Source organism: Helianthus annuus, chromosome 16, assembly GCF_002127325.2.
Source record: "Helianthus annuus cultivar XRQ/B chromosome 16, HanXRQr2.0-SUNRISE, whole genome shotgun sequence".
Lineage (NCBI taxonomy): Eukaryota > Viridiplantae > Streptophyta > Magnoliopsida > Asterales > Asteraceae > Helianthus > Helianthus annuus.
In genome coordinates, this window is record NC_035448.2 from 195,248,248 (window position 1) to 195,320,336 (window position 72,089).

At 37.2% G+C, this 72,089-nt stretch overlaps 5 protein-coding genes and 1 long non-coding RNA gene across 12 annotated transcripts; 3 read left to right on the forward strand and 3 right to left on the reverse strand.

Moving 5' to 3' along the window:
* Positions 1 to 17,621: 17,621 nt before the first annotated feature.
* Positions 17,622 to 18,334, forward strand: LOC110915165 (uncharacterized mitochondrial protein ymf1-like). The gene has a single exon (XM_022159823.2). It carries the CDS (start codon positions 17,752 to 17,754, stop codon positions 18,238 to 18,240), a length of 489 nt encoding a protein of 162 aa, XP_022015515.1. The 5' UTR covers positions 17,622 to 17,751; the 3' UTR covers positions 18,241 to 18,334.
* Positions 18,335 to 24,617: 6,283 nt separating this feature from the next.
* Positions 24,618 to 26,638, reverse strand: LOC110915164 (protein ESMERALDA 1-like). Its single transcript, XM_022159822.2, has 5 exons — positions 26,405 to 26,638; positions 26,168 to 26,316; positions 25,859 to 26,026; positions 25,574 to 25,764; positions 24,618 to 25,066 (listed from the first exon to the last, which is right to left on the reverse strand). Exons 1-5 carry the CDS (start codon positions 26,589 to 26,591, stop codon positions 24,904 to 24,906), a joined length of 858 nt encoding a protein of 285 aa, XP_022015514.1. The 5' UTR covers positions 26,592 to 26,638; the 3' UTR covers positions 24,618 to 24,903.
* A 4,185-nt stretch (positions 26,639 to 30,823) lies between these two features.
* LOC110915163 (protein ESMERALDA 1-like) lies at positions 30,824 to 37,568 on the reverse strand. Of its 4 annotated transcripts, none has more exons than XM_022159818.2 (10): positions 36,917 to 37,568; positions 34,864 to 34,930; positions 34,675 to 34,742; positions 34,513 to 34,601; positions 34,237 to 34,434; positions 33,961 to 34,165; positions 32,960 to 33,127; positions 32,224 to 32,391; positions 31,939 to 32,129; positions 30,824 to 31,376 (listed from the first exon to the last, which is right to left on the reverse strand). In XM_022159818.2, exons 1-10 carry the CDS (start codon positions 37,295 to 37,297, stop codon positions 31,214 to 31,216), a joined length of 1,698 nt encoding a protein of 565 aa, XP_022015510.1. In that variant the 5' UTR covers positions 37,298 to 37,568; the 3' UTR covers positions 30,824 to 31,213. The 4 variants fall into 4 exon arrangements, with proteins under 4 accessions (XP_022015510.1, XP_022015512.1, XP_022015511.1 ...); XM_022159820.2 differs by having other exon boundaries at positions 34,675 to 34,789; XM_022159819.2 differs by lacking the exon at positions 36,917 to 37,568 and adding an exon at positions 35,140 to 35,349 and having other exon boundaries at positions 34,675 to 34,789.
* A 3,457-nt stretch (positions 37,569 to 41,025) lies between these two features.
* On the forward strand, positions 41,026 to 43,941 carry LOC110915162. 4 transcript variants are annotated; one of them, XR_004883366.1, is made up of 5 exons: positions 41,026 to 41,300; positions 41,370 to 41,474; positions 41,679 to 41,961; positions 42,282 to 42,506; positions 43,657 to 43,941. XR_004883366.1 is itself a non-coding variant. In XM_035985088.1 (3 exons), the coding sequence occupies exons 1-3, from the start codon at positions 42,500 to 42,502 to the stop codon at positions 43,537 to 43,539; spliced, it is 357 nt and encodes a 118-aa protein (XP_035840981.1). In that variant the 5' UTR covers positions 42,404 to 42,499; the 3' UTR covers positions 43,540 to 43,941. The 4 variants fall into 4 exon arrangements, 1 of the variants encoding a protein (XP_035840981.1); XR_004883367.1 differs by lacking the exon at positions 43,657 to 43,941 and adding an exon at positions 42,785 to 42,941; XR_004883365.1 differs by having other exon boundaries at positions 41,029 to 41,300; positions 43,280 to 43,941.
* Positions 43,942 to 47,239: 3,298 nt separating this feature from the next.
* On the reverse strand, positions 47,240 to 49,114 carry LOC118488040. The gene is made up of 3 exons (XR_004883368.1): positions 49,026 to 49,114; positions 48,813 to 48,905; positions 47,240 to 47,824 (listed from the first exon to the last, which is right to left on the reverse strand). It is a non-coding gene; the product is annotated as an uncharacterized LOC118488040 (long non-coding RNA).
* A 2,418-nt stretch (positions 49,115 to 51,532) lies between these two features.
* Positions 51,533 to 59,785, forward strand: LOC110920309 (ATP-citrate synthase alpha chain protein 1). The gene is made up of 14 exons (XM_035985703.1): positions 51,533 to 51,620; positions 52,056 to 52,135; positions 53,219 to 53,296; positions 53,456 to 53,557; positions 53,685 to 53,802; positions 53,917 to 54,035; positions 56,016 to 56,096; positions 56,257 to 56,308; positions 57,686 to 57,800; positions 58,296 to 58,332; positions 58,957 to 59,034; positions 59,194 to 59,295; positions 59,425 to 59,529; positions 59,645 to 59,785. Exons 1-14 carry the CDS (start codon positions 51,533 to 51,535, stop codon positions 59,783 to 59,785), a joined length of 1,296 nt encoding a protein of 431 aa, XP_035841596.1.
* Positions 59,786 to 72,089: the final 12,304 nt, after the last annotated feature.

Sequence of the window (72,089 nt, forward strand, 5' to 3'; positions counted from 1 at the left end):
GACCTCGTATAAGCCTATAAGTGTGACATCGTATCGTATAGGTGTAGTATAGGTCACGTATTGACCTCATATAAGCCTATAAGTGTGATATCGTATCGTATAGCGTAGTATAGGTCCCGTATTGACCTCGTATAAGCCTATAAGTGTGATATCGTATCGTATAGGTGTGGTTTAGGTCCCGTATAGGCCTATACGGGACCTATACGGGACCTAAACCACACCTATAGGACTATACGGGACCTAAACCACACCTATAGGCTTATACGTGATCTATACTACACCTATACGATACGATATCACACTTATAGGCTTATACGATGTCACACCCCAACCGATGGCGGAATCATCGAGGCGCGGCACTAAGCGAAACAGATTGTCCAGAAGTTCCCATAACAACTATAATTACCAGATATTTAAAGCAACATGTCCCATACCATACCATGTCATATAAGATAATACCATTATTACAGAAAAGATCTAGGCAATTTGTTCTGTTCCGACAACTCAGATTTTTATTACAGACAATTCTTTATTTGTTTCTAGACCTTCCCTAGCCTCGATTTCATCACCAAGCACCTAAGCTTCCTAGCAACTTAAGCACCTGTCACATACGTTAAACTAACAGTCAATACATATAATGTAAAGGTGAGCATATAATTTTGATAATAGCATATAGAGTTCGAATAGTTTACGCATAACCAGCACCTACACAGAGGAAAACGAAGCATGTTAATTATCGACATGGGTCTATCGATACCAATGACTGCGGGTTGACCGTCTGGGACGGTTCGCAATACATGATTACCACCGTAATCCATGCAAGTAATTGTCCTTAACAACCCCCTTGTGAACGGGTGCTGAGTCCAAACTATAGTACTATGTCGTTAAGGCAGGTAGACAGCATTCCACGTGTAAACACAATCAACAAGCATTCATTTAGTCACGTAATACATGCAAGTTGGTTAGCGTTCAAATAATTGAGTAGTGTGTTCGATTTGTGATTTTGATAAGTAACGTATGTAACACCCAAAAGTGCGAAAGCAAAAGGGATCGAGTATACTCACCGCGATTGGTTAATGGATTGAAGGGAGCGCTTGAGAGTAGAGTTAGCCTGAACAGTTTGATAGCATAACGATGAATACACGTAGAATGGAAAACAGTGTTAAGTGGGTCGAACAGTCCGGTCGATCGAACAGCAGGTTCGATCGAGTGGGTTGTTCGTTCGGTTAGTAAATTCGTTCGGACAGTCCGTTCGATCGGCGGGTAGGTTCGATCGGCTGGACTGTTCGAGTGGATTGTTTCTTCCTTTGAGTAAGATGTGTTTGTGTGTGGGGATTTGAACTTTCGAAGTTTTTGTTGTAGTATTTGAGAACATTGAAGTGTCCTTACCTTTCAAGCCTATCGATCGAACGGTCGGTTCGATTGGTCAGCTTAACCGATCGGTTAGACACCTCAATAGTTAGCTCTCGTGAGAATGTCACCGGATCGAGTGGCTAGTTCGATCGAACAGCCTGCTCGTTCTGCTAGTATGTTCGATCGGGTGGCACCCAATACATCGAGCGAGTTGAAAATTGATTAAGTGTTGAAGCATAGTATCTCATGATCCGAACAGTAATGTTTACCAATCGGTCGTTCGATCGGGCATTACTTCGTTCAATACCGTACTTCAAGGGTTTGTCAAGTTCTGGGACCTCATGCTAGCCGATCGGCTGGCCCGGTCGATCGGTTGACCTGTTCGATCGGTTGGGCTGTTCGTTCGAACAGCCTAACCGTTCGGTCAGCATCTTGACCTGGTCGGCCTGTTCGTCTAACACTTGGTTGTTCTGGTTATATGACGTTATATAGAGGTGTTTTGGCAACGAGCTAAACCATGGAACTTCCATTCTCACTTGTTCTCCCTGCTCGGACAGGAACCACCCAAGTGCAGCCGGTGAACTGTTCGGAACGGTAGTTTGTTGTTTATCCCGAAGTCGGTGAACCTCGTAGATAGAATCCGAATCTTAAATCATTCATCCACGAGAATGGTTGGTTAGTTGACTCAAGCTACGTTTCTACCGGTTTGAAGGCATTGAGTGTAAAAGAGTTGAAAGAAAGTTGGAATTTCCTTCTTTCAATCCTTCACCTCATGTAGAAGTTTAGATCTTTGATAGATCTTAGCTTGTTTATGTGGAAATCGGTTAGATCCGAGCTATTCATGGTGGATTGAAGTCAAAACATGATGTTCTTGAAGAACACCATGATGACATCACCCAAAAATGCTTAGGTCTTGGTGATTTCATGGTTAAAAATCAAGATTTGAAAGATAGGAAGGTGTAGGAGCATGTTTTGATTAAGAAAGTACAAGATTTAGGACGAAAACTTACCGGAATCAGAAGAACTCTGAGAAAAGGAGGGGAGCACGAGCTGGTCGGTCAGAGCTTTCCAAAAGTGGTAAGGAATGACAATGACAGCCCTATTTATAGGCTTCCAAAAGAGGAAAGGGCTGGCCGATCGGCTGGCATCCCGATCGGACAGCCTGCTCGATCGGACAGTCCGTCCGATCGGCTGGGCTGTTCGATCGGCTGGCAGCCTGATCGATCCACAGCCGGGTTCGAGCGTTCGGTGCGACGATTTTCGATATTTCGGTTTCGATTGAAGACGATACGAATACGATGGAGTTTCCTATTCAAATTACTTTCAGTCCCAACTACTATTTCTAACATACAATCATCTATGATTCACCCTATCCTTACGTTATCATTCGTCATAGCTCGATTTTGATTGCATTCGAGTTGAGTTCGAGTTTCGATTCGAGTTTCGATTCGAGTTTCGATTAATCTGACTGATCACCACACAAAACATAAAGTAAGCACGCACAGGTAACACATAAGGCATACACACACGTAAACAACAACCAAAGTTCGCGTAATTCGAGATTCGATGATGGTTAGATCGGTTTGATTACTGATTAGTTATCTTTATCGCATTGTTACTTCCTACTATTCACAGTCATAAATCGGTTCGCGTTAAAATATTCGGTTACTTCGATTCTTCCTTGATTACAGCACTTACTCCACATAATACAAATAAAACATAAATTAGACTATTTACAGTCAAAGAAGTCGTCTTGACTTTGACTTTGACTTGAAAATTGAAAACACGGGGTGTTACAGCCTCTCCTTGTTTAGGGAATTTCGTCCCAAAATTAGGCTCGAAGCTGCACAGCGCCGTGAATTACCAATGTGACGCTTCAGATCTTTATTCAAACAACTGCGGGTACTTGGCCTTCATGTCGCTTTCGAGTTCCCAAGTGAACTCGGCGCCTCGCTTGCCTTCCCATCGGACTTTCACGATTGGGATACGCGAGCGTCTGAGTTGCTTGGTTTGGCGATCCATGATCTCGACAGGCTTTTCCACGAAGTGTAATGTTTCGTTGACCTGAAGATCGTCGAGGGGTACAATCAGATCATGATCAGCTAGGCATTTTCGGAGGTTCGACACATGGAAAGTTGGGTGGACGTTACTGAGTTCCTCCGGTAGTTCGAGTTTGTAGGCGACTTTTCTGATCCTTTCCAGAATCTTAAAAGGTCCAACATATCGTGGCGCTAGTTTCCCTTTCTTGCCGAATCTGACTACACCCTTCCAAGGTGATACCTTTAGGAGTACGTAGTCGCCAACGTCAAATTCAAGGGGCTTGCGTCTTCTATCGGCGTAACTTTTCTATCTATCCCTGGCCTTTGCCAAGTTGTCTCGTATCTGGAGGATTTTGTCAGTCGTTTCTTGTAATAACTCGGGACCGGTTAATTGTGAGATCGATCTCGTGCCACACAATAGGCGAACGACATCTTCTTCCATATAAAGCCTCGAATGGTGCCATTTGTATGCTGGCATGATAGCTATTGTTGTACGAGAATTCGACTAGCGGTAGGTATTTGTTCCAACTTCCTCCGAAATCTATAACACACGCGCGGAGCATATCCTCAAGAGTACGGATCATTCTTTCAGTATGTCCGTCATTTTGAGGGTGGAATGCAGTACTCAGGTTAAGCGACGTACCAAGGGCCGCTTGAAACGTTTCCCACAATCGCGAAGTAAACCGAGCGTCGCGGTCTGAAATGATATCACGAGGCGTACCATGATTACAAATGATCTCGTCGGTGTAGATTCGGGCTAGTCGTTCTACCTTGTAGTCTTCCCGTATTGGCAAAAAGTGGGCTGATTTGGTCAGTCGATCAACTATAACCCAAATGTTGTCGTGACCTGATGGCGTGGGCGGAAGTTTGTTTATGAAATCCATGGCTATACTCTCCCACTTCAATATGGGAATCGGAGGTTGTTCGAGTAAGCCAGAGGGTCGTTGATGTTCAGCCTTAACTCTCGCACAAGTCAGGCAACTTCCAACATAGAGGGCGATATCCCGTTTCATCCCTGGCCACCAGTACTTGTAACGAAGGTCCTGGTACATTTTATCGGCACCGGGATGAATAGAATATCGGGATTTGTGGGCTTCGTTTATTATAATCTTTCACAAATCGGTCCGCTTAGGGATCCAAATTCGGTCCAGATAGTAGAAAATCCCATCTGCCTTGCTTACAAGCTGTGTTCCGTCGTGGTAGATTCTCTCCTTCTTTAAAGTGCGTTCATTAAAACAAGCATGCTGGGCTTCGCGGATGAGAGTTTCAAGATTGTGCTGGGTTTGAGTATTGTGAATACTGAGCAAATAACTCCGTCTGCTGAGCGCGTCGGCTACAACATTTGCCTTGCCTGGGTGATAACGAACCTCACAGTCGTAATCTCTAAGAAGTTCTACCCATCGGCGTTGACGCATGTTAAGTTCTTTCTGATTGAAGATGTGTTGTAAACTCCTGTGATCGGTGAAGATCGTACACTTGGTACCATACAGGTAGTGTCGCCAAATCTTCAATGCAAAAACAATTGTGCCTAGCTCGAGATCGTGGGTTGTATAGTTCTTCTCGTGGATCATGAGCTGACGAGATGCGTAAGCTATAACCTTGTCTCATTGCATGAGAACACATCCAAGACCAAGGTTGGAAGCATCACAGTAGACAATGAAATCGTCGTTTCCATCCGGCAACGTGAGAATAGGAGCATTGCAGAGCTTGCGTTTAAGGGTTTGGAAAGCAGATTCTTGTTCGGTTCCCCAAACAAAAGACCGGTCCTTATGGGTAAGAGCGGTGAGTGGCACAACGATCTTGGAGAATCCTTCGATAAATCGTCGATAATAACCCGCTAATCCAAGAAATGATCGGACTTCGGACGGGTTCTTGGGCGTAATGCAGCTTTTGACTGCTTCAATCTTCGCGGGATCGACATGAATACCCTGACTATTCACGATGTGACCCAGAAATTGAACCTTCTCCAACCAGAATTCGCACTTGGAGAACTTGGCGTAGATTTGGTTCCCCTGGAGTAGCTCGAGAACCAAACGTAGATGTTGCGCGTGTTTGGCTTTCGACTTGGAATAGATCAAGACATCGTCGATAAACACGATGACGAAACTGTCACACCCCAACGGATGGCGGAATCATCGGGGCATGGCACTGAGCGAAACAGATTGTCCAGAAGTTTCCATAACAACTATTCATATAATCCAGTTAAAGATACGTCCTATACCGTATCCCGAATAAACAAATATATTATTACAGATAATCATCCAAACAAGTAAATTCTGTTCCGACAACTCAGATTCAAATATAAATACAGCAGTTGTTTATCTGCTTCTAGACCCCTATTCTGTTGACTTCCTGGTTGTATTGCCAGAGGACAAGATCTACAGACAACTATGCCCCAGACGCTTGTTCTTGGCAGACAACCATTTGTTGGGGGCTTCTAGAAACTTATTCTAGTCTCGCTTTCCTAGCAAGCAAACACCTTAATTACCTGTTACATACGTTAAAATAAAGTCAATACATATAATGTAAAGGTGAGCATACAAGTTTGATAATAGCATAATAGAGTTCGAATAGTTTACGCATAACCAGCACGTACACAGAAGAAAACGAGGCATATTAATTATCGACATGGATCTATCGATACCAATGACTACGGGTTGACCGTCCGAGATGGTTCGCAATACATGATTACCACTGTAATCCATGCAAGTAATTGTCCTTAACAACCCCCGTGAGAACGGGTGCTGAGTCCAAACTATAGTACTACATCGTTAAGGCAGGTAGACAGCATTCCACGTGTAAACACAATCAACAAGCATCCATTTAGTCACGTAATACATGCGAATCGGTTAGCGTTCAAATAGTTTGAGTAGTGTGTTCGATAGTGATTTTGATAAGTAACGTATGTAACACCCAAAAGTGCTAAAAGCAAGAAGGGATCGAGTATACTCACAGTGATCGGTTATGGATTGAAGGGAGCGGAGAGTAGGGTTAGCCTGAATAGTTCGATAGCATCACGATAAGTAACACGGAAAGCAAACAAGTGTAAATGGATCGAATGGCCTGGCCGGTCGAACAGCAGGTTCGATCGAACGGGCTGTTCGATCGGTTTGGAGGTTCGTTTGAACAGTCCTGTTCGATCGGGTGGTAAGCTCGATCGGCTGGACCATCCGAGTGGATTGTTTCTTCCTCTGATGTGTTTGTGTATGATGGTTTGAACTTTCGAAGTTTTCGTTGTAGTATTTGAGAACACTGAAGTGTTCTTACCTTTCAGGTCGATCGATCGAACGGTACGTTCGATCGGTACCGTTCGATCGGCCGGCTTAACCGATCGGCTAGAAACTTCAGAAGTAGTCCTCAGAAGGATGTCACTCAATCGAACAGCCTGTTCGATCAGCTGGCATTCCGTACCACGAACGAGTCGCAAAATTAATTAAGTGTTGAAGTATAGTATTTCATGATCCGAAAGTAATGTTTACCAATCGATTAGCATATTCGATCGAACATCACTTAGTCAATACCATACTTCATGGAGTCTTGAAAAGTGCGAGACCATGCGCTAGCCGATCGGCTGGCCCGGTCGATCGGCTGGTATGTCCGATCGGCTGGGCTGTTCGAACAGCCTAGCCGTTCGGCCAGCAAGTCTGACCTGGTCGGCCTTTCGTCTAACACTTGGCTGTTTGGTTATTTGACGTTGTATCGAGGTAGTTTGATAACGAGTTGAACTACGATACCTTCGTTCTTACTTGTTTCTCTGGCTCGGACAGGAGTCACCCAAGTCCGGCCGGTGAACGGTTCGGAACGTCGGTTTAGAGTATATCCCATAGTCGGTGAACCTCGTAGATAGAACCCGAATCTTGAAACATCCAACCATTGGAATGATCGGTGGGTTGGCTCAAGCTCCGTTTCTACCGGTTTGAAGGCATTGAGTGTAAAAGAGTTGAAAGAAAGTTGGAAATCCTTCTTTCAATCCTTCACAACATGTGGATGTTTAGATCTTTGGTAGATCTTAACTTGTTTATGTGGAAATCGGTTAGATCCGAGCCATTCATGGTTGAATGAGGCCAAAGTATGATGTTCTTCAAGAACACCATGATGACATCACCCAAGAACACTCAGATCTTGGTGATTTCACAGTTAGAAATCAGGTTTTGAAAGATAGAAAGGTGTAGAATCGTGCAATGATCAAGAACGTACAAGAATTAGAGTGAAAACTTACCGGAGTTGAGAGAAATCTGAGAAGAGGTGAAGAACAAAGCTGGTTCGGTCAGAGCTTTCCAAAAATAGAAAGTATGACAATGACCGGCCTATTTATAGGCTCCAAAAGAGGAAAGTGTCAGCCGATCGGCCAGGATCTCTGATCGGATGGGCTGCTCGATCGGCCAGGAAGGTGCTAGCCGATCGGCTGGCCTGTTCGATCAGGAGGTCTCCTGTTCGATCAGCAACCCTTTTTGAGTGTTTCGCGACGATTTTCGATGTTTCGATTTCGATGGACGGTGATACGACTGCGATAGAGTTCCTAGTCAAATTACTTTCAGTCCCAACCACTATATCTAACATACAATCATCTACATTTCACGTTTCGATGTCGGTTTCGATTGAGTTTGATTGCCTTTCGAGCTTCGATTCGAGTTTCGATTGATTCGACTGATTACCACACAAAACATAAAGTAAACACGCACAGGTAACACATAAGGCACACACACACACAAGTAATACAATACCAGAATTCGCGTAATTTGAGTTTCGAGTTCGATGATTGTTAGATCGGTTTGATTACTGATTAGGTAACTTTATCGCATTGTTACTTCCTATCATTCACAGTCGTAGATCGGTTCGCGTTAAAACATTCGATTACTTCGATTCTTGCTGATTACAACACTTACTCCACATAATACAACTAAAACATAAATTAGACTATTTTACAGTCAAAGAAGTCATCTTGACTTTGACTTTGACTCTGACTTCGAAAACACGGGGTGTTACAGAAACGATCAAGATATGGTTTACACACGTGATTCATCAGATCCATAAAAACCGCGGGTGCATTTGTTAGACCGAAAGGCATAACAACGAATTCATAATGGCCATAACGAGTTCGGAAGGCGGTTTTCGGTATATCTTCTTCTTGAATGCGCAACTGATGGTAGCCTTAACGTAGATCGATCTTCGAGAAACACCTGGCACCTTGCAGCTGATCAAATAAGTCGTCGATTCGAGGTAAAGGGTAACGGTTCTTGATGGTCAGCTTATTCAATTCCCGATAGTCGATGCACATTCAGAACGATCCATCCTTCTTTTTGACGAAAAGGATAGGAGCGCCCCAAGGAGAGGTGCTCGGGCGAATGAAGCCTTTTTCAAGTAATTCCTGGAGTTGGTTCGAGAGTTCCCTCATTTCGGATGGTGCGAGTCGATAAGGGGCTTTGGCAACAGGGTTAGCTCCAGGAATGAGGTCGATGCGAAAGTCGATATCACGACTTGGTGGTAATCCAGGAAGATCATCAGGGAACACCTGAGGAAATTCACGAACCACTGGAACGTCTTTGACTTCAACCTTCTTTTTCTTTTCCTTCTCCGCTACTACAATGTTGGCCAAGAAAGCGTTGTATTCCTTGCGGAGATACTTGCTAGCTTGGACGCATGACATGAGTTTGAGACCTTTTGAAGCTGTTTCACCGTACACACACAATAGATCACCATTTGCGAGCGAGAATCGAATCATCTTTTCAAAGCACACAACTTCAGCATGGTTTTCGCGAAGAAAGTCCATGCCTACTATGACGTCAAAACTTCCGAGTTGCATTGGAATAAGGTCGATTGGGAAGACGTGATTGTTGAGCTCAAGGGTACAATCATGAAGAACAGAGTTGACGGCGACGGTTCTTCCGGTAGCAACTTCGACTTCGAATGACGAGGGAAGATAAGAGCGCTTACGACTAAGGAGCTTCTCGAATTCAAACGACACAAAGCAGTTATCGGCTCCAGTATCAAACAAACATGAGGCATAAATACCATTCACAAGGAACGTACCATTAACCACGTTGTTGTCAACCTGGGCTTGACGGGCATTGATGTTAAAGGTTCTGGCACGGGCTGCTTGCTGTTGCTGCTGAGGTTGCTGTTGTCGCTGCTGCGGTTGTGGTTCTTGTTTCACAACCCGGTTCGGGCACATGTTTGCAAAGTGGTTAGGGTCACCACAAGCAAAACAGACTCGAGCATTGTACACTGGTGCTTGAGCTACAGGTTGGCCTTGAGGAGCTAGAAGTAGAGCTTGAAGAGCGGCGGCTTGAACTGGGGCTTGGCGGGGACCATAGCGACAATTCGCAGTGAAATGCCCATAAAGATTGCAGTGGGCGCAGAAACGACTGGCGATTCCTGCCGGGTGATGGTATGAGCATGTAGGGCAGAGCGGGTGGGGACCTATGTAGGCGCGCTTAGCTGGCGGCGCATTGACCCTTGGAGCTTGTCGGTGGTGAGACTGCTGCTGAGCCGGTACGGCTTGCAGAGGGGCAGCAGTCGGTGCCACAGCACAGTTCTTGTTGCTGGAGCTGTTGTTGTTGTTGTGCCTCTTCTTCCTTCTCGATGACTTGGAGGGTTGAGCAGTGGTGGTGTCAGCGGTCGATGTGGTGGTGGCTTGATGCAGAGACTTGGTATGCTTATCCCAAACACCAGACTTTACTCGCTTGTCATTGATCTCGGCGGCAAGTAGGTAAGTCTCTTCGATTGTTGATGTCTTGGCAGCATGAACGAAATCGGCAACACAATCTGGTAGAGCTCGGATGTATTTCTTGATAGCCATGTCGGGCGTCTTGACTTGATCGGGACAGATGATGCTGAGCTGTTTAAAGAGAGGAGTGAGAGCAGCATTGTCTCCATCCTTCTGTTTGATGTTCCAAAACTCGTCCTCCAGCTTTTGGCGTTCATGGGGAGGGCAGAATTCGTCCATCATGATAGCCTTTAACTCCTCCCATGTCAGCTCATAAGCTGCATCATTCCCGCGTTTGTTTCGTTCAGCCGTCCACCAGTCAAAGGCTCGGGACTGGAAGACGCCAGTAGCATTGAGGGTGCGGAGATTCTCGGGACAGCCGCTTTGGCGCAGAGTGACTTCGACTGAATCGAACCATTGAAACATGGCGGTAGGGCCATCTTCTCGGGTGAATCCTTTGGGTCCGCATGCTTTGAACTGCTTGAAACTGAACCCCGTCTTGTTGGCGTCCTTAGGAGCTTCAGTTCGCGACTCCTCAGACGACTTGCTGACATTTTCGTATACCTCGCTTACAGCCTTTGCCACGCTCTTGGCAATGATAGCGGCGAGACGTCGGTCTCTCTTTTCCTGACGAGTGTGCGGGGTTCGGTGTCCAGATGACGACATGGTCTGCAATAGACATCGTCGTATGTCTCAGACACAATAATTCGTATCGCACCTCGCACGTCTACTGCTTACTAAAGCTTAGAAATACGTCGAAATACATATCACATATTCACGTAAACACAATTTCACGTAATCATAGAAGCACATAAGCACGTAAAGCATAGAGGCACATAAGCACGTAAAGCATAGAGGCACCTAGGCACAGCGGCACATAGGCACGGAATCACAGAAGCTCATAAGTACAGAACCACAGATGCAGTCAGAATACAGAAACCTATCTTCCAAAGCTCTCGCGTGTCGTTCATATAGCTTATCGGGTAGCATAGTATAGTCGTATAGCGTAAAGTTGTCTATGTTCGTAACGATTTGTTAGCGTGCTGAGATAAAAAATGCAATGCGTATCGTGTGTGTGTCAGTCGAAGAGATAACAAAATCGATCAAGTCCTCAAAACTTAGAACACATAAACAGTTAAACACATATAACACATAAAAACAACGAATCATCAGAGTTAGCGTCTGCGGGCTCAGAATCGAAAACACATAAAATCGAGAGATAGAGTGTCTGCGGCTACTAGACTTTGACTACCCCAAAGCGATTCGACTACCCACAGTAGACTTGTCGTCACTTTTGAACTTTCGGGCTCGCGTTGCTACCTCGATTCTTGGGCATTTAACACGGATTCCCTAGGTCGTACTTGTGAGTTCAAGTCATTGGAGTTTCGCGGAGGCTTTGGTGAGATGAGTAAGTGTTGGAATAAGTTGCTAAGGTTCGGGTTCCACCCCTGGCTTAGCAATTCTTCCTTGTTTTAGCAAAATTTTAGCAAAATTGAGGAGCTTATTCATCAAAATGCGGATTTCACTCCTGATTTGGTATAATTCTCCTCGTTTGTTATTAAAAATAATGACAAAATCGTAGATAAATTGGTAAAGTCGGCATTACCTAAGCAATTCAGTCAGGATTTTGCGGCTTTCACACCTAATCCTAACTAGACTGCTTGGTTCTATTTGAAATCTCAAGTGCAGTGATAGCGAAGGACAACTGGTTATAACACCTAAACTTAGTCTGTTGGTTCCTAACTATAGTCTAGGTCTCTAAGACAGCGACCCGGACTAGGTCGTGTCTAGCCTAATTCCCTATAGTTATGGCTCTGATACCAATCTGTCACACCCCAACCGATGGCGGAATCATCGAGGTGCGGCACTGAGCGAAACAGATTGTCCAGAAGTTCCCATAACAACTATAATTACCAAATATTTAAAGCAACATGTCCCATACCATACCATGTCATATAAGATAATACCATTATTACAGAAAAGATCTAGGCAATTTGTTCTGTTCCGACAACTCAGATTTTTATTACAGACAATTGTTTATTGTTTCTAGACCTTCCCTAGCCTCGATTTCATCACCAAGCACCTAAGCTTCCTAGCAACTTAAGCACCTATCACATACGTTAAATTAACAGTCAATACATATAATGTAAAGGTGAGCATACAAGTTTGATAATAGCATATAGAGTTCGAATAGTTTACGCATAACCAGCACGTACACAGAGGAAAACGAAGCATGTTAATTATCGACATGGGTGTATCGATACCAATGACTGCGGGTTGACCGTCCGGGACGGTTCGCAATACATGATTACCACCGTAATCTATGCAAGTAATTGTCCTTAACAACCCCCGTGTGAACGGGTGCTGAGTCCAAACTATAGTACTATGTCGTTAAGGCAGGTAGACAACATTCCACGTGTAAACACAATCAACAAGCATTCATTTAGTCACGTAATACATGCAAGTTGGTTAGCGTTCAAATAATTGAGTAGTGTGTTCGATTTGTGATTTTGATAAGTAACGTATGTAACACCCAAAAGTGCTAAAGCAAAAGGGATCGAGTATACTCACCGCGATTCGTTAATGGATTGAAGGGAGCGCTTGAGAGTAGAGTTAGCCTGAACAGTTTGATAGCATAACGATGAATACACGTAGAATGGAAAACAGTGTTAAGTGGGTCAAACAGTCCGGTCGATCAAACAGCAGGTTCGATCGAGTGGGTTGTTCGTTCGGTTAGTCAATTCGTTCGGACAGTCCGTTCGATCGGCTGGTAGGTTCGAGCGGCTGGACTGTTCGAGTGGATTGTTTCTTCCTTTGAGTAAGATGTGTTTGTGTGTGAGGATTTGAACTTTCGAAGTTTTTGTTGTAGTATTTGAGAACATTGAAGTGTCCTTACCTTTCAAGTCGATCGATCGAACAGTCGGTTCGATCGGTCGACTTAACCGATCGGTTAGACACCTCAGTAGTTAGTTCTCGTCAGAATGTCACCGGATCGAGTGGCTAGTTCGATCGAACAGCCTGCTCGTTCTGCTAGTATGTTCGATCGGGTGGCACCCAATACATCGAGCGAGTTGAAAATTGATTAAGTGTTGAAGCATAGTATCTCATGATCCGAACAGTAATGTTTACCAATCGGTCGTTCGATCGGGCATTACTTCGTTTAATACCATACTTCAAGGGTTTGTCAAGTTGTGGGACCTCATGCTAGCCGATCAGCTGGCCCGGTCGATCGGTTGACCTGTTCGATCGGTTGGGCTGTTCGTTCGAACAGCCTAACCGTTCGGTCAGCATCCTGACCTGGTCGGCCTGTTCGTCTAACACTTGGCTGTTCTGGTTATATGACGTTATATCGAGGTGTTTTGGCAACGAGCTAAACCATGGAACTTCCATTCTCACTTGTTCTCCCAGCTCGGACAGGAACCACCCAAGTCCAGCCGGTGAACTGTTCGGAACGGTAGTTTGTTGTTTATCCCGAAGTCGGTGAACCTCGTAGATAGAATCCGAATCTTGAATCATTCATCCACTAGAATGGTTGGTGAGTTGACTCAAGCTCCGTTTCTACCGGTTTGAAGGCATTGAGTGTAAAAGAGTTGAAAGAAAGTTGGAATTTCCTTCTTTCAATCCTTCACCTCGTGTAGATGTTTAGATCTTTGATAGATCTTAGCTTGTTTATGTGGAAATCGGTTAGATCCGAGCTATTCATGGTGGATTGAAGTCAAAACATGATGTTCTTGAAGAACACCATGATGACATCACCCAAGAATGCTTAGGTCTTGGTGATTTCATGGTTAAAAATCAAGATTCGAAAGATAGGAAGGTGTAGGAGCATGTTTTGATTAAGAAAGTACAAGATTTAGGACGGAAACTTACCGGAATCGGAAGAAATCTGAGAAAAGGAGGGGAGCACGAGCTGGTCGATCAGAGCTTTCCAAAAGTGGTAAGGAATGACAATGACAGCCCTATTTATAGGCTTCCAAAAGAGGAAAGGGTTGGCCGATCGGCTGGCATCCCGATCGGACAGCCTGCTCGATCGGACAGTCCGTCCGATCGGCTGGGCTGTTCGATCGGCTGGCAGCCTGATCGATCCACAGCTGGGTTCGAGCGTTCGGTGCGACGATTTTCGATATTTCGGTTTCGATTGAAGACGATACGAATATGATGGAGTTTCCTATTCAAATTACTTTCAGTCCCAACTACTATTTCTAACATACAATCATCTATAATTCACCCTATCCTTACGTTATCATTCGTCATAGCTCGATTTTGATTGCATTCAAGTTGAGTTCGAGTTTCGATTCGAGTTTTGATTGATCTGACTGATCACCACACAAAACATAAAGTAAGCACGCACAGGTAACACATAAGGCACACACACACGTAAACAACAACCAAAGTTCGCGTAATTCGAGATTCGATGATGGTTAGATCGGTTTGATAACTGATTAGTTATCTTTATCGCATTGTTACTTCCTTCTATTCACAGTCGTAGATCGGTTCGCGTTAAAATATTCGGTTACTTTGATTCTTCCTTGATTACAGCACTTACTCCACATAATACAAATAAAACATAAATTAGACTATTTACAGTCAAAGAAGTCGTCATGACTTTGACTTTGACTTGAAAATTGAAAACACGGGGTGTTACATACGAGGTCAATACGTGACCTATACTACATCTATACGATACGATATCACACTTATAGGCTTGTACGAGGTCAATATGGCACCTGTACTACACCTATACGATACGATATCACACTTATAGGCTTATACGAGGTCAATACGGGACCTACACTACACCTATACGATACGATATCACACTTATAGGCTTATACGAGTTCAATATTGGACCTAAGCCACACCTATACGATACGATATCACACTTATAGGCTTATACGAGGTCAATATGTGACCTAAACCACACCTATAGGCCTATACAGGTGTTATATCGTATCGTATCATATCGTATCGTATAGTGTATAGTATACGTCTCGTATAGGTTCCATGTAGGTCTTCTCATAATATTTGTATTATTTTTAATTTTTATAATTCATAATATTTGTATTATTTTTAATTTTTATAATTTATATTTGTATTATTTTCCAATAATATTATTTTATAAATAATTTTCTTTTTTTATAAATAAACAATGCAATACACAAAAAAATACAAAAATGGAGCTTTATATACGCTGCGTATAGATCCCTACGCAGCGTATGAGACAAAAATGACACAACTACCCTTGTATTTGGCTTCGTATAGGTCTATACTCAGCGTATATAAACTATAAGGGTTAAAAAATTATAATTTTACCACAGGTTTGGGGTTAAAAATAAAAACTACCCTTTATATACGCTGAGTATAGATCTATACGCAGCGTATATAAAGGTCAGAAAATGTCCTTTATACCCTTGTGTTGAGGCTATACGAAGCCAAATACAAGGGTAGTTGTGTCATTTTTGTCTCATACGCTGCGTAGGGATCTATACGCAGCGTATATAAAGCTCAATTTTTGAATTTTTTTTTTGTTTATTCCTTTGTTTATATATAAAAAAAATTAATACCTGTGATATCGTATCGTATCGGTGTGGTTTAGGTCCCGTATTGACCTCGTATAAGGCTATAAGTTTGATATCGTATCGTATAGGTGTAGTATAGGTCACGTATTGACCTCGTATAAGCCTATAAGTGTGATATCTTATCGTATAGCGTAGTATAGGTCCCGTATTGACCGCGTATAAGCGTATAAGTGTGATATCGTATCGTATAGGTGTAGTATAGGTCACATATTGACCTCGTATAAGCCTATAAGTGTGATATCGTATCGTATAGCGTAGTATAGGTCCCGTATTGACCTCGTATAGGCATATAAGTGTGACATCGTATCGTATAGGTGTTGTATAGGTCACATATTGACCTCGTATAAGCCTATAAGTGTGATATCGTATCGTATAGCGTAGTATAGGTCACGTATTGACCTCGTATAAGCCTATAAGTGTGATATCGTATCGTATAGCGTAGTATAGGTCACGTATTGACCTCATATAAGCCTATAAGTGTGATATCGTATCGTATAGCGTAGTATAGGTCCCGTATTGACCTCGTCAAGCCTATAAGTGTGATATCGTATCGTATAGGTGTGGTTTAGGTCCCGTATTGAACTCGTATAAGCCTATAAGTGTGATATCGCATCGTATAGATGTAGTATAGGTCCCCGTATTGACCTCGTATAACCTATAAGTGTGATATCGTATCGTATAGGTGTAGTATAGGTCCCGTATTGACCTCGTATAGGCCTATACGATACGATATCACACCTATACGATACGAGTTCAATACGGGACCTAAACCACACCTATAGGCTTATACGAGGTCAATACGGGACCTAAACCACACTTATAGGCCTATACGGGTGTTATATCGAATCGTATCGTATCGTATAGTGAATAGTATACGTCTCGTATAGGTTCCATGTAGGTCTTGTAATTCATAATATTTGTATTATTTTTAATTTTTATAATTTATATTTGTATTATTTACCAATAATATTTTTTTATAAATAATTTTCTTTTTTTTTATAAATAAACAAAGGAATACACAAAAAAAAATACAAAAATGGAGCTTGATATACGCTGAGTATAGACCTATACGCAGCGTATATAAACCCTTGTTTTCTGTGCAATGATGGCTGATAAAGCTCTGAAATCCATGGTTTATATACGCTGAGGATAGACCTATACGCAGCATATAGGGTTAACCCTATACGCTGCGTATAGACCTATTCGCAGCGTAGGTAAACTCTAAGGGTCTGTTTGGTATGGGGTAATGGAATAGATGAGAGAATGGAATGGACGAGGTAATGGAATGGACAACGGAATGAAATTGATCATACGAAGCCAAATACAAGGGTAGTTGTGTCATTTTTGTCTCATACGCTGCGTAGGGATCTATACGCAGCTGCCGATCAAATCCGTTAAAGGAAGCCTAATCAAAGCGGGCAAACAAGAAGATCTGACTGGGCTGATGATGGACCGGATCTCGAAAGGCGAGAGGCTTTCATAAAGACGTATGATAAAAGGAGGGTCGAGAGAGGCTTATTGCACGATCCACCCAAGCCAGCTAAGCTAATAAATGCTGCATAAGATAAGAGAGTGGGAGGCCGGCCCCCGCCCATCTGGAGGTGCACACCCATTTATGAACATATACAAAGGGCTAAAGAGAGAAGTCCATGGAGAACTACCAAATCCAATTACTTTGATTTGTTCGTACCATTCTGTCATCGATCACTGCTGGGTCGGTTGGTGAGTCACCCAAAAAAAAGCATCGAGAAAGGGAAAGCATATATGTTTTATGAAATGATCAGCGGTTTCATTTATGCTATGCCCTGCATCGTGTTCGTCTGTGTTTATTGAGCTTTCAGCGCCATGCGCTTTGCTTCGCTTTATAAAAGAGAGAGAGCCTTGTCTTGAGAGTGAAAAGAAAGGGCAAGCGATAGAAAGGATAGTCCCTCGCGCGTTCGCGAGAACTACTAGAAAATGGTGAGATCATTAGATCATTAGTGAAAGAAGGACCAACGACGATCCTATCCTAAAGGAGAAGAAGGAGTAGGAGGAGTCAGTTTTCTTTGAAGATCGAGGAATCAATCTCCCAATTATGCCATTCGGAAGAAGTCTTCTACAGAGGGAAAGCCTGTTACGAGTAAGTGGAGAGGAAAGATCTCCAGAGATTCTTATCTCATTCCATTCCAGTGGCTCAACCAGTAACCAATGGCGAAAACTAAAAAATCCATGGTTTCCCGGTAGAACCCTATTTCGCCCAAGTTGTTTCAGAACCGGAAAAAAGAAGCGGTTTTTCGCACAGCTTGCGCATAGTGCAGGTCCCACTTGTATATCGTATTTGGCCGAAGAAGCATCGGACAGGTTGGAGTTCTTACCTTCTTGGGATTCCATGGACCAAGATCTGCTTTTATTATATGGGCAATACCGATCTACTTTAGTAGATCATATGGATGTAGAAAAAGCTTCTCATTTTGATGAATTGGAAACATCTCTTTTCCATTTCTATTTACCCAGTTCATATCTTTGTTTCGTGTGTTCCCCGGAGGAATTCGATCTCTTCAATCTCGGGATACCACCTAAATAACTATAACTGCGGCCAGAGAGTCAAATAGGTCGGGAAGAAAGAGTCTGAGGTTGGGTTGGACGACATACATCTTGGTTGGTCCCACCACCACTGGGGATTGGACATATATAGAATCTTTCTTCTAAAAAAGTCTTCTATTTATTATATTTTTATATTCTTATTTATTGAAATAGCTGCAAGACCACAAAATGGGGTGAAAAAAACCGAAAGCCCTTCTTTTAAGTTCCTCCCAGATACATGGCTTACATACCCGGCTCAACCTTCTTAGAAAACAATCGAATCGAGGGTCCGGAGGAGAATTGGCCATTCAATCTTGTGAACTAATCGAGACCGAAATTGGAGAAAGAGATACGAACGGAAAGGAATAACCAATCGATGAAAGAACATGAAACCATTCTGTTTCAATAGAGGTACGAGAAAGGGTTGGGGGCAATGAAGTAGGTGAAGTGGTTGGATTTTGCGAGCTGTTCCCACCACTGCTGGATGTGATTCCAAGAGCCGAACGAGAATGAATACCACACAGAAAAGTCAAGACCAGGCTCCCTAACGGAATGTTTAACCGATCCATTCCGGATCGACCGAATTGGTACGGAAGTTGTAACATGGGAAAACCACGGGCTTTCACTTTATCTTCCTGGGAGTCCTCTAGTCTTGCATTCGTTCTAATATGACACAATTAAGAATTCGATTCATTTTCAATTAGGCCTTGCTCTAGCCTCTTTAGGGGTTATTGATTTCTTGGTCGCTCAATGTACTCTTTACCCGCTTATACGTTCATAGCACAAGACTTTACTACTCAAGCTGCTTTATATACTCTAGATGGCAGCTAGCTGAGAACCCGAATGAATCCCCTGCGCCTCTATCATTTGGCTATCAGGCTTGTGGCATAATATGAGAGGATAGAAGGGCGTTCCAGCTATGTGCCATTGCCAAAATGTAAGTCTATCACCCTGGTAGAAGATACCTAAGTTTTCTGCTACTTACCTAACCCTTAATTCGCTACTTTTATTCCGCTCGTTCCCTATGGTCGAGCGCTTCGTTCATGAGTTGCTATCGCTTTAGCTGTGATAACTATAACTTAAGCTATCTTCTCGAGCGAAAACTGCTTTCCTTAGGATGAGCTTTTAGGGAAAAGTAGAAAGAGCTTATTTATTCGTCGATACCAAGCCTTTACTTCAAAGAAAAAGGAATAGAACCGGAAGCTAGCTTTGATGGTAGTAAAGTCAGTCCATCTACACAAACAGATTCTCTCTATTCTTCGTATCGCCGTTTTATTTATATAAGCTCCAGTGAAGCAAAGCAATGCAAGACAGATGGATAGAGGGATACTGATACTATAAGATAACCTACTCCTTCTATTATCTTTCCCATCAAGCTATGCATGCTTACCTGAAAGTCCTTCTTTAAAGGCATAATTTCATTCCGGTATGATCTTCCCCCTACATAGGCTAAGCGGTCGGGTCATGGATCTTGCACTTCACTTGAATAGTTCTTTTTAAATGGCAAAGTCAAGAACCAAGCTGACTGAATCGAATCTCCTGTGCCCTCTTCCTTCTCCTTCATTGATCTAAAAAAACTCTTCCTTGAAAGGAAAAAGGAAAGTGGAATGAATAAGCTCTTCTTATTCTTAGAGTCCTAAGAAAACCCTAGTAGGCCACTTCGTCCCTGTATCCTGGAGTTACCTTAGCTTAAGGAACTTTTCTAACCCCAATCAATTCCACGATTCCATCCTTCTTGTGAGACTTTCATATTAACTTCTCTCCTCATTCCCGCAGCACGAAATGATGTTCCTCGGCCACTGTATAAGGGCTGGAACTATACGCATGGACAAGGAGAAGGTCCGTGCTATCACTGAGTGGCAGGCCCCGACCAAGATAAAGGTGCTTCAATCCCGATCTCTTTTCCCAATCCGAGGAACGAAGGCCTTTAGCTCGCCCTATTAGATTAATGAAATGAATCCGTAACCAAGATTGAAGCGAGTGAAAAAAACTGGTTTCAAAGAAAGACTAAAGACTACTGCTTTGGGCTAGCAGTGGGATGGACTTCCGAAACAACCTGGGAACTAAAGTCAAAAGCGGCATCGGGATCAGGAGCGGACGGAGCTTCGAATGACTGAACTCTCATCACTGTAAGAAGAAAGGACTAGTAGCATCGCAGAGGAGTAATCTAGGTCGGAATGGAATAATGTATGGTTTTCTCGCACAGCGCTTCTGCCCTTGGGCATTGATTGGGGCCGCTAGCAAACACTTATACTCTCCCCGGGATCCTGTGCCTCCCCTCCAACACTTTATGGCCTGGTATCGGAGGCGACGGAAGTACTACCTGTCGCATGATGCTAACGAAACTGAAAGCCCGGGCGGCACTCTTTCTTGTGTGCTCAGAGGAACTCCAACTTACAACTATACTTTGTCTTTCACACTCCATAGCTCTAGCTCTAAGACGAGGATTTGGTTATTAACCCGAAGAGGTGCCCGTGAATGGAGTCCCTACGACTTCTTCTTTTATGGAGTTGGAGTTAGGGATCAGATACGGTGGCTTCTTCCTGTTCCTCCAATGGGCAGCCGATAACGGATGATGTCGACTATAGGTTCTATGTCCACCAAAAGCAGCGCTAAACCGCCCACGAAAACGAAGGAAGAGCAAGGCACATCTGTTACACGAAGAAGGGAATGGCTGAAATTGAGCGTGATAGTACCCAACACGTGCAAATATAACCTGCGGTAGAGAGCGAGCCCGGGGGTCGTCTTAGCGGTGGATTTACATCGTTCAGAGGCGTATATAAAGCTCAATTTTTGAATTTTTTTTTGTTTATTCCTTTGTTTATATATAAAAAAAAATTAATACCTGTGATATCGTATCGTATCGGTGTGGTTTAGGTCCCGTATTGACCTCGTATAAGGCTATAAGTTTGATATCGTATCGTATAGGTGTAGTATAGGTCACGTATTGACCTCGTATAAGCCTATAAGTGTGATATCTTATCGTATAGCATAGTATAGGTCCCGTATTGACCGCGTATAAGCGTATAAGTGTGATATCGTATCGTATAGGTGTAGTATAGGTCACATATTGACCTCGTATAAGCCTATAAGTGTGATATCGTATCGTATAGCGTAGTATAGGTCCCGTATTGACCTCGTATAGGCATATAAGTGTGACATCGTATCGTATAGGTGTTGTATAGGTCACATATTGACCTCGTATAAGCCTATAAGTGTGATATCGTATCGTATAGCGTAGTATAGGTCACGTATTGACCTCGTATAAGCCTATAAGTGTGATATCGTATCGTATTGCGTAGTATAGGTCACGTATTGACCTCATATAAGCCTATAAGTGTGATATCGTATCGTATAGCGTAGTATAGGTCCCGTATTGACCTCGTCAAGCCTATAAGTGTGATATCGTATCGTATAGGTGTGGTTTAGGTCCCGTATTGAACTCGTATAAGCCTATAAGTGTGATATCGCATCGTATAGATGTAGTATAGGTCCCCGTATTGACCTCGTATAACCTATAAGTGTGATATCGTATCGTATAGGTGTAGTATAGGTCCCGTATTGACCTCGTATAGGCCTATACGATACGATATCACACCTATACGATACGAGTTCAATACGGGACCTAAACCACACCTATAGGCTTATACGAGGTCAATACGGGACCTAAACCACACTTATAGGCCTATACGGGTGTTATATCGAATCGTATCGTATCGTATAGTGAATAGTATACGTCTCGTATAGGTTCCATGTAGGTCTTGTAATTCATAATATTTGTATTATTTTTAATTTTTATAATTTATATTTGTATTATTTACCAATAATATTTTTTTATAAATAATTTTCTTTTTTTTATAAATAAACAAAGGAATACACAAAAAAAAATACAAAAATGGAGCTTGATATACGCTGAGTATAGACCTATACGCAGCGTATATAAACCCTTGTTTTCTGTGCAATGATGGCTGATAAAGCTCTGAAATCCATGGTTTATATACGCTGAGGATAGACCTATACGCAGCATATAGGGTTAACCCTATACGCTGCGTATAGACCTATTCGCAGCGTAGGTAAACTCTAAGGGTCTGTTTGGTATGGGGTAATGGAATAGATGAGAGAATGGAATGGACGAGGTAATGGAATGGACAACGGAATGAAATTGATCATTCCATTCCATTGTGATGTTTGGTTACTCATATGTGAATAGAATGAATCATTACTTTGTACAATTTGATAAACAAAAAAACATGAAGTAACGAAACACAACTGTATTAAAAACGACAAAAATATAATTGCCTCAAAATTATGATAATAATAATAATAATATATTATTAATGATAAAAAATTAATAATAGATTTTTAATATATATTAATATTAGTATGAATATTAATAAATATAAATATAAATATAAATATAAATATAAATAAAAGTAAAAGTAAAAGTAAAAGTAAAAGTAAAAGTAAAAGTAAAAGTATAATAACAATAATAATAACAATAATAATAATAATAATAATAATAATAATAACATATTTCTTTCCATTCCTTGAAGGAATGGAAAAAAAACACCTACATGTCAAGGAATAGAAATTATTATATTTGGAAGGAGTTACATTCCTTTGTAATGCTCCATTCCATTACCACATGATAACCAAACACGTTTTTTTCATTCCATCAGAATGATCCATTCCATTTCACCTTCCATTCATTCATACCAAACGCTACCTAAGTGTGCAGATAGCCAACAAAGATGTGCAGATAGTTTGGCCCCAACAATAATACAACCATGTCATGGATATTTTATCAGTTTTATCTAATGCATCGATTTGGGTACAACTTTTAAGATAGTGATAATGTATGGAGACAACATGAAAAACATATACAAGTACAACAACTTTCGTGAAAGAGATCCCTTGATATTGTATTTTGACTTAATTTTGTCATAAATTAACACCACTACTTATCGTTTTTCACTAAACTATGTGTAATTGAGCATTTGACTTATGTCTAGTGTTATTAATGCCCTAATTAGATGGTAAATTGGTGTAACTAGATGTAAACTACCATTCCATGTCTAACCAAACTAGATAATCACCATTAGGGGACGTGTTTGATTATTATATTGTTGCTTTTCACCAAACCCTCCCATGCTTGGCTGCTTGCCTTGTTTTCGGCCGAAACCCATTCCCATAGCCACCTAAATTTTTATGGAAGCTTATTTGACTAGACAAAATGCATGCTTGATCATGGAAGTTGTGGTGCAACAATTGCTTGTTGGATGAACATGATTTAAACCCTTGCAAGACTTCATTCGGACATTTCAACTTTGCAAGACACCAATTCATTTCTCTCTTCTCCCTCCCTATGGTTCCAAACATCCATTTTCATCTTCACTTTTCAAACAACAAATTACCTAAAATAAGCTTAGAACAAACATGTTTTGAGGTATAATTTTTATTCGAGTTTCAAATCGAATTTGAAATTATAAATTCGTATTTGATTTACTTGACTCGATTTGAATCAAATTCGAATTCTTATAATCAAAACGAATTATTGATAATCGAATAACTTTAATCGAATTTCGAATTTTTCTAAATTCGAGTTCGAAACGAATTCTTAACACCCCTAAAATGGACATTAATGGACGAAACAACGATTCTTGTGCGATTTTGGGGTTGAAACACCTTCACCATGGCATCCATCGCCGGCACGGCCCTAGCCATCGCTTTGGCCGCACTATCAAGCCCTAAACCATCCGAAGCAGCGTTTCCATTTTCCCTACATCTAGATGGAGAAGCAGAAATTAGGGGTTTTGGTTTTTTTAACGGTGTGAACAGGGGATTTACGACAGCGACGGAGGTCATGGCAGTGGTTATTGGGATTAGCAAGCGATTAGTCTTTTTTATCCTGACTTAACAAAATTACACTACCAATGTTAGTGGTGTGGACTGAAACTGAACAAATCAGCAAACTAATGGACTACAAATACAGCTTTTAAACTATTGGACCGAAAGTCTTAAATCAGCAAACTACATAGACAAAACATGTAGTTCACTCTATTTATAATATTAAAAGTTTTATGTTCGAATTTCATAACAATCTGAAAAAGTCGTTTTGTTATCCTAATATCAAACAATAGGAGAAGAAAATCGAAGGGCTTAGTTTTTTTTCCAACGGTGAACTTCTAAGGTTATCACACTCTTCAAGTTTATTAAAGTTTATTATGTTGTAGTGAGATTTAAAACGTGAAACGTTTAATAATAAAAAAAATAAATAAATAAGAAGGGTGTGGATTACATACAAAACAATGGTAAAATTCTTTTTTAGTCTTTTCTATCAACTCAATTATCACCAAAAAAACTATATTTACTCTATGGTACACAAACTAACATCATATTTGCAATCCAGCTTGTTCAATACAGCATCTGCATGAAGAATATAAAACTCCAAAAATATCTCGACTTTTTTTTTTCTTTTTTCTTTATAGCCAATGTAATCATTCAACTTTCGTCTTTCTTCATCATTGTTGAGCTCCAGATGCTGATTATTCAAGCTTAGTGGAGGAAAAAAATAAAGAATTTTCAAAGTTAGCTCACAGAATGTGCATCGAGAATTGCAGCCCGGGTCAAGGGAAACCCGTTTGACTTGGGTTGACTCGCAGAATCATGGTTTGGGTGTCTTTCTTGAATCATCGGTTTTATTTGTACGGCACATGCAATTTGGACATGGGAATGAATATATCGAGTCGTTTGGCCTTTTCAGTTCAATTCCTTTCGCGTCGCTATGGGCCCGCATGCTTAACATGTGCCTTTTGAATGTTTTCCACCTGGAATAAATAATCAGAAGATATTGTTATAATTAAATAATAGAGTAAAATAAAATGTCATTTTCGTCCATGGGGTATGACCAGTTACGACTATCATCCAAAGGTATGTTTTTTCGCATCTGAATCCAAAAGGTTTAAAATCTTGCCATTTTCATTCAGCTCGTTAACTTCATTTTTCTCCGTTAAGTCGGGGGTATTTTTTTCTTTTTTCTCCATTAAGGGTATTTTGAATACTTGTACATTATGCTAAATGCTTGTACATAAAGTAAAAAAGACCGAATACCCTTTAAGTTAACTTAAAAGACGGAAATACCACTGACTTAATGGAGAATAATAGACGGAGTTAACGAGCCAGATGAAAATGGCAAGATTTTAAACCTTTTGGATCCAGATGCAAAAAAACAAACCTTTGGATGAAAGTCGCAAAACTGGCCAAACCGACAAAAATGGCGTTTTACTAATCAGCGTATACAGATTTTTGCAAGTAATCCGAATGAGGAAGCATACCCGATTTTTGGGTTATCGAAATAGACTGCCAACTTGCGTTTGTCAGGCTTGATTGTCTTTGAATGCCCATTAAACAGATATCTTCTATGACCCAACAAAAGATGAGGAAAGTTTCCACCTTGAGTTGTAACAAATACTTCACTATGGAGACAGACGGTATAATCGATAGCTGCCATCCTAGAAGAATAGTTCTAGAGACAGTAAAAAGAGTCAAAAGTCAAAGAGTCAAGAGTCAGCCAACGATAGACCAAACCTTAAAATTAGAGTTGAAAAGACGGTTAAAACCTTAAACGGAGCAAGTTCCTCAGCAGATGCAAGCATCTCTTTTGTTTGTAAAAGAGGAAACATTTCAAGAAGTGGAGCCATGTATCTCTCGGAATCGTATATTTTTCCGGAAGCTAGGAATATAGATGTATGTTTACCAAATCCCATTCCTCTAAGCATCAAACCAACCTAATAAAAATATATATATATCACAAGTCAGATATGTAAAACAGAAAAACCAAGCATTTAGATTTTTCTTCTATATATCATTGAAGTTGGATAGGGGACACTTGTGTCCGGCTTCTCAAACTCAAAGGTCCATGTAGCCACCTTCCCATCACCCTTTGGTTCAACATGCAAAGTGATTTTAAAGCTCTTGTATATCTCCGCAAGCTCCCCTCCGATTACATTGAACACAATCATGTGGTTTTCCTCGTTGGCGTACTCAATTATCTGCTTCGATATTTTCCTCTTTCCCCCTTTTTGCATATGGAAAAAAAAAAATCATTAATCTATATGTTACATGCACAAGATTGAAAAGAAACAAGTAAGTTATGTGATATGCACCTTCAGTGTAGTGCCAAGTGATGACTGATCCAACAGCCCCTCTATCACCCTCATGCAACTCACAGTCATGAGCCCTGTCTGGAGCTATTGCAAACATCTTGTGCGGGTTGTGCCTAAAGAGATCGTGGAAGAAATCACCGTTTTTACTGATCTCAACGTAACCGATTAACTTTCCTGATAGAGCCATATCTTGATTTTTATCACACAGGCTAGCAAACAACTATTTGCAAGATATGGTTGGTGAATTTGTGGAAAATATAAGCAGATATCGTTGGCTTTATATAGAAAATTTTGGCTGCCAAACAGCACATTAGATAATAAAATAATGTATGATTGCTTAGTTTACTTACTATATTCAGGAAAAGTTGTCTGCTTCATATCTTTTGTTTTGAACGGCAAGAAACGGCGTGCCAACCACCGTCACACCGGGTGCTGTGGCCAAGATCGACTACTCGATCGCCGCCAGCCCCTTGGCTCTCCCAGATGCGTGGAAACCCGACCTCCACCCGCCCGAATGCACGATAGTGGAATAATCGGTAAGACCTCGCCTCCCATCCAAAACGAACCGGCACCACCCGTATTCGCCCTTCACCTGGATGTCGTAGAAAATAACGGGGAGAGTGACAGTCGAACCTGGGTCACAAGGAACACCCCAACCACTCCTCCACAGCAAGCAAGCATCACCCCTATACGCAGATTCCACCCGCTTGAACTAGCAATTGCAGGCTGGCTGTGCTGCCGGAATGTTACCTTAAAGCAAGCATCCTTGTGCCATCATCGGTCCAGACTTTACCCATAGGCACGCTTGCCTGAATACCTATGGGGCCATGCAGGAACTACGTCGTTCGATGATAGATATTGGGCGTGTTCCAACTCCACAGCAAGCAAGCAACGCCTCTATAGGCAGATTCCACCCGCTTGAACTAGCAATTGCGGGCTGGCTGTGCTGCCGGAACGTTACCTTAAAGCAAGCATCCTTGTGCCATCATCTCGTCCAGACAATAATACCCAACATGGTTGACAAGCTCAAGCGACTTTTCCCATAGGCACGCTTGCCTGAATGCCTATGAGGGTGCCAAACTATCGAAGTGGGGCTCGGGACAGTCGAACCTGGGTCACAAGAAACACCCCAACTACTCCACCACTACCTCATTAACGTCTGCGTCATATCTTATTTGCAAAAAAAAGTTGAACAAAAACAAAATCTCACATAACCAATAAAAATAGAACAAGTTGTCCATATGTATACATCAACATCCCATTCATGAAGATTTTGATTAGAAACCCTTTTATACGTAAAATATATTACTTTTTTTAACATGCAAGGGATTATAACAAAAGTTTCAAAGATTTTGATATTAAAACCATGAATAACGAGCATTATAGGAACGTGAAGAGTCATGATAACGCCCTCAACACCGTCTAATGAATGGCCATGAATCATGAGGTATCATGGAAATCATATAGCAATTAAGATGTCATCTACCATTTTATATGAGTAACAACTACATTTAAATACCATATATTAATCTTACACTCAGTGGCGGACCCAGGAATTTTTTCATTGGGGTGCGGAAATTTTTTTAAAATTTTAGGCTTCTAGATATATACATAAAAAATCGGTTCGGGTCGGGTCAGGTCATGTAAAAAAAGAACGTCAAACTTAAATTTATATAATCATCAAAAACACGTCAAACAATGTTACAAACATATTTAAAATGTCGCCCTACGGGTTTTCATTTTTTGAAATCTATCCAAAACATCATCTAGAGGTACTTTTTTAAGCAAGTTTTTCTCTATATAGCATATACAACTATCACTTAAATTCTCATCGCCAATCCGATTATGCAAGGCGGTCTTCACATTCTTCATTGCCGAAAAACATCTTTCAACGGTTGCGGTTGCGACGGGTAATACGAGAACAAGCTTCAATAAATGATATACCAATGTAAAATTTATGTGAATATTTGTTGAAACCATTAACCTTACAAGACTTGACAAACCATCCAAATTGGCGAATTGTTTATCTTTTTTCACAAAATCAATGTAGTTTCCGAGTTGAACCGGAAGCCTTCGTTTTTCGGCTTCATCGAAATCATATGGATACTTTCCGGCTAACTTTAGTATATTTGGAATGTCAAACGCACTAAAGTTATCACACGGACTCAAACAACTTATACAAAGTAGTTCCGATGTTACCTCGTTAAAACGGTTTCCAAATTCTTGAATTTGCAAATCTAGAACCGCATTGAAGCAATCATACTCGTAATAGTGCCGATTTGAGATGTTCGTCTTTCTTCTTGGCCATCTTGGGTTAATATATTCATCATCTAAATTTTTCACCTTAAGTTCATACATGTCACAAAAAGAGTTAACCTTCTCCAAGAACTCATTAAATCCTTCCAACCTAAACTTTTCAAGTTGGTTTTTGGTGGAAGAAATTTTCTAAGGGGTGCGGTCAGAATTTTCCAAGGGGTGCGGTCGAAATTTTCCAAAGGGATGCGGTCGGGATTTTTCGAGAAAAATAACACCAAAATTTTTTTTTTCAATGGGTGCGGCCGTCCACCCACGGGCCAAGGTAGGTCCGCCCCTGCTTACACTTTAAAGGATTTGAACTCATAATGTATTGACGAGGGGCAACCATAATACAACCATGTCATGGATATTTTATCAGTTTTATCCAATACATCGATTTGGGTACAACTTTTAAGATAGTGATAATGTATGGAGACAACATGAAAAACATATACAAGTACAACAACTTCCGTGAAAGAGATCCCTTGATATTGTATTTTCCGGTTTTTCTCGCGTATTTATTAATTTTGTCATAAATTAACACCACTACTTATCGTTTTTCACTAAACTATGTGTAATTGAGCATCTGACTTATGTCTAGACAGTGTTATTAATGCCCTAATTAGATGGTAAATTGGTGTAACTAGATGTAAACTACCATTCCATGTCTAAGACCACCCGTAGTGGGGCGTTTTTTTAAAAAATAAAATAAAAAAAAAACGCCGGAAAACGCCCCCCACCCCATTACACCCGGCGTTTCCGGGCGTTATTTTAGAAAAAAAAAACAAATTGGCGTTTTAATTAAAACGCTTTGCACATTTGAAAAGGGCCAATCAAAAGTCTCCAACATTGTGGTATCTGACAATCACTTTTGTCCACCCAATGACATTTGAGCCACCCCACATGTCTCTGACAACTTTTTGAGCTACCCACATTTCGTTTGTTTGTTTTTTTTTTTTTTTTTGCATTAAAAATAATATGGGCGTTATTGGAATAATGCCCCACTACACCTCTTTTGCTATAATGCCCAACGCTGACTAGGATGTCACGTGTCGGATAATGCCCCATGGTGGGGGCATTATTTTTGTTCACCACTACGGGTGGTCTAACCAAACTAGATAATCACCATTAAGGACGTGTTTGATTATTATATTGTTGATTTTCACCAAACCTCCCATGTTTGCCTCGTTTTCGGCCAAAATGCATGCTTGATCTTGGAAGTTGTGGTGTGACGATTGCTTGTTGGATGAACACGATTTAAACCCTTGCAAGACTTCATTTGGACATTTCAACTTTGCAAGACACCAATTCATTTCTCTCTTCTCCCTCCCTATGGTTCCAAACATCCATTTTCATCTTCACTTTTCAAACAACAAATCACCTAAAATAAGCTTAGAACAAACATGTTTTGAGGTATAATTGACGTCTTCCCGCTTAAGCAAGGAGCTATACCTCAAAACCCAAGCTAAACTCCATCATCCATACTTGTGAAATATTCCCTAGCTTGTCTATTGGTGAAAATCTAATCTCATGTTTGTTTATATTGTAATTATGTTTATAATGTGCAAGAAGAGGAAACAAAGCTGTTATTTGTTTATGAACAAGTAGAGGAAAGCAAATCTTTGTATCAAATGCATTCATGATATGCTTGTAGATCCAATAATTAAAGGTCTATCGCCCACAAGTATTATGTAAGTGTTTATAATAATGATGAGTTTAGTGATGGTCATTTAAAACTACATATCGTACTATGAATGATCAAATTTTATTTTTTCTTCATCCGTTTAGATTTGTTTGTCTCTAAATATGTTCCTGCTAGCCTAAATGACATATAGATAATTATTGTACAAATCAACGTTACGGGCTTATACATCAGTTGATCCTAACTATTTAGGTTTGAAATTTAGGTTTATAGTACGAGTAATGGGGGTCTTTATTGATTTAATGTTATCCTAGTATCAAACAATAGGAGAAGAAAATCAAAGGGCTTGTTTAGCAACAAGGGAGTTTTTTTTTTCAACGGTGTACTTCATGTATAAATGTATAAGGTTACCATACTCTTCAAGTTTATTATATTGTAGTGAGATTTAAAACGTGAAACGTTTAATAATAGAAAAACAAATAAATAAGAAGGGTGTGGATTACATTACATACAAAACAATGGTAAAATTCTTTTTTAGTCTTTTCTATCAACTCAATTGTCACCAAAAAACTAAATTTACTCTATGGTACACAAACTAACATCATATTTGCAATCCAGCTTGTTCAATACAGCATCTGCATGAAGAATATAAAACTCCAAAAATATCTCGACTTTTTTTTTCTTTTTTCTTTATAGCCAATGTAATCATTCAACTTTCGTCTTTCTTCATCATTGTTGAGCTCCAGATGCTGATTATTCAAGCTTAGTGGAGGAAAAAAATAAAGAATTTTCAAAGTTAGCTCACAGAATGTGCATCGAGAATTGCAGCCCGGGTCAAGGGAAACCCGTTTGACTTGGGTTGACTCGCAGAATCATGGTTTGGGTGTCTTTCTTGAATCATCGGTTTTATTTGTACGGCACATGCAATTTGGACATGGGAATGAATATATCGAGTCGTTTGGCCTTTTCAGTTCAATTCCTTTCGCGTCGCTATGGGCCCGCATGCTTAACATGTGCCTTTTGAATGTTTTCCACCTGGAATAAATAATCAGAAGATATTGTTATAATTAAATAATAGAGTAAAATAAAATGTCATTTTCGTCCATGGGGTATGACCAGTTTTACCGTTTTACTTTTACATACCTTTGGATGATAGTCGTAAAAGTACTACTTTTACGACTATCATCCAAAGGTATGTTTTTTCGCATCTGAATCCAAAAGGTTTAAAATCTTGCCATTTTCATCCAGCTCGTTAACTTCATTTTTCTCCGTTAAGTCGGAGGTAATTTCTTCTTTTTTCTCCATTAAGGGTATTTTGAATACTTGTACATTATGCTAAATGCTTGTACATAAAGTAAAAAAGACCGAATTACCCTTTAAGTTAACTTAAAAGACGGAAATACCACTGACATAATGGAGAATAATAGACGGAGTTAACGAGCCGGATGAAAATGGCAAGATTTTAAACCTTTTGGATCCAGATGCGAAAAAACAAACCTTTGGATGAAAGTCGCAAAACTGGCCAAACCGACAAAAATGGCGTTTTACTAATCAGCGTATACAGATTTTTGCAAGTAATCCGAATAAGGAAGCATACCCGATTTTTGGGTTATCGAAATAGACTGCCAACTTGCGTTTGTCAGGCTTGATTGTCTTTGAATGCCCATTAAACAGATATCTTCTATGACCCAACAAAAGATGAGGAAAGTTTCCACCTTGAGTTGTAACAAATACTTCACTATGGAGACAGACGGTATAATCGATAGCTGCCATCCTAGAAGAATAGTTCTAGAGACGGTAAAAAGAGTCAAAAGTCAAAGAGGCAAGAGTCAGCCAACGATAGACCAAACCTTAAAATTAGAGTTGAAAAGACGGTTAAAACCTTAAACGGAGCAAGTTCCTCAGCAGATGCAAGCATCTCTTTTGTTTGTAAAAGAGGAAACATTTCAAGAAGTGGAGCCATGTATCTCTCGGAATCGTATATTTTTCCGGAAGCTAGGAATATAGATGTATGTTTACCAAATCCCATTCCTCTAAGCATCAAACCAACCTAATAAAAAATATATATCACAAGTCAGATATGTAAAACAAAAAAACCAAGCATTTAGATTTTTCTTCTACATATTTCATATATTCTGTTAATAAACATAAGAGTAAAAGGCCATTTTCGTCCCTGCGGTTTGGCCAATTTTGCGACTTTCGTCCAAAGGTTTGTTTTTTTCACATCTGGATCCAAAAGGTTTGAAATCTTGCCATTTTCATCTGGCTCCGGCTCGTTAACTTCATCCATTTTTCTTCGTTAAGTCGGGGGTATTTTTTTTCTTTTTTGTTACCTTAAAGGGCAATTTGGTTTATTTCACTTTATGTAGAGGCATTTAGCATAATGTACAAGTATTCAAAAGACCGAATTGCCCTTTAAGTTAACAAAAAAAGACAAAAATACCCCCGACTTAACGGAGAAAATGGATGGAGTTAACGAGCAAGATGAAAATGGCAAGATTTCAAACCTTTTGGATCCAGATGTGAAAAACACAAACCTTTGGACGAAAGTCGCAAAACTGGACAAACCTCAGGGACGGAAATGGCATCTTACTCTAAACAAAAAGAAAAAAAATTACCTCTAGAGGTGTGAGGGGGCATTTTCCATTAACCCTATTGGCTCCAGGCTGAAGAACTCTACCGGGCTTTGTAAACTTACCTTTCCACCCCCGCTCCCTAGCAGCTATCATATCTTCCCGTTCTTTAGCTCCACCATCATACACACAACACGAGAACGCAACCATGTCCTGTAATGAACTTTCATTACATAAAACTTAATATAAAGTGTAGCTTATATAAAACTATGGCTATCATCCCTAACATTGTGTTATTGCAGAAATCATCACTAAAAATTGAAAATCACAACACTCATGGTCCCTATAATGGAAGTTTGTTTAAAAGGAACGTTCAAGACGGTTTTACCCCCATAACAGGCTTTAACAAACCTTTTGAACAGCCCTTTTTTTGGAAAGTGTTACAAGCTTGAATTTAGGGACAATCTATGTAATAAAAAGATGTTCAGGATGAAGACCAGAATTTCACATATACCACAGGGACGTTTTAAGTAATTTATTCTGGAGTAAAATGCCATTTCCTCCCTGAGGTTAGGCCACATTTTTGCAACTCTCGTCCAAAGGTTTGTTTTTCCACATCTGGATCCAAAAGATTTGAAATCTTGCCATTTTCATCCAACTTGTTAACTCCATCCATTATCTAACGTTAAATGAGGGGCATTTCTGTCTTTTTTAGACATCTTTTGTGATGATTAAAGGGTTTGTGAGGGGAGAAAGTCAACAGAGGTGGATCTTCATTTCTTATAGTGTTTTTTTTTTAATAAAAAATGTCTAAAAAGACAGAAATACCCCTCATTTAACAGAGAAAAATGGATGGAGTTAACGAGTTAGATGAAAATGGCAAGATTTTAAACCTTCTAGATCCAGATGAGGAAAAACAAACAATTGGACAAAAGTTGCAAAAGTGGCCAAACCTCAGGGACGAAAATGGCATTTTACTCTTTATTCTAATATAAACTGCACCCGTATATCGTTTTCCCCTGATGACAAAAGTATAGACTACGGACCTCCTCAAAACGTAGATGAACAGAAATGTATTTTCCACCATTATTTGCACTGCGCTCTTTCATTCTTGAAACTAATGTTTCTCCCATTGTTAATAAAGGATTTGAAAACCGTAAAGCTTCATAGTTAGCCAAACATCGAAGCCGTTGGACGTCAGGGGGAGCATCAAATGATAATCGGTTTGCAAATGGTGAAATCCTTATGAATCTGAATAAAAAATAGAATATAATAAATATTTAGGAAGAAATCAATATTAGTAATTAAAATAAAAAACTTACTTTTCTTCAAGAAGTCTTGGAAGAACTATATCTTTGTAGTACTGAATGGGTGAATAGGCCTTTATTCTGAAGTTGAATACGTTGGTCAGATTGTGGTCAAATCTTTCCATTAGGTATCCAGGTACGGAGTCAACCACGCGTACGTCATTTTCCAATGTTTTAACGAAGAATTCTTCATCGTATATGTCACTGAATTTGCTGGAATAACATAAATAATTCAAGATTCAAACCCAAAACAAGACTTCATGGGTATGGTTGAAGTTAAAGATCACAAACCTAGGATCTCTCCAAATACTATGAAAATGGAAATTGGGGATGACAAGTGTCGCGTTAAGATAGCCTGCTACAGCAACTGCATTGCAAATCTAGAGATAGAAAGCTAATACGTGTTAAACTTTAAAATAGAACGTAAATTAATATATAATGTATTCTGAGTACCGATGTCCTTTGCTGGTTCAAACCACCATTTGCCTCAACATATATGTACCCGTTTGATTCCGGCAAGGCTAAAAAATTGACATTTGTAAGAAATGTCCTTTCAGACGATTTTAAACTGAGACGGTAAAGTAAGATACGAAAAATGTCAAAAAGTCAACTCATATTTCGAAGATGGACTGGTGTTCATACCTCCTGAAAACTTGTTTATACAAGGCCTCCAGTCTCCACCTTTGGTATGTTTCCATACAGACGACATCTACATAAAAACTTACTGTTATATGTCAACAATAAGTAGCATACAAAAAAATTATTTAAAACAATACTTGCTAGATGCTACAAATAACACTATTCATTTTAGACAGCCTTGTTGACCTCTAAGTTGATTCTGTGTACACCATTAACCTTGTACAAAAACCAAGATATGATCAATTAATGGTGCAAACCATAGTTGTTAAAAGCCATCACCTCTTGCGCCTAGGCCCATTTTTCAGGCGAGGCGAGGCAGTTGCGCTTTAAGTCGAGGAAATTGCACTTTAACTCTCCAGGTGATGGTTCAGGCTCCAGCAAGATTCCGGAGAGTTTCCGGCTAAATTCCGACAAGATTCTAGCCAAATTTCTACTTTTAATCAAGGAAAACAGAAAACTACTTTTCTACACTAATACATTAATATTTTGGTACTAATTAGATGATATAAAGTGTTACATAATAGACTTTGTTTATTTTATTTGAAGAATAGTATTCTTTTTCTAATACATAATATATTTTTTAAAATTTTTCATTATGCGCTTTATTTTTCTCAGGCCCTCGTTTTTTTTGCGCTTTGCGCCTAGGCCCCAGGCGAGGCCTATACGCCTTGAGTGTGCCTAGTGCCTTTAATAACTATGGTGCAAACTTGATTATTTTAACACACAAACCAGCAAACTACGATAACTCTATTGACTTCCCTAAAATCTAGTAAATTCACTTGCAATCCTTGATCTTGTTAGTGCTAGAGACAGATACACAACTAGTTCAATAAAAAAGATGCTCATGTGGACTCCATGTTCCATATGGGAAAAGAATAATGATGGTTTCATAATCATTCCACATTTTCTATCCAGCAAAACCTACAAATTATCAAACACAATGTGGAACTTGTAATATAATGTCTCAGCTACAAGAAGAATCTAAAAACCTATCAATTACTAATTATAATTTGAAACCGAGTTAATTACTTTTTTAATCCCTGTGTTTTGGTGGTTTTAACCACTTGAGTCCAAAATCAAAAAGTTTAACTCCCTAAGTACCTAACCGTTCATTTTATAACATTTTGAGTCCTTGTGCTTTAGTGGTTTTAACAATTTGAGTCCAAAATCAAAAGTAAAAGTGTTAAAAGTTGGACTCAAATGTTATAAAATGAGTGGTTAGGGACTCAGGGCGTTAAACTTTTTGATTTTGGACTCAAAAAGTAATTTACTCTTTGAAACCAATACAGCTGAATTTGAACTCATTGTCGCAATGTCGCCTCAATGCTAGTCAAGGCAAATGAAACTAAACATATCTGTATATGTGCATAGTACAGCTTTGAATTAAAGCTCTAATTGTCCTAACTACAAATTGTTTCACTAACCTAAAACCTAATCAAGCTCATTCTACTAACCAACTACTAAAGCATGCTACACTAACTCAAACATAAAAACAAGATCTCAACAAAACAAAAAAAATAGAATCCACATCAAATTAGGTCAAACTTCAGAAACAAACCACAAACCGCATCAATTCGAAACCAATACAGCTGAGCTGAATTTAAACTTATTTAGGGGCTGTTTGCTTACCTCTTAATGAGGCACTTAATGGTTCAGACCTCTTACTGGTTTAGCACTTAATGGTTCAGACTGTTTGTTTCGTGAATCGTGAGCAGATGTCTGAATGGTTCAGACATTTGCCTCTGAATGGTTAAGTATTGTACAAAGTCCGAATGGTTAAGACCTCTAATCTGAATTGGTCAGACATTTGCCTCTGAAGGGTTGAACTCTTACCGGTTCAGCACTTAACCATTCAGAAGTTGCCAAACAGCCCCTTAAACTTATAGCTTCAAATTCAAGCTCTAATTGTCCAAACTTCTAATCATTCCACTATACTAAAACCTAATCCAACTTCATTCTACTATTCTAGCAACAATTCAAACATCAAACAACATCATAACATAAAACAAAATCCACATCAAATTAGGTCAAAATTCAAAATTCAAAAACCACAAACCGCATCAGAGCTCGAATTATCAGCATCCATCTCATGCCGAACCTTCGCATACAGTTCCGGACTCCGGTACACCGATCCAGGAGCCCTACGGACCTTAATAACATCCGGAACAACAACATCAAACGACACCGTTCCCATACAAAACAGCATACCAGAGATATACAGTAGCGGAGCAAACAGAAAAACCCCCTGGCGACGTAACAGAACCGATAGAACGATCCACGCGATCCGTTGAGCGACTGAACGGTTAGTAACGGCGAACTGAAACTTACCGGAGGATTTTCCGGCACGAGGATGCCGGAGACGAGGAGATCGGAGCGGAGATGCCGGCGGTGACGGAGTGCTGTGTCCACTGTTAGGTAGACGGATTTTAGCGTGCATTATTTAAGTGGAAATCGCATTATAGGAGGGCGTTTTCGTTTTCCCCTTTGTTCGCCGGATGTATAGACAGATAGAGAATTGTCAATTATAGATACAGATGTGTGTGCGTGTGTGTGGACTGTAGAGAGTGAGAAATAGAGAGAGTGATGTGTGTGAAGTGGAGTGTTGGTGTGCGGCAGAGGGAGACGGTTGCGGACGGTGGCCGGAGTGGAGATCAGGTGGTGGACAAACGTGGTTTGTTACGTAGTGCTCTTAGTCGGTTTCTTTTGTAAATGGGTTTTATGTAAGTTATTAGAGTGAATTTCAAGGATTTTCCTCTATCTTTATACCCATTTTCATACGCTGTCCTTTATGTTCAAAATTGACGAGTTTTGTCCTTTATGTTTTCATATCATACACGTTTTGTCCTTTAGGCCTAACCCAGTTAGTTTTTTCAGTAAAATTTGGTCATATGCTTTGCACACGAGGGCATTTTTGTCAATTCAAAGGTAAGTTCAATGGTAGATTTACCGCTCAAAGCTTCCGCAACCTTTGAATTGACAAAAATGCCCTCATGTGCAAAGCACATGACCAAATTTAACTGAAAAAACTAACTGGGTTAGGCCTAAAGGACAAAACGTGTATGATATGAAAACATAAAGGACAAAACTCGTCAGTTTTAAACATAAAGAACAACGTCTGAAAATGGGTATAAAGATAAAGGACAATCCTTGAAATTCACTCTAAGTTATTATATAAGGTTTTTTTTTAACTTGATTTGGCAATTATTTACGTTTTTCTTTTTTGAACATGTTATATGTGTCTCGATTTTTCATGTTGAGGGGAGTTGTTTGAAATGCTTTAGGACATGTGGTATGTGGCTTGGGTTGGGGCGTGGGTTGGGGGAAAACGCCTAAGCCGTCATTTCAGGTGGCTTGGGTTGGGGCGTGGCCCTTGAGGCTTGGGTTTCAAACCGGGCGTGGGGCGGGGGAGCAAGCTGACATGGCGGGTTGTGAATGGCCCTTTCAAACTAGCCGTTGGGGGCTATATTTAAAAAAAAAATCTTTTTTTCTTTATAAATACTTACCACATTTAACATCTTTCTCACACAATATAAAACACATAAAACACAATATTGCCATGAGTTCTTCAAGTTATAGTGAAACGTCATCATCATCTGACGATTGTGTGAAAATATTTCTACAAACGATCGCGGCGGTGGTGAAAGCTATCGTGGAAGACGAAGACGATGAGAAAGAGACTCAACAACCTAAACGGAGGAGAATGTACATCGCTCGTGAACGGCACACCGCTAACGATTTGTTGGTAAGCGATTACTTCTCAGTGGAACCTAAGTATGATGAAAAAATGTTTAGGCGTCGTTTTCGTATGAGTAGAAACTTATTTTTAAGGATATCTAGAGATCTTGAGGAGAAATATGTTTATTTCCAACAAAAACCCGATGTAACCGGGCAATTAGGATTTAGTACGTGGCAAAAGGTCACGGCCGCACTTAGGCAGTTAGCGTACGGCAATAGTTCGGACATTATGGATGACTATTTAAAAATGTCTGCACGTGTAGCTAGAGAAACTCTTCACAACTTTTGTTCGTGTATTCTAGAACTTTATAGGAAAAGATATTTGAGAAAGCCCTCCTTCAGTGACATGCAACAAATATTGGAACATCACGCAGATTATCATGGGCTACCCGGGATGCTAGGTAGTTTAGATTGTATGAAATGGCCTTGGGAACTTTGTCCTACCCAATGGCAAGGCGCTCACACTAGTGGATTTCACGGGGTGCCAGCCATCATGCTTGAAGCGATTGCGTCCCAAGATCTTTGGATATGGCATGCGTTCTTCGGTATGCCATGTTCACATAATGATATTACCATCATAAACCACTCGCCTCTTTTCAATGATCGGGTAAATGGTATAGGACCCAAAGAACCTTTCTTTATAAACGGGGTTGAGTACGTGTACGGGTACTACCTAGTTGATGGGATTTACCCAGAGTGGGGGTTTTCGTAAAATCGTTCACAAGACACGGTACCGCAGATCCAAAGAGATTAAAGTTTAACAGGGTCCAGATGGCTGCACGTAAAGACGTCGAGTGAGCATTCGGTGTTTTGAAGAAAATGCGGCGAATATTGGCAATGCCTTGTCGACTATGAGACAAGGATCAAATTGGAAACGTGATGTACACATGCATCATTCTTCACAACATGATTTTGGAGGATGAAGGTAGAGCGGTCGTAACCTACTATGATGATGATGACCTCCAACCAGGTAACGTAACAGACGAAGATAAAGCGGCAAATGAATTTTTAATAAAGTCAAAGGATATACATCACAACCTTCGAGCTGATTTGGTGGAACATGTTTCAACGATTTCTGGGTTCGAAACCGACGAAGACGACGAAGAATGATAGGTTTTTATTTTGATAATTATTTTGTATGTTTATTTTAATAATTATGTTGTATGTTTAGCTTTTTGTTATAAATATATATATATATATATATTAAAAAAAAAGCTGATGTGGCTTGGCCACGCCAGGCAAGCCACGCCCACCATACCCCCTTCAAAAGTGGGTTGAAGACTTGAGTTTTGAAATTCCACGTGTCAACCAATGCCCAACTCAAGCCCCAACCCAAGCCCACCATACCCCATGGTCTTATTTTCTACAAATTGTACATTTTTGTGTTTATGTCAATGTAATGTTACTCTATTATTTTAATAACTTTAATTCATTCTCATTGTTTAGGTTTGAATATAAAACGTCTTTTTTGTTTAGGTTTGAACTTAAAATCTTTCCTTTAAGAAGCATACGTCTCTGTTAGGTGAGTTTAGACTCACATTAGCATCTTTATGTTATAGATGATTGTTCAATCAATGACTTGTATAAGTTGTTAAAAATACACAAAGATTAGAAATTTGTTTGTTACACGGGTTAAATAAAGAAAAAAAATAAATACTTATTAGTGGAAGTTTATGAATTATAAAACGATGTTTTGAGATAAGATTGTATGAGTTGGTGAGATAAGAGAATAAAAAAATGGTCATGATTATGATGATTGATTGACGCCAACTGGTTACTTATTTATTAGATTTAGATAAGTCAAATAATTCGCTAAAAAGAAATGGATAAAGTTTTAGGAGAATGTTCTTTCATAATAAAATCTATAGAAATGTTAATATATTTTAAGTGACAGTATTAAAGTACTAAGGGTGGGTGGTGTGTCCTAGCGTTCATGCCACATCAACTTTATGGCGTCCTAACACTGCCATGTGGGGGCGATGAAGGGGCTCGTCAGACTGATCACAAGCGCTATGGATGGAAACTTGATGAGGCCACATGCGTATTAAATCAGATCTCTTTACTTTACTATTTCTTTTTTTCTTTTTTATATAGTTAAAGGAGCTTTAAAATATGTGTTATCCTACACTGTGCAAATTAACGATAAGCCATTCGCTTATGTGGCGTGATAAAGCCCCTGAGGCTTTATCCCACACCACACCACCCAACCTAAGTACCATCTATTGAATACACTCACAACACTATTAGGTAAGCGTTTAATTGACAAATAACAAATTTACAGACATCTTGTTTGAAACTTTTTTGTCATGAATGCTTATGATTAGTTAATTGTTTAAAATGAACAAAACACATAATATCATCTTATGCCTTTTATATAAGTTTTTTTTGGGTAGTTAGACTTTCTTTGTGTTTTTAATCAATCTATTATCTATATTAAAACAAAACATTTTGGTGCCACTTGGCATAATTTTAATCCACTCATTGCCACCTGGCATTCTCTTAACCATTACTGAAACAAATTGAGCGGGATTTCACCACACCATTCATCCCTCTTTTTGCTTGACCGTGATTGATAAGAGATTGATGGACTTTCCATATTTTTGAAATCAGTTTCCTTCCAATCTTAATTGCAATCACACTAACCACGCTCTTTGTAATAGGCCATTCAGAAAACCCTAAATCTCAAACACAAAAATTATCATCAGGTATGTTTATCTCTATCTTTGATGTTGTAATCCGACAATTTTTTCTAATCTATTATTTACAATCTCCAGATCCCAAGATTTCTTCATCTTCAATCGCGATCGAAAGCAACCAGTTTTTATGGAGAAATTGATTGAAAACCAAATTGAATGCCGAAGACGAGTTGCAGTGATCAGGTAAGTCGTGTATATCTATTATCTAATCTTAATTCCTCTCTTTCCTGTAACAACACATCATTGTTGTGATCTCTGCTCGATTTCAAATAACAGAGCTCTTAAACCGTTTGATATCGGTGCTTTCAAAACTAGAAGATTATATGGTTTTGCTATTCTTAGATGAACACAAACTGATCTTTTCTTTTTTTATTTAAATTGTTATAGTTCAATGGTTCAAACAAGACATTCAGTGAATGAGTATGGCTGCGTCTAGGGTGAACTGCCGGCTGAAGCGACATAGGCAACAGGCACGGTATTTTTTTTTTTTGTATTTAAAACATGGATTTCCAGACAACAAGATTTATACAAATTGAATTACTGATACATTTTTTTGACGTTTTCTGTATGACAATGAGGAGACACGGAGGAGTACTGGTATAATGGGCCAGCCCTGCAAGTTGTTCAGTCTTTTTGCCCGACCAGTTTGATCCTCCTAAAGTTCTTTGTGGTAAACCCTAATATATGTGTACTTTAGTTTTTTCGTATTACCAGTTTGGAGTGTTGGGCAAACGGTTGTGATTGGAGCCTTAACATCTGCAACTGCATTTGGAATGACTAAGGCTATGCAGGGGTAGTAAATGGTTACTTTGTTATTGGTTCTGTTTTGTTTTCACTTTTAAAGTCACACGTGTTTTTTTTACTTTTGATATTGTAATTGAGCTCTATGGTAGATTACAATTAAATTGATTGAATGGTTACACAAGTATGAAAAGTTTCACATGCTAATAACCCTAATACTTAGTCTGATGCATTATTTTTGTTGTTTAGGCAAAAATGGTGCTTGATGAGGTGGGACCAGAAGTGTTCGGCATCACAAGAAACAATGAGTTGATTAACGGGAAGGCGGCTATAACCAGCTATCAATCTTACGACTCTCTTACAGTTTTTAGTCAACGTTATTACGCGAATAGTTTTGGTTCTTATGTTCGTGCAAAAGAGACTCTTTAGTACAAGACAGGCCGGTTTGGTCTGGGCCTAAAAATAATATGCGCGGTAAGCCAAAATACACACAAATTTATGTCATGATATTTTGTCTGACCATTTATTTATCTAAGTGCAATAGCGTGAGCGATTACCGAGTTCAATGGGAGGATCTGCCATCATATGTGACATGCATTACAACCTGGCAAACTTATTTTTTTGGTCATCATCGTCGAGCCTTTTCCATTTTAACTATAAACATAATTAAATTACCTATTTGACCCATTTATACAAACTTTAATAATTTTCAATTATGAGAATTTTACACATCGATAATTTTATTTTCGTAGGTAGCAATTTGGGAGATCTCTGGCTAGGTTGTATGCATATTGCATATTTTGAATTGGTTTGTTTCCTTATGGGATTGTGGTTCACTAAAAGCATACATAGAGTTTGTGGGAGTCAGTTCACTTTTAGCTCTACTGTTTGTTTGTTTGTTTGTTATTTGTTTGTTTTTTGTTTTTTTTTTTTTTGTGATTTACGGTTTTGATTTGAGTGGTTTGGGTAGAGTATTTCATTCAATTTCAAGACCGTGAAAAGGATTTCGAGCACAAGAATCATCTTGCTTTGTTAGTTCTTAGCCAAATCATAGTTGCAGGTATTGTTCTTATTTTATACTTTGTATTGTTAGATAGATATGATTTTTATTTATTATTCCGAATATACGTTAAATTAAAAGAATCATAAAGATCTGATATATAATTCAAATAAATGTATCAGTTAGTGTTTAACAATATTCACCTATTTCCGGTTCACGCGTCATTCTATTGTGGTTCTGTTGTTAGACATGGTTGATCGATCTTCCATTAGGAGAAGGAAATCGATTGCAATGGATAATGATAGTGGGCAATCATCATCGTCTACTGCTGCTGTTGTCATTGGTTCACAAATTGTCTGCGAATCGGTAAGACACTCCGCAATACTCAGGGCTGCATCATTCCGGTGTATCCTTGACAGTTTGCAATTTGCACTGCTTGATACTCGAGCAAGTGCACAATCGTCTACAACATTAAGTAGCGTGCCTGTGCCTACCCGGGCGTATTGATTTGGGAGGTTGTACTAATATTTGTGAGTACTGTAAAGATTCTATTTTTTTGTATGAAGAGCGGCTGAAATTGTCCCCTTAAAAGAGTAGACTGAAATACAATACGTGTTGTGGCAGAGGCGCTGTACGAATTGACTTTCCAAAGGACCTGCCAATGTCGATAAAAGATCTATATTCTATGCTACATTTTATGGCAAACATACGCGCTGCGGAACCATACCAGGGTCGTAACGAACCAACTGATACTGGCCAAACAACACCGGTACAGGTATTTGTTTTTATGGTTTTCACTCGATGTAAAAGATATATAGATGTTGGCGTCTTCTCCTTTCTGCACTACACCGTTTCTCATGGTTTTTAGTGGCTACTTTGAATGGGTATACAAACTGCAAGTTTTGAGTAGGCTGTGTGTTTTGTTTTCTGTTCTATTGTTCTTTTCTTTTGTTTAGGGTTGTATGGTACCTTGGGGTTTTGTTTTGTTTTGTTGTAATCTTTCTGCAGCTTGCTAAGGTTGTTGTTGTACTTGATAAATATAGCATATTTCCATATTCATTATCCCTAAACATACTTGTAAGTTTTTTTATGGTCTACATTTAAGTATTTTTTCCATGCTCATTTTTCTGTATAATAATAATAATAATATTATTATTATTATTATTATTATTATTATTATTATTATTATTATTATTATTTTCAGTCTTAATGATTGTTGATTGTTATCAATATATTATACTTAGATATTGTAGAATGTGTTCTGAAATCGGACTTTATGTGATGTTAATTTGAAAAGATATTTAGGAGAAATGTGATTGGATGATGGATTGTATAAAAAGTCTTTGAATGCGCATCAAATAGTTTCACGAACTTGAAAGAGATCCTTTGTTATAGCAAGAACAACATGACAAGCAATCTTTGAGTTTAGGGGTGTCAATCGTATAGGGTTGACAGGTTAATGGATTTTGAGGTTAGGGGGTTAAACTTATTGGTCGGACGTATATCGTATATTTATTTATTATATTTTTTCTTAATTTAATACTTTATTTTCTACCCAATCTGCTTACCACACAGGTCCTAGGTTTTTTTTCCTTTTTTTTTTCTTTCAAGTATATAGATCTTATTTTTATTTTATTTTTTTGGAATGTTCAACTTGGGTATGACTGAATTGAAATCTATACATGGTGGGTAGGGTCACGTATGGAGAAGGTGGGAATAATCGGGTTATATTATGATTTCAATTTTTTAATTAAAGGTTTTGTACGAAATTGTTTTTGCATTTCTACTATATAATTTTAAAAGACTTTACATTTGGGCCGGTCGCCATCAAAAGACTTTCAAGAGTTGGTTTGTACTTGAGACGATCCGTTTTCACACATGGTCAGTTGTACGTAGCTTTATCAAGAGTTAAAACACGAGATCGAGTCAAGCTACTAATACTTAACAACGGCAAACCTGCGAATAAAACAACTAATGTTGTTTATAAAGAGATCTTCAATGAGTTGTGATTTTTTGTTGTATTCATGTATTTCAATTATTGAGTGTACTCTCTGTCATTCCCGTTAATCTTTCAACGTATATAATTAATATATTTGCGTCAACAATGTTAAATTAGTTATTTTTTTATTAGCCACCCGCGAAACTCGCGGGGTCTTAGGCTAGTAACCAAGTAAAAAAAGAGTCGTGTTAAAGAGGGGCTTTATACCATACTCTTCAAGTTAGGAGGAGGGGGGAGGCGCTCTTAATGAGGTGGCACAACGGAGCTCTACCCTTCAGCCTGATAAAGAAGTTAATTATCAAACATTTTCGATTGTTATTTAATCTTCATGTTTTTATCTGAATTTATAGTTTTGTTAGCTACTAACAAACGAGATGTTATTGGCAAAATAAGTCAAGGTTTAGATTGGTGATGACATTTAGACTTTAATTTGAAAAATATTGGTTACTTTTAATTTATAAAAAAAATAACTTTCTTGCAACAACCTGATTTGAAAATTATTAGTTACTTTTAATTTGTAGAAAAAAAAATATAACTTTCTTGCAGCAATCTGTTGCATCGTGTATGTTCATTTGTGTTTGTTTATATTCTTTTAAGTTCGTTTAAAGTAAATAAAAGGGTTTGTTGAAATATCTTTGTCTGTTCACTTAAAGTTAAACGAACGAATACAAACAAATACTCGTTCGTCTTTGTTTGATTCATTTACTAGATTTACTCGTCTATATTGTCACTTAAATTAATAAAATGATAAAGATAGACGAGTAAGTAAGATATTTTATTATTCTTATTAATTCCGTACAGTTATTATGATAAATTATCATACGATTATGCCGAGAGGTGCACCAAACCCGCTTTTGGCCCAAACTGATTCAAATTATAACCAGTTCGTTTTTTATTTGGTCTCAAACCAGTTTGGCCCAAACCAGTTCGAATTAAGAATCGGTTGTAGGGTTGAAACGTCAACACACCCAAACTAATTAGGATCGGGTTCAAAACTGGTTTTAGCGTCTAGACCGGGTTTTTTCGGGGTTCTTTAGGCGGACTCAAACCGGTCCGGGTTAGAACTGGATCTCAACATAAAAATCCCAAACATATACAAAAACACCAAGTCGGGTTGGACCCTAACCGGTTTTTTTACTGGTTCAAGCCGGATCAGTTCCTGGTCACTGGGCCTAAACCGGTTTTTTGTACGCCTCTAGTTGTGCCACTAGAATCACTAGATTTTAATGACTGTGGGCCGTTTGTACGAAGCCTTATTAAATTTTATGAAGGGCCGTACAAACTACACACGCAAAGGCCCAACTTTGTGCTTGAAAATTGAATAGTGTGGGACTATGGGTCTGTGGCTGTGGGTTTTAATTAGGGTTTGGTGGATTTCGTTTTAAAATGCCACTTTCTTTTGTAAATTTGAAATGATAAATATAAAAGTAAAAAAATTAAAATTATGAGTGTGTAAAATGTGTTAAAGTGAACGTTATACTTTTGGACATATGAGTGCAATTTCTACGTGACAAACATTCTTTTTATCTCATGTCGAAGAAAAATATCCTTGTTAAACAAAATATATAATATTATATTATATATTTTTTTAAACACACTCACTCATATCACATGGACCTAAAGTTGTGCTTTAATATATTTTCACTAAGGATGTAAACGAGCAGAGTCGACCGTGAACTATTCGAGAATGAATTGTTAAAAACTTGATTTGACCCAGGCTTAGATAAGTTAGAGCCGGAGCTCGAGTCTAAAATGAAGCTTTAATTAACAAGTCCAAGCCTAAAGGTCATTTTTCGTTTAGATATACACAAATTATAATAATTTTTAGAGTAAACTTCAATTTTCGTCCCTGTGGTTTGCTGATTTTAACACTTCCAGTCCAATAGTTTATAAATTACATTTATCATCCATTAGTTTCCTGATTTTAACAGTTTCAGTCCATTAGTTTCCCGATTTTAACAGTTTCAGTCCACAAGTTTCCTTATTTTAACAGTTTCAATCCACACCACTGACACTGGTGTGGACTAAAACTGTTAAAATCAGGAAACTAATGGACTGAAACTGTTAAAATCAGGAAACTAATGGATGATAAATGTAATTTATAAACTATTGGACTGAAAGTGTTAAAATCAGCAAACCACAGGGACGAAAATTGAAGTTTACTCTAATTTTTATTTAAGGTGCAAACTTTATACTATATAACAAATATTATTATATAAAATAGCTAAATAATCCTTTATGCTATAATGCTATACAACTTATAATCATAAACATAAACTTATATACAAAGAAAATACTTAATTTACCTACAAAAATTATAAAATACAAAACAAGTGGGATACCAAAGCAAGCTCAAACTTTTGATAGAGAACTCGAAAAATGTTGAATGTGAGCTTTACTAAGTTAAACGAGTTGAGCTAGAGTCTATGCGAGTTGAAGTCGTATACGAGACCAAAAATTTACTTTATTTTGAAACCAACAATAGAAAAAACAAATTCATCGGTGAATGAAAATTAACGAGAACTAGTTATTTCTTTATTGTGTATTTAGCTATTTTAAATTAACGACCACTGTTATTAACTTATTATAGAAAAATCAAATTCATCGGCGAATGAAAATATTATTAAAATACCATCGAAAAAACCACTCATATGTTTTTTCACAGTGGAATTCTCCACGCCAACCCACCACGCTTGTGGAGTCATATCGATGCGCATGCGGCGTGGTGCTCCACGACGTTGGTTTTCGCCAGCTTGGGTCACACCTCGTTTCCACGATCCCACACCCGATAGTCTAACACGAGGGAAAAGAAAATGATAAATTAACGTACATAAACCTCGTGAAACTTAGCTGAAGCAATTCTGTCAGTTTTTAAATTTGCAGGGGCCTAACTAAAATTGAAAAAAAAAGACCGCAACTAGAATATTTGCAAACCCGGGGATGATTTTGTAACTAATTCTATTTTAAATAAATTGTAAAAAACAATATTTATGAGGGTATTGTATAGAACTTCAAAAGAAAAAGAAAGGCATAGAAAATGAGATGTTCACTTTTTTTGTTCTTAAAATACCATTGACATTTTAAGAGTAGTTAGGACCACTTTTACATTCAATCTATCTTCCTTTTGTATCCCAAAAACATCAATAGGACTTTTCTTTCCAATGTTAAGGATGCCTATCAAACGAAAACGTACATGATAAATGAAAACACGTATACAACGTTGGTACAATTTGTAAAACTGTAACTTTATACATTGTTTACACAATTTTTTGTGCAAATTTATAATTTAACGCGTCGCAAACTCATTGCTTACAGGTATTAGATAGTTGATAAATATGACAAAGATCACTACTTAAAAATGAGCACCTTTAGGGACCATCTTTGGCAACAATAACTTTTTGGAGGGCTAGACATGACAGCTTTAAGGACCATTCTATATGCTAAGAAATGAAAGGTGTAGAAAAGATTTGGTATATTCTAAAGCGATAGCTAGTTTAAAGTTGTGGGTCTTAAATCTTGATAAACATGTATTCTTTCTTCTTCCCAAATTGTGGCCTCCACTTGATTGGCAAGGCACCAACCATTAAGAATATTAATGTTTCAATTCATAAATCATTTTTTTAGAACAACAAAATAATAATAATAATAATAATAATAATAATAATAATAATAATAATATAAGAGGATGTGAGTTAATGAAAAGAACGTTTTGAAATCAAATGTTAAACAAGCAACTAATCAACAAAATGATGATGGTGGTTGGCGACTACATTGCGCGCACCTTATGTGGTAGTAAATGGTGGTTTGCCTCCCTTTACCGGACCACCCATCCACCATCGCTTCTATCGCTTCAACATTCTCGCATGTTCAACTCCTACACGTTTCTTCATAGCATAAGTTCATATATGATGTGACAATTCATTTATATTCTTCCAAGAGTTTCTAATATGTACTCTAATGGAAAAAGCAAAAGGAAAGAACAAATTGTGCTTACAATCATTTGTTTGTGGACAACTTTACTCCTCCAATACTTGACCATTTTGGTCCGATAGAATAACTGGCCTAAATCTGTTTGAATGATGTGAAATAACTCATATATTGTTTCAACTTATACAGTGAATTGCACTTTGTGTTAAAATCTTGTGGTCAATTAACAACTTGCAAGGTCAACCACTTGTTTGCGTTATTTCATTGTTTTTAATACACGTGTTATTTGTATAGTGATGACTTCTTCGTATTCAAAGACATAACGGTTCGGTAACGGCTATGAAATTAAAACTCTAAATAAACGGATAGATCTAATGGTCTCTTGTGATATAGACACACCACACAAGAAATCAATTAGGGAAAACTAAACGAGAATCAAGATACAGATACACCACTTGATTCTAATCTAGGCTCCAAGAACACCATTCAAGTTGCCACACTTGAACTAGCATGGAAGAATTAATTACTCTCAAAATCCATTGAGAAAATTAACACACATATTTCAAACTCATAACTCAGTGCCTTTTCATTAGTGTCGAACCCATACATATACCAATTACAAAATAACTTCTACTAACTACCTAGACCACTACTAAATAAAACTACCTTTGACCACTTACCACTACTACATGACTTGAAATAAAATAATAAAGATAGAAAATTGCACGGAAATAAAATAGTTGGGATGTGCAACATGGGCTGTAACATGCTATCACATATCTGATTTGATCCAATTGCAACCCACTTGACTGGGCTGTTGGAGCGGGCCTGGGTTTGGCATATGGGTCGGCCCAGTCGATGTTGTTTGCCTATCACATCATGCATTAAAGTTAATTACATAGTTAGTTCATGTGGTTTGCACACAATAAGATACTTAGATACTAATAGTTTAAAATCAACTTCTAGGGTATTAACTTTTCATTTTGTAACGTTGGAGGTATTAACTTCTAGGGTATTAACATAGTTAGTCTATGTGGTTTGCACAAAATAACATACTTAGTTATTAATAGTTTAACAAACAATTAACGTTAATACCTTCAAACGTTACAAAATAAAAAGTTAGTACTCCAGAAGGTGATTTTAAACTGAGTTAATTACATAGTTAGTCCTTGTGGTTTGCATAAAATAACATACTTAGGTACTAATAGTTTAAAATCATATTCTAGGGTATTAACTTTTCATTTTGTAACATTTGAAGGTATTAGCGTTATTTGTAGGTTTAAAATCACATTCTGTTAGTACCTAAGTACGTTATTTTGTGCAAACCACATGGACTAACTATGTTAATGCCCTAGAAGTTAATACCTCCAAACGATACAAAATGAAAAGTTAATACCCTAGAAGGTGATTTTAAACTATTAGTACCTAAGTATGTTATTTTGTGCAAACCATAAGGACTAACTATGTAATTAACTCTTTTAAACCATTACTAACTAAGTACGTTACTTTGTACAAACCACAAGTACTAATTATCTAATTAACTCTCATGGGTTGTATACTTATTATGGCCCTTATGGTTCTATATTGAACGTCCACATATATAAATGTATATGTATGTATATGGAAAGAGAGAGAGAAAGTAAAATTATTTTACAAAGTGTAGAAAGTGATTTCAACTATTAATTATATTATTTTAATGTTAATTTAACATTGGAGCAGTGAGAAAATCATAAATAATAGATAATACAAATTATAGTTGTAAATGTAAAATAAGACTCAACCTATACTGTTGATTTTTTAAAGTCCACTTCGGTATTTTTTTTATAAACCCGGACTACTTTTATATAATTTATTTTTTAAATAAAATTTTAACATAAAATCAAGAGCTTTATAATTATCTTGAATTTAAGTATAGTATGGCAACATAGTTTCTACAAAAATAAAAATGACTTAAAAGTAGTAATTTACTAGTCAGATCATCAAATAGAAAGTTCATTTTGGCTAAAAAGGATAGAAAGCAATATGATTATGACATGTGACAAAATTTAAAATAAAGTGAAAAGTTATTTTAGTCAATTTTATCCAATCTTCTTCCTTCTTTTCTCTGTAACTTTAAAACCCATCATTTTCAAAATCCATCGTCTTCAACCTTTTCTTCAATTTCTATCTCAATAATCACTACATTATAGTACGATTTTCGTCACCAATCAATGATTTAAACACCCAACCAACGTGTTATTCAACTTTTTTGAAGAAACCCAATTTAATTTCATACAATATCTCATTTTTTTCCTGTGATTTTGAAGCGAATCACTCGATTCGTTCGATTCGATCGCTGATAAGTGTTTCTAACATTCAAATTGCGTCAATCGGTGAAGAAATCTGAAGAAATCGGCTTCGATCTATATAATAAATTTTTGAATTGCACTTTTACGATCTGGGTTTTTGAATTGAGTCATTGTGTTTTACAAAGTAATCTTCGCGGGGGTCCGGGGGCTGCGCCCCTAGGAGCGGGGTCCAAGGGGCAGAGCCCCTGGCTAGGGTCGAGCTGCCAGGTCAGCTTGGGAATACGAGATGTTTAAAGCTCAGATCTGCGATAGGTGGTTAACGGTTTTACAGGTGGTGGTGGAAGATAACAATTTTTGGTGGCTGGTGGTGGCAGGTGATTAAATTTGCAGTTTCAAAGTTGTGCATTTTTCAGTTAAAACCACAAACGAGAGTTGCAAATGATATTTGAAACCAAAAACAATATCTTGAAACAATATTTGAAACAAAAAACAAGGTCTCCAAACAATTTAGAAACAAGATTGGCAGGTGGTAGTGGTTCTTGGTTGTGTGTATGAGAGTGAGAGAGAGAGAGGAATAAATAAGGGAGGATGGATCAGGGGAGTGAAATGGTGATGAGCTGGACTCTATATTTTTAACTTAATTTACTGCTGCAATAACATTGTTTTTGTACCTATTTATAAAAGATTTAAAACGTGGACATTGAAGTTTTTACTGGTCAACCTAATGTCTTGTGTTCATAATTTTATACAGTATTAAGTTTTTACTCTATATTTTTCTCATAATTTCTTATCTTCTCCCAATTTTCTAGATCAAGACCATCTTTTTGCCTACTGGGGTATCTTTAAATCCAGAGTATGCGCTCCACTTGTTGCTACCCTTTCGTTGGAGGTGAGCTTATTCCTCACATTTTTTTCCTAAAAGGGTCACAATAACTGTTGGATGTAATTAGGGGTGCAAACGAGCCGAACTACTCGTGCTTGGCTTGAAAAAAGCACCAATAAGTGTTTGTGTATTTTGGATATATAATGCTTATTTCTTGAACGATGTAGATTAAACTTGTCATTGAGAAGTTCATCGAAGTTATATATGCTTTATTCATAGGTAAAATTACAATTTATTTAAATGTCTCTACTCTTATTACTTACCTAAGCCACATATCTCATAATTCTCCGTAACATACATACATACATACATACATACATACATACATACATACATACATACATACATACATACATACATACATACATACATACATACATACATACATACATACATGCATGCATGCATGCATGCATGCATGCATACATACATACATACATACAAACATACATACATAGGCTTTGGTTCAAAGGAGAACCACCACGAGTTGCGAGAACCGTGAGAACTAGGCCATTCAAAAGGTTTTTCCGAAATTGTTTTTCAAAAAAGTCGTAAAAATAATCACTTGTTTTAGCAAAATAAGAAAAATTGAAAAAAAAAAAAAACGTCGCACACCCACATTTACATGAGAGGTAAAAAAAAATATTTATCTTCTTCCAAAATTTACGTTTGTCGTAAAAAATACTTGCATGAGTCAAAACTACCGACTCGGCATTTTTCTTAAAAATACTTGTTGGGTATAATCTTGATGTTTTGGGTCGAGTACGGGTCAACTACGGGTCATGGAGCTGAACGGGTCAGCAGAAGAATTGGTCAGGGTTTGACCAGGTTTTAAGGGATGGACGTGTGGAAGTTAGCATATTATGAACGTTGGAATATGCTATTTTATTGTATCTTGGAACAATGGCATATTTCAGGCATGTGTTATTTTGTTTTTCTATAAATAATGTAGTTGCAGAAGTTAGTTTCACACACTCATTTTTCTGAATTAAAGTTTGTAAGTAGAAAAGCTTTCTTGAGTGTTCAATTGGGGCCTGAACCAACAACATTTACATGATTAAGATTTGTTTTTATATTGAAACGTTGCAGGTTAGTGCATCTTTGAAGTTTACAAATCTTATTCCAAAGGGACGAATTTGGACCATGGTTGCCATATATGCTCATACAGTATGTTTCCAGTCCATTTAAATTCTATTTACGTAAGTTCATGTCGAATCTCTATTTTTACAGCTGGTGAACTCGGCCCCTTTACTTGTAAGCATGCTTTGATTTAAAAAAAATGTATGACTGTCTCTCTCTTACATATAAAATTAATGTGTACACCAGGTTGGCGATCTTGGATATGCATCCGAGCTTGGAAACTATGTTGAATACAGTGGTGCACCAGATGAAGAGGAGGTTTTGCAGTATGCCCGAGTTGTAATTGATGTAAGCTCTCTCTTGATTAATGGTGCAATTATGTAACATAATCTGTTGACTCACTTAATAAATCAGCCAAAATTGCTATTTTTAGTAAACATTAAACACAAGGGTTTGATCAAAATATTATGTACAGTGTGCAACTGCTAATCCAGATGGTCAAAGGCGAGCTCTTATAGTAGGTGGCAGCTTTGCAAACTTCATTGATGTTGCAGCCACGTTCAATGGCATCATTCGAGCCATCATAGAAAAGGGTAATTATTTATTCATTTGCATTTAATCTAGGGGTGTTAACAGTCCAGTTCAGCCGGTTTTGATTGATATTTGGGCCGGTCCGCTAAAAAATGGATATTGACATTTGTTATAAGTGGAAAAGCTGAAAGCCGCTAACATGCACGTCTACATAAGGGGAGATCCAAATTACCCAGAAGGACTTGTGAAGATATGCGCACTCGTGGAGGAAATTGGCATCCCAATTGAGGTGAAGGTTTTTTCATCATTTAATTTCTCAACATTATCATTTTAAAACAAGGGTACATTTATCTTTATGAAGTCGATGTGCTTTAAAAAATGAGAAGTGTAGAGTGAGTGTGTTAGGTCATGACAATAAAAAACAAGGTTTAAAACTCGTTTGTGTGACAATTTCTCTAATGTTAATAAACAAGATCATCATATAACTTTAGTAGGGTTTAGGGCTTAGAGTTGGTGATTCTATGACTTTGGCTTAGGGTATTGCGGTTTCCAATAGGATGCACAAACCGGGTTTTTTGTCCAAACTGGGTTTTTTGTTCAAACCGGTTTGGGTCAGAACCGGTTCTGGTTTGGGTCAAACTTGGTCGAAACCGGTTTTAGTTTGAACCGGTTCAGGTTGAAGCCATTTTTTGAGAGGGGAAGGCTAGAACAATGCTTGCTGATTCAAAGCTTCCTCGTATGAAAAAAAAATCAAAAAAAAAGGAATGCCCTGACTTTAAGGAGTGGCGCTTCCCGATCCTAGCAATGCACATGTCGCTGGTTGCTGAAAACTGGAAAAGTTCCTCCCACTGTCCTCAGATTTCTCTCGATTCCGGTAAGATCTCCATTTGAAAGTAAATTGGTCGACCCGTCACCTGTCCCTCTCCCCAAATATTCTCTACGAAAAGGTGAGCTTCTAAAGATCAATTGTCTGATAATATCGATGTCACCTACATAGCATTGACCCAATTGGAAACCGGTCTGGCAACTTTATCTCTCCCAACGAGTGTCTTGGAATGCATTGGCCATAGGATCTGTTGGTTCCGGTTAGGGTTTGAAACTGGGTTTTGACGGTTCGGTCCTGGTTTAACCGGTCTCAAAGTACAGGTTCCGAACCCAATTACAACCCACCAGTTCCAATCAAACCAGTCTCAATATATGTTTTGGTTCAACCGTTCAGGTTCCCGATCTGGGTTTGAGGGTTCACCCTTAGGCCAAATTGTATATTCACTTATAAACCCTTTTGGCTTTTTGTAGATGTATGGGCCCATGTCCAATCTTCTCCCTTCTTCTCTCTGTAACTTCAAAACCCACCATCGTCAACCTTTTCTTCACTTTCTATCTCAATAATCACTATATTATAGTGCGATTTTCGTCACCAATCAATGATTCAAACACCCAATCAACGTGTTCTTCAACTTTTTTGAAGAAACCCAGTTTAATTTCATACACTATCTTATTTGTTTCCTGTGATTTCGAAGCGAATCACTCGATTCGATCGCTGATAAGAGTTTCTAACATTCAAATTGCGTCAATCGGTGAAGAAATCTGAAGAAATCGACTTCGATCTATGTAAGAATTTTTTTAATTGCATTTTTATGATATGGGTTTTTGAATTGAGTCGTTGCGTTTTACAAAGTAATCTTCGCGGGGGTCCGGGGGCTGCGCCCCTAGCTGGGGTCGAGCTACCAGGTCAACTTGGGAATACGGGAGGTTTAAAGCTCAGATCTGCGGCGGGTGGTTAACGATTTTACAGTGATGGTGGTGGAAGATAACAATTTTTGGTGGCTGGTGGTGGCAAGGGATCAGATTTGTTGTTTCAAAGTTGTTCATTTTTCAGTTAAAACCACAAATGAGAGTTGCAAATTATATTTGAAACCAAAACAATATCTTGAAACAATATTTGAAACCAAAAACAAGATCTGCAAACAATTTAGAAACAAGATTGGCAGGTGGTAATGGTTCTTGGTTGTGTGTGTGTGAGAGAGAGGAGTAAATAAAGGAGGATGGATCAGGGGAGTGAAATGGTAATGAGCTGGAGGAAAGTTTACTCTATATTTTTAACTTAATTTACTGCTGCAATAACATTGTTTTTGTGCCTATTTATAAAAGATTTAAAACATGGACATTGAAGATTTTGCTGGTTAACCTAATGTCTTGTGTTCATAATTTTATACAGTATTCAGTTTTTACTCTATATTTTCCTCATAATTTCTTATCTTCTCCCAATTTCTAGATCAAGACCATCTTTTTGCCTACTGAGGTATCTTTAAATCCAGACACATGCGCTCCACTTGTTGCTACCCTTTCGTTGGAGGTGAGCTTATTCCTCACATTTTTCCCTAAAAGGGTCACAATAATTGTTGGATGTAATTAAGGGTGCAAACGAGCCAAACTACTCGTGCTTGGCTTGAAAAAAGCACCAATAAGTGTTTGTGTATTTTGGATATATAATGCTTATTTCTTTAACGATGTAGATTAAACTTGACATCGAGAAGTTCATCGAAGTTATATATGCTTTATTCATAGGTAAAATTACAATTATTTAAATGTCTCTACTCTTATTACTTACCTAAGCAACACATCTCATAATTCTCCGTAACATACATACATACATACATACATACATACATACATACATACATACATACATACATACATACATACATACATACATACATACATACATACATACATACATACATACATACATACATACATACATACATACATACATACATACATACATACATACATACATACATACATACATACATACAAACATACATACATACATACATACATACATACATACATACATACATACATACATACATACATACATACATACATACATACATACATACATACATACATACATACATACATACATACATACATACATACATACATACATACATACATACATACATACATACATACATACATACATACATACATACATACATACATACATACATACATACATACATACATACATACATACATACATACATACATACATACATACATACATACATACATACATACATACATACATACATACATACATACATACATACATACATACATACATACATACATACATACATACATACATACATACATACATACATACATACATACATACATACATACATACATACATACATACATACATACATACATACATACATACATACATACATACATACATACATACATACATACATACATACATACATACATACATACATACATATAGGGATGAGCAAATCAGACCTGGTACCGGTATGGAATTTACCGGATCGGGTACTTTTTCGGTATCGATTCGGTACCAACTTTTGACATTTTCGGTACCGGTTTTTACCCTCAAATACCGGTACCAAACCGGTACCTGTACCCACTTTTGGGGATTTTCGGTTCCGGTTTTTTCGGTACCGGTACCGGACGGTACCGAGCTCATCCCTACATACATACATAGGCTTTGGTTCAAATGAGACCCATCACGACTTGCGAGAACTAGGCCATTCAAAAGGTTTTTCCGAAATTGTTTTTCACAAAAGTCGTAAAAATAATCACTTGTTTTAGCGAAATAAGAAAAATTGAAAAAAAACGCCGCACACCAACATTTACATGAGAGGTAAAAAAAATATTTATCTTCTTCCAAAATTTACGTTTGTCGTAAAAAATACTTGCATGAGTCAAAACTACCAACTCGGCATTTTTCTTAAAAATTTTTTCAGATGTGTTTATATTTTTTCTTCTACGTTTGTGTAAAAAAAATTTGGCTCAAATCGCGCCGAATCAAATAGTTCTCACGGTTCTCGCAACTCAAGGTGGTTCTCATTTTAACCTTTCCCTACATACATACATATATATTTATATATTCATCTTGTGTTTCAGATCATCACTTCACTGTCTTAGAAATTAATCCTTTTGCCCTGGTTGATGGAAAGCCCTATCCTCTTGAAATGAGAGGAGAGCTTGATGACACTGCTACTTTAAAGGACTTTATAACGTATGATTATTTTCATTGTTCTTATAGACAAATGGCAGAAAACAGAAACAAATTTTACCCTTTTTTTCTAGCACCCAAACAGAAAAAGTTTACATTTTATTACCGATTTAATTAGTGATCACATCAACGAATGACTTGCTCAACATGTAGAAAGTTATTTTTTTTTCTAAATCTTGCTCATTTAGCAAGATTGTTATAAATGAAATCTTATTAGTCATTTGAATAATTTCCTTTCCCTTGTATCTGTATATGCCATGTGGCATTTATTGTAACATTTCATAAAACTTACAAAAACTAAAGCTAATTTTCTAACTTGTAAATGGATCATTTTATACCTTTAATAATTAAATATATATATATATATATATATATATATAATTTAAATCAGTTTGTAAATATTTGTTTGTATCTTTTCACATAAGCATTTATCAACAATCTATCAGTAAAATCAGTAACAAGTTATAAATTTGTTTCTATTTTGCACTTAATATGAAGATGGTTGCTGAAATCGTGGAAAAGTGTTCTATTTCATGTAGTTTTTTTATTACAAAAACATGACATAAAAGCCTTCAAGTATGATCTTACATTCCTTATAATTTTCCTTATAATCTTACATTCCTTATATATTCGCCATATTTTGAATTTTATAAAATGTCTTCATGTGCTAAGTATGAATAGATAATCAACATTACTAAAGACAGTGTTGGATAAGGGGTCAAAACATGTATTGTTATAATGCCATCATGTGCTAATTAATGCCTGTTGAACATTTGTTGGGTATAATCTTGATGTTTTGGGTCGAGTACGAGTCAAACTACAGGTCTTGGACCTGAACGAGTCAGCAAAAGAATTGGTCAGGGCTTGACCAGGTTTTAAGAGATGGACGTGTGGAAGTTAGCATATTATGATCGTTGGAATATGCTATTTTATTGGATCTTGGAACAGGGGCATATTTCAAGCATGTGTTATTTTGTTTTTCTATAAATAATGTAGTTGCATAAGTTATTTTGACACACTCATTTTTCTGAATCAAAGTTTGTAAGTAGAAAAGCGTTGTGTTCATATTGTTCGTGAGTTTTTTCTTGAGTGTTCAATTGGGGCCTGAACCAACAACATTTACATGATTAAGATTTGTTTTTATATTGAAACGTTGCAGGTTAGTGCATCTTTAAAGTTTACAAATCTTATTCCAGAGGGACAAATTTGGACCATGGTTGCCATATATGCTCATACAGTATGTTTCCAGTCCTTTTAAATTCTATTTATGCAAGTTCATGTCGAATCTCTATTTTTACAGTTGGCGAACTCGGCCCTTTTACTTGTAAGCATGCTTTGATTTAAAAAAAATGTATGACTGTCTCTCTCTTACATATAAAATTAATGTGTACACCAGGTTGGCGATCTTGGATATGCATCCAAGCTTGGAAAGTATGCTGAATATAGTGGTGCACCAGATGAAGAGGAGGTTTTGCAGTATGCCCGAGTTGTCATTGATGTAAGCTCTTTCTTGATTAATGGTGCAATTATGTAACGTAATATGTATTGACTCACTTAGTAAATCAGCCAAAATTGCTATTTTTAGTAAACATTAAACACAAGGGTTTGATCAAAATATTATGTACAGTGTGCAACTGCTAATCCAGATGGTCAAAGGCGAGCTCTTATAGTAGGTGGCAGCTTTGCAAACTTCACTAATGTTGCAGCCACGTTCAATGGCATCATTCGAGCCATCATATAAAAGGTTAATTATTTATTCATTTGCATTTAATCTAGGGGTGTTAACAGTCCAGTTCAGCCGGTTTTGATTGATTTTTGGGCTGGTCCGCTAAAAAATGGATGTTGACATTTCTTATAGGTGGAAAAAGCTGAAAGCCGCTAACATGCACATCTACATAAGGAGAGATCCAAATTACCCGGAAGGACTTGTGAAGATACGCGCACTCGTGCAGGAAATTGGCATCCCAATTGAGGTGAAGGTTTTTTAATCATTTAATTTCTCAACAATATCATTTTAAAACAAAGGTAAATTTGTCTTGATGAAGTCGACATGCTTTCAAAAATGAGAAGTGTAGAGTGAGTGTGTTAGGTCATGACAATAAAAAAACAAGATTTAAAACTCGTTTGTGTGACAATTTGTCTAACGTTAATTGATGCATGTCGTGAAGAACATACAAAAACCAACTAACTCTATAGATAGGGTAAATCGGATATCGAACCAAAGGAGGATTGTGGAAAGTGTGTTTGATTGATTATCTAAAATTACGAACTAAAAAGCGAAGTTTAAATCAATAGAGAAACAATGGTTCCTCCAGATTTCAGGTTTTACAGTTAGATTCAATTATGTGTTTAATCAAAACACTTACATAGACATAAGTGTTTAACCTAATTAACCAATTGTGATAATCAACGACTAAGTACTCCGGTCAATACATAACGGGAGGTTATCAAATAATTATCAATTGCAGTTACCAATCCTAATCCCATAGCAAATATATCCCAATTACTAGAGTTCTCGGGAATTGAATTATTAAGAATCAAGGTTAAACAAAATGCAATCAGTTACAATGGATTAATCAAATCAAAGGTGAAAAGCATCGAATGCTTAGATCACCGAGTTTAAACGATAATCACAAACACATAGTATCATCTAACTTATAAAAACCCTCCATCCAGAGGAAACCAAAAGAGTTTAGCCGCTCATCTCACAAGTAAAATCTTCAAAAGCTTGTAGAAACGATCGTTGCATGATTGATTCGGTAAGATGTGAAGATATGAGGATGATTGATTGAGCTTGAATGCCAAAAAGTTGTCTCCTTGCTTCCCTAGTCGATCCTTAGTTGAATAATGATGAAAACTAGGGTTTATTTCCTATTAAAACCCGCCAAAGAAACCCTATTCGCGTCCCCTATTTCCCTGCGTTCACCCACGGTTCAGAACCGTGGGCCACAGTTTACATCAGCTCACAAAAATCTCCTCCAGCGTGGGTGATGGTATACAACGTGGGTCAAGGTATAGGGTTGTCACACCCCTATTTTCCACGTGCCACCGGTGGGCCCGGTGGGGGATTCAGTGACGTAGTTGATATCGTCATAGTCAAACATACAATAATATAAATGCACAGCGGAAGCAAAGAAAGATTTATTTCAACTAAAATTATTGTAATATTCAAGTATCACAAAATGTCGAAATAGATCCACAGGCAGATCCAAACAAAAAGGAAACTTCATTTCAACAGACTTCATGCATCCTAAGCTTGCGAGACTTCTATGGATGCTTAAGGAGTGACCAACCTATTACGCGTAGTACCTGCAGTTAGCCTTTTTGGAAAATACGTCAGTTTACACTGGTAAATACAATTTAACTGACTCATTTTGAAAATGTTTAAAATTGATTTAAATGCCCGTGGCATGAAACTTTTTATAACTTGGGATAATTATTTGCTTAACAATCTTGTAAAAGAATTACATGTTCGTTATGCGTTGTGGCCCGGGTCGTGCCGGGTTAAAGTTCAATAGACACACCACTTAATATAATTTCGTCGCAAGACTTCTCTCGGCCGACGATTATACATTTAATGAAATGCACAACGGGTGTACGCCTACACCCGTGTGCTAAGGTCGTGGTCGTTCTTTGAATGATGCCAAGGATATCCGGGACATGGTCATTAAACCCCCAAAGGCGTTAAACAAACAAAACAGCATTTTTAAACGGGTTAATTTGACAACACTTAGCCATCAACTGGTTAAGGTCAATTCCCCGACCAAGCGGTATTTTATATACCGTACCCCAAGCCCGTATAGGGAAAATAAGTTAAACGTATTTACCTGAGCAAAGTATAAATCAAAAACAGCGAGTGCACGTAGCTTTTACTGGGCTCCTAGATCTGGAAATTAAGGTTTTAATAACCTATTAGAATCCTAACGGGTCTTAAGCTTAGACCGGTTATTTATAAAGGAAGATTACGATTTTAAACGCACAATAAGGCGAAGACCGTTTTAGAATGTGGTTTTGACCCAACAAGCTTGCATGCTTGTTTAATATGGGTAACATAATCACATTCTGGATTTTGAGACCAAAAAGATATGGTTTGACTCGTTTCGGATAAAATGGCCAAATGATGTAGTGAGTAGTACGATAATGAAGATCAAACACGTTGATTCTGTGAATGCCCGTGTCGTTCTTCCCCAACCCCAAAATTCAACCCAAAGGGCTCGGAATTTGAAGTGAAAAACTGTTTTTCTCAAAATTCAATTCTGATTCATCAAATGATTAGGGCAATACATAAATAGAGACAGAAATTCGAAACGGGCCTAAAAAAGACAACGGGCCAAACACAAGCCCAAAAACAAAATGCCCAAAATACTTGAAAAAACATAAAAATGGAAAAAACTAATAGAAATAAGCGTTTTTTTGGCCCGGACGATGACCCAAACCGCCGTAGGCGTTTGCAGCAAGATAGAGCTCGTTCTCCCGTTCGTTTTGACTGGTCACACGCCCCAAACGGACTCCCGTAGCCCAAGTTAGAGCCATTTCAATGAAGCCCCTTTTGTGACGCGATCCTGGGCCTCCAAGTACCGGATGGCCCGCTCTTCCACGCTTGGGCCCGCATCACCAAACTAGTCACATAAGCCGATCCGAACGCGTATAGTGCGTAACGAGTAACCATAAGAGTCAAATACAAGTTTCTGAAGTTAATATGCCTAAAATATGTTGTGATATCAGAATGATACCTTCCATTATGCCCCAAATGATTTTAAACCAAAACTATGCCTCATAAGGGCGTTTTGGTCATTTTATAAGGTGTAAAAGGGGTAAAATAATAACCTGAGTTACAGGTCTGATTAAATTAGTAAATATACTTAATTTACTAAGTTATAACAGTAGGGTATCACATCTATGTGAAATTTATTACCCTTAACCTTACTATGCACCGTAGGGGCATTTTGGTAATTTCACATGTGCCTAAAAGGTCAATTCTGGAATTCTGAGTTCAAAACATTTGCCTACTGTTTAAAATATAAAAATTTACTGATTACATCAGTAGGTTCAATCCCTTAAGCTTAATAAGGTTCTAGTGCACACTTATGCGTTAAAAATGCTTAAAAAGGCGGTTTGGAGCCATTTTCGGGTTTTCTGTAAAAAGCTGATATTTTTAATATTCCAGAAGGCTCAAAATAATTCATTTATCATAACAAATCAGTAGAAATTGGTTTGAGGTTAAAAGGATTTGTAAAACTCATTTTATGGCTTAAAAGGACAAAACCGACATAAACCGAATTAATCTTAGAACACTAAGTTATGCTCAACCTAAAAATAAATAAAAATCGCCAAAAATCCCAAAATATTATTTTATAACAGTGGGTAAAAAGTTTGGTATAAATATTTGGGTTTTGATAGGCTATATGCAATTTACGCCATTTAATTAGTAAAGAAGCTCTTAATTACGCTATTGAGTATAACTCTTAATCTAGACCCCAAACTGACCTCAAATTTTGGGTGCAAGATTATAAATCAGTAGCTAAGGTGTCTACTCTTTTACATTTCAAAAATCACATTTTAAGGTCAAATGGGCATAATGGTCAACATATAAGCGATTAACGGAAACATGCATGTGAATAGGATATCTAATGAACCGAGTTGTATAATCTCAGAGAGTTATACTAACATGCAAATAGGTCCAAAAGAAGTTCTAAGGCAATCCTAATCTTGTCTTAAACGGGTCAGAACTGATAGTCAAAGCAATAGTCAAACTTTGCGACTTTCGGTTCCAAACCGAGCCTAAACTGAAAATTGTCGAGTTGAACATGTTGGAACATGTTCTTACATTAATTACCAAGTTATTTTAATGATCAAACAGGTTGCATGTAACCTACATTGCTAATTATGCATTAATTTGCAATAACCCTTCTGTTGACTTTTTATAATAAGCTTTGACTCGACAATTAGCATAGTTAGAGTGGGAATCTGGAAATACCATTTTAAGGGTTTATTACCCACATAATTACCTACTTAAAGGTACTTTTAATTCGTGATTTGACAGAGGACATTTTAATTAATCACGAAGTCAAACCTTAATTATGACGGTTTGACTTTTAGCTAATTAACTAGGCTAAAACGAATTTGGAAGGGTTAAGGACACTTACAAGAGTCCTAATTATGCTTAGGGATGCTAAGGATGCTTGTGGCTGACCAGAGGAGCTCCAGAAGTTGAGTTGTGAACTTTTGAAAGTGGGTGCTCAAATGGTTACAACATGAAGTTCTTATATAGGCCATTTAATTTCCTAAGATGATGCCACAAGAGTCTATGCATGCTCCCTGATCATCACAACTGTCCCTAGTGCATGAAAACCCATTTGTTCAGCCCATGGTATCAGTTTACAGGCCACAAAGTCGGTTAACAGGTCTGACTGGTAGCTGTGCACACTTTTCTGTCGCTGGCACCCTGATGCGGCCCGCTTGAGTTTACAGGGAATTCTAATGCGGGCCGCCTGGACCGGCAAAACCTGCCAAACAAGTTTCAAAGTTTGCATTTTCAGTCCCTGGTCCTTTGTAACGTGGTTTTAAGTCCCTTATTTGCATTTTCAGCCCTCTAACTTGATTTTTAAGGGCCTTGGGACTTTTGCTAACTTGGTTAAGTCCTTGACTAACCTTGTAACCACTCATAAGGCCATAGAATTCAATGTTGACGCTTTTAACCCCTCGAACACGAATTTTATCATAACTTTCTCATACGATAACGAAACTTTATGAAATTTTAACCACGCATTCTAGTGAGTATATTTTATCGTTACAATGCTTCGGGTCTGTCAAAAGATCACTCAGAGGTATACTTTGCACATGTTGACACTTTTAGCCCCTGTAGTTTGTAATTCCTCACTTTTTTTCATTTTTAGCTTCGTATGATCCATGATTTATTCGTTGGAAAGTATAAACATTATGTAGGGCTATTTTAGAATATATTTATCCATTGTTGACACTTTGGACCCTTATATTCACATAGTTTCCCCGTTTGTCAACTTTAGTCCCTCCAAAGTATTCTTTCTCACGTTCAGAGCTTATGACACATGTTTATACATTATTGGACATAAATTTTCAAGGTGTTACAAGGGTCCCTGTTTGTTTTATATCATAGCATAGCCAAATCGTGACCCACGGTTCTGAATGGTGGGTGAAAACGTGAATGGCTTAGCTTTCTTCCAACATTTTTGCAACTTTCATCAAATGTCAAGATTGGTCCCCCAACTTTACTCCCATCATTTTCTTAACATATACCCATCATATAACTTTCGTTTAATGACCAGGAGACCCCTTAGCTTTACAAACTCTTGTTTCTTCACATATTTTAGCCATTATTAACTTTTAAATAATTACCAAACGGCCCCTATACTTTATAAAATCTTTTTTCTTGCACATTTAGGTACAAAGCAACTTTCAATTAAGTACCAAATAGTCCCTGAACTTCGTTCTTTCATGTTTATTGTATTCTCAAGTTGTTTTCCCAACCGAACAAATTCCGAATCCGTACCGAAAGCTGCAATAACCATTCCAATGCATTCCACGCCATCTCTAACCATCGTATTTGAATTAACATGCCAGTTCAAATTGAATCGAATTCCAATAAATTCTTTTTGATTCAAATTCATTTAAAATATAAATTCGTTATGGGCTATTTGAGCTCGATAATAAGCTATTTTAGGACTTAAATTAAATTTATAGATTAGTTTATACTATAGACAAATTAAAGTTATATGTGTCTATTATATATATAATAAACAAATATGTATAATTTGAATTCAAATTTCGAATTGAATTGAATATAAAATTATAAATTCGCATTCGATTCACTGAACTCGAATTTAACCGAATTCGAATTCTTAATAATCGAATCGAATTTCAAATTTTTCGAATCCAAATATTTAGAGTACTCTAGACATTTACTAATGCTTTAATTTATACTATTTCCGCGTGCCGATTGTTATGCTTTCATGCTCAATTAAGAGATATATTAACAAAAACAAAAACAAAAATATTGACATCTTAGAGTTCAGCTCAAGGAAACATATGATTGATAAATTTGCCATGTTGTTTGTGGTATGAAGTACATTAATGTTGTCATGTTCACACTTTTGAAGATTTTTACCAATGTGATAGCTGGATATGATGAAATATAGTTATTCAACAAGCACCATGAAGTTATTATTAACATCCAATAAAATGAGACAGCACTTGAGGTCTTATTCAACATAAAAATTATAACATCTTTATTGAACTCCAATTTTTTATTAGGTATTTGTATGTTCACTAGGCTATCACCCGGGAACATCCCGGGATAGGGAAAATTATATTTGAAAAATCAAATACATAGATAAAATTAGTAAACTAATTGGTGTGTTCTTTCCCGTCCTAACAAAATCTTTTATTCGGTTTTAGTAATATTCCAATTTGTTCTCCATGAGTGTTTAAAGGTTTAATGTGGAATTATTAACTTTTAGGTTAAGAGTGAAATATAATTATAATAATGTTCGTAGATGGTGAAGATATTTCTATGTGATGATTGTATGAAGTTTTCAAAAGTGATATTTGTTGATGTTTAATAATGCTCTGTAATAGCGGTGATATTCGGTCGAGATAGCAAAGGATTAAAAACATATTTACATAATCCCCGTTAACTTTTGTAAAACGGCTATGATATAGTCAAACTCATTTAGTATGATAGTATTTTTTTTAAACCTTACTAATTAAATGAAAACAGAAAATAAATATAATTATTAAATTGAAATATGTTTACAGCTTTCACTGGCATTTTGAAAAGATTTGGGTATTTTTGGATACACAGTTATAAATAGTGTATAAAATCTTTTAAATTACTAATAAAAATATTAAGTTAAATAGGAAAGTTGTGTAAACGTATATAAGTAAATTTGAGTAATATATTTTTTATTTACATATGGAATTATAGTAATAGAAAATGTAACTATACCAGGTTAATGGGCCGCTTTATAAAAATTGATTGGGCCGGTTTATAAAAAATAATCCACAATCACATATAACAACAAATACTGGCCTACAAATTTAGTTTGTAAACTATCATTGGGCCGTCCAAATATGTAAACTATCATTGGGCCGTCCAAACTATCATTGGGCCGTCAAAACTATCATTGGGCCGTCCAAATATGTAATAAACATTAAAAGCAATACACATAATTCTTTTAATATTAAAGTAACCAAAATACAAAACACAAGACACTTAAAACAAATTATATAATTCGATAAACAAAACAGAAAATACTTTCAATTTAAATCCATTTTCCTAACGGAAAGGCGAAACGATTGTCTCCAGAAATAATGCGCCTTTAGGTCCGTTAAAGCTGTCAACGTGTTGAATGTAGTTCAAAGATTCGTTGGACATTTGAACTTCAACTGTATCTCCCCAAATACTTGTTATCAACCACCTATTTTCTTGAATTATATTCGTCCTTTGGTGCGGCTCCAACTGTTGAACTTTGCGAGCATTGCTGAAAGTATGAACCGTTATCCAATCATCATCTTCATATTTCACCAATTCTGCAATTACCTCATCAGAATATCGAACAAGAATGCCATGTAGATTGTTCGAAATTGTTATAAGATGCACTTGGCAAGGATTCACTTGAATACGTTCGGGAAAACGAAGAATACTGAACGATTCAGATACAACATCAAAAGCAACAATGTTACATTCACCAGGTGGAATCCAGTAATTTGAAACAGTGAAATAAATTGTTTTGCCCGAATAAATTCCGTGAGACCATGAATAAAAGCTTGAACCAAACAAACATCCTTTCAAGAAACTCAAGTTTCTCCATGAGTCATTATGTCGTGAATATACACGAGCAGTAACTGCGCCAGCAAAACAGTTAATATGAAGCACTTTCAGATCGTTGTGCTCGTCAACGTACATCCCACCCGTATCGTCATGTCGACCAAAATAATGACTAAAATAGTCGTCCGATATCAACTTAAAACGCCTAATCGTTGGATTCCAAAGGACGAGCTCATTCGCATCATTCCTCCTAATGCAAAGTAAAATCAGTCCATTAAACGAACCTATAATGATTAATCTTGATGGCTGGACATTGTATGGAAAAGTGACGATTTTTCTGTTATCGACTTCCAACTTGCCAGATACTATGTCGTCAACGACAATGGTATGTTCATTCAAAGAGAGCAGCTTCTTTTGTAGTAAATTTGAAAGTCGTCGAGTATGTATTAAAACAAACTTTGGTGTAGATAACTCATAACACCATTGTTTGCAAACACACTTGAATTGACAAACTACCTTTGCAGGTAGTCTCGATAAGATCTCTTCAAACATCATGTCATAACCAATACGTTCCATGATCCTTAATACTCTGATAACAAAAAAAAAAATAATCAAAAAACGATTGTATAAAAACTTATTGTATAAACACTTGAGAACTATCAATTGAATATCAAAAATTTTATAATAGTAAAATTTTATACAAAAACCATAATAGAATAATTTTAATACTTCAAACAGGAAGTTCAAAAAATATAAAAAAAAAGACATTAAAAAAACAGAAAATATTTATATAAAATCACCAAATCTAACCATTAACAGTAAACCTAATCAAAACAAAATCCATTAATAAAAACACTAAATCTTCAAATAAGTTTATGTCAAACCCAATACTTTCGATCACTGTACCATAACAATATAAACAAAATTCCATTGTTCAAGATTGAAGACATAGATTATTAAACTCCAGACCAAACAATCTCGAGTATTGTTTTGGTTTCCGGTTTAATCTATAGATAAAACATCAAGAAACACATACTATCCAAGTATATGATTGAAGATAATCTTATACAAAATACTTGTATAAGATTGAAGACATAGATTATTACCATAAAGAACAAATAATTTCGAGTAAAATAGATGAAAAAAATACACCAATCGGGGATGGAATCAAACATTTAACCAGAAATATTAGATGAAGACAAACAAAAGATTCATGTATGCGATTGCATGTATAGATACATAATCGGAGATGGAAAGCTTTACATTTAAAGTAAATAAGATGAAAACAATACACCAAAAACAGTCTAGGTATGAAATATGCAGGATATTACCGATGTAGATTTTGAGGTTTTTGATGATGAACTTGTTGAAGATCAATGGATTCCTTGGTTCTCGAGATGAAGCAATATAAATAACTGAAATATTGTGTGAGAGATATTACTAAAATATCGCCTATATATATATAGTCCGGTTACCCATGGATGGGCGGTTCGCATTCCTTGCATATCTCGTGGAGTTATGTTATAAGTTTGTAGGATTAATTTTAAAACTATAAAATGTATTTAAAGTGACTAATATTGGTATGACTGTACAGTAATTATTTTAAATTTGAAAATACAAACTTATACAATATGAAATTTACATATCTAATTCTTTTATTATTAAACTAAGGAACAGATAAAACACAAAAACTTGAAACAAATTAAATAGTTCGATAAACAAAAGATGAATTAGTATGAATTTAATTCTTTTATTATTAAATAAGGAACAGATAAAACACAAAAACTTGAAACAAATTAAATAGTTCGATAAAAAAAAGATGAATTAGTATGAATTTAATTAAATTTTTCTATCAGCAAGGGGAAACGATTGTCTCCAAAAATAATGCGCCTTTAGGTCCGTTAAAGCTGTCAACCTTTTGAATGTAGTTAAAAGAATCGTTGCACAGTAGAACCTCAACAGTATCTCCCCAAATACTTGTTATCAACCACTTATTGTCGTGAATTATATTCGTCCTTTGCCGCGGCTCCAAATGTTGAACTATGCGAGCATTGCTGAAAGAAAATACCGTTATCCAATCATCATGTTCATATTTGACCAATTCTGCAGTTAGTTCTTCAGAATATTTAACAACAACGCCATGAAGCTTGTTCGAAATTGTTAGAAAATGCACTTGGCAAGGACTGGCTTGAATACGCTCGGGAAAACGAAGAATACTGAACGATTCAGATATAACATCAAAAGCAACAATGTTACATTCACCAGGTGGAATAAAGTAATTGGAAACAGTGAAATAAATTGTTTTGCCGGAATAAATTCCATGAGACCATGAATAAAAGTTTGAACCTAACATACATCCTTTCAAGAAACTCAATTTTCTCCATGAGTCATTATGTTGTGAATATACACGAACAGTAACTGCCCCAGCAAAACAATTAATATGAAGCACTTTCAGATCGTTGTGCTCATCAACGTACATCCCACCCGTATCGTCATGTCGACCAAAATACTGACTAAAATAGTCGTCCGATATGAACTTAAACCGCCTAGTGGTTGGATTCCAAAGGACGAGCTCATTGGCATCAGTCCTCCTAATGCAAAGTAAAATCAGTCCGTTAAACGAACCTATAATGATTAAAAAGGATGGCTCGACATCGTATGGAAAAGTTACGACTTTAACGGTTTCGACTTCCAAGTTGCCAGATACTATGTCGTCAACGACAATGGTATTTTCATTCAAAGAGAGCAGCTTCTTTTGTAGTAAGTTTGAAACTCGTCGAGTATGTATTAAAACAAACTTTGGTGTCGATAACTCATAACACCATTGTTTGCAAACACACTTGAATTGACAAACTACCTTTGCAGGTAATCTCGATAAGATCTCTTCAAACATCATGTCATCAGCAATACTTTCCATGATCCTTAATACTCTGATAACAAAAATAAAAATAAACAAAAAACGATTGTATAAAATCTTATTGTATAAACACTTGAGAACTATCAATTAAATATCAAAAATTGTATAAGATACTTTACAATAACTAACCGGGTTAGTGGAGGTGTTATGTGTAAGAATCTATGAATGAGAAATAAAGAAACGAAAAATGGGTATTTATAGGACATTCATACTATACATTGTAAATCGGTTTTTATTACTAAATTGACGAAAAATTGTTAACAAAATCTTACAAATCTGTTTTAATATTTCATATATATAAAAGTTGCTAAAAAAATATGAAATTTTATCAAAATTAGATTTGTTCTCAATAATTTCTAAATTGGTATACAACTATTTCCATAACATTTACCAATCTATTTACGTTACGATATCTTTGGAAACCTTACAATTAAGTATACGATATATTAGATATATATTAATATACTTAATATAAAAAAAAGGCAAATATCATCAAGTTAAATGTTGGTATATTATAATCAAGTTAAATGTTGGTATATTATAATCAACTTAAATGTTGATATCTCATATGAAATTAGATTGGGATTCAATCGAGATTCAATTGAAATTCAGCACAAAGAAAACCAACACAAAATATAAAAAACATCTGTTCAAAGCAGACATAGATATTGAAATACCAATGAATGTTTAATATCATGTAATGATTGATAAAATTTGAATGTTTAAATCAAAAAATCTGATTTTTAATAATAGAAAGATGAGCTAATTTAATTTCTTGCTAACTTTCTCCAAAGTGTTGAAAGTACTTGAAGTTGAAGACACGTAGACGTCATCCAATGTACGTTTTTTATTCTTATTGGTTTCACAACTGGTGTTAACATCATCGTCCTTCACACTTGGGATGTGACTTTTCTTCTTTATAAATTCTTTATCATTTACCTAAAAGAAATGTGAAAATATATTAAAAAATAATATAATTAAAAATCTTATAACTATTAATAAGTATGAAACGTGTATTGAAAAAAAAATTACCTCCGTAATCTTCATCTTTTCTTTGAGCTCATTAATAATTGACTCATCATCAGTCAAGTTGGTGACAAAATACATCTCATCAAAGTTAGTAAGATTATACTTTGTTATCTCAATTTTAAAGGCAAACTTCTTTCCAATCAAGTTGTCTAAATCCACGGGAAAGATTACTTTTTCAACAACCTATGAATCAACATATTGTATGAAAAAGTTAATAAGCAATTTTTAAAAAAATAAAATTAAAAAATAGACAAAGGGAAAATTGATTTATACATACAGGTGTTATATTTTCTTGAAACAATTGTTCAGCTGACTTTAGAACAACTTTTTCAATGATTTCATCAACCAAAGGATGAAATAATATTAGTGGAACATCATCACTGTTGTCTTCCACTTGAACTTTTATTTTGAATCTAATTAAGTTAAATAGAATCACACATATATACAAACAGATTATTTTACTAAACATATAAATATTAAAAAGATAACAAATTATCATATTACCTTGGAACTGGATATATAACACTTTCATCACAATTAG

Bases quoted from the DNA above. Each gene is read 5' to 3' on its own strand.
- LOC110915163 (XM_022159818.2), bottom strand. From the start codon at position 37,297: ATGCACGCTAAAATCCGTCTACCTAACAGTGGACACAGCACTCCGTCA. The intron at 32,392-32,959 runs GTAATTTTTTTT...ATTTTTTATTAG, and splicing joins GCCCCCTCACACCTCTAGAG to GTTGGTTTGATGCTTAGAGG. The intron at 32,130-32,223 runs GTTTTAACCGTC...TACCGTCTCTAG, and splicing joins AGGAACTTGCTCCGTTTAAG to AACTATTCTTCTAGGATGGC.
- LOC110915164 (XM_022159822.2), bottom strand. From the start codon at position 26,591: ATGGCTCTATCAGGAAAGTTAATCGGTTACGTTGAGATCAGTAAAAAC. The intron at 26,027-26,167 runs GTGGCTACATGG...TATTTTTATTAG, and splicing joins AACCAAAGGGTGATGGGAAG to GTTGGTTTGATGCTTAGAGG. The intron at 25,067-25,573 runs GTATGCTTCCTC...TATTTATTCCAG, and splicing joins TTCGATAACCCAAAAATCGG to GTGGAAAACATTCAAAAGGC.
- LOC110915162 (XM_035985088.1), top strand. The intron at 43,093-43,279 runs GTATTGTTCTTA...TTCTGTTGTTAG, and splicing joins TAGCCAAATCATAGTTGCAG to ACATGGTTGATCGATCTTCC.
- LOC110915165 (XM_022159823.2), top strand. From the start codon at position 17,752: ATGCCATTCGGAAGAAGTCTTCTACAGAGGGAAAGCCTGTTACGAGTA.
- LOC110920309 (XM_035985703.1), top strand. From the start codon at position 51,533: ATGTTTAAAGCTCAGATCTGCGATAGGTGGTTAACGGTTTTACAGGTG. The intron at 56,309-57,685 runs GTAAAATTACAA...CTTGTGTTTCAG, and splicing joins TATATATGCTTTATTCATAG to ATCATCACTTCACTGTCTTA. The intron at 57,801-58,295 runs GTATGATTATTT...CTTAATATGAAG, and splicing joins ACTTTAAAGGACTTTATAAC to ATGGTTGCTGAAATCGTGGA.